Here is a 72,089-nt window from a genome sequence, read left to right on the forward strand (position 1 = left end):
CGCCAATCAGAACCCGCCACACCACTTCCCAATCCTATAAATCTGCATCCCCTTCCACAATAGACCAGACTTTTGCCATCAGCCTGTCTCCGCGACTTCTTCCTGGGTCGTGCGCCCTCCATGCCTTCGGAGCCCCCGAGGGAAGCCTCAGTGGCCGTACGATGCTTTCTTCCCCACACCAGGGACCCCTCTCATCCCACAATGGGACCCCACTCGTCCTGCAACAGGGACCCCGCTCATCCCATAACAAGGACCCCATTTTGTCCCTCAAATGAAATATCTTCTATGTATCCAGTACAGATCTCTGCACCTACTGAATTACCTTCTGTTACCAAGCCTAAGTTAGAAATGTTTTCAGATGTTGCTGATACTTTGCCTTATGTTAATAAGAGTGTTGTTCCTAATCCAACTCCACAAACACCTTTGATGCAATGCTTATTTCAGGTATCTAGAGAGGGGGACCCTGAAGCTATGCAGTTATTATCTGCTTTTCTGTTAACAATACATGTGATACCACCAGATATAAATAATCCACAGGGGAGTGTTCAGTTTCATCCTGAGCCAATACCTTTTAAACTATTGAAAGATTTAAAACAGGCAAAAATACTAAATAAAGTCCTTGTTAGTGAAATCAGGCTTGTAAGAAAACTCTCTGTTAAAGTGTTAACTAAGATAAGAAAACTACTCTGGCAGCAAACTGCAAACCCCTGCTGTCTACATGACAATGTAGCTGTGGGCTAGTGGGGATTAATAGAATTAAGCTGCTGGAAAAGGAGAAAAACATTGCAACATTGGTATTGTTTTGCTTCCATGCTAATTCTGACTGGGCCTATTTAACCAAAATAATAAAATTATTACAAAATTTTTGTCAAGGTGTTAAAAGGAATTTTCAGTTTTAAATCAATAGTTTACTCCTGAACTTCAAGTCTCAGTGTAGTCTTAAAGAGTGATAATTCAAAAAAAGTGTGTTAATGGTCTGTCTAAACTGCTAAAAAAGAGCTTAATTACATTTATGCTGCTCAAGTTATCTTAACTGATTGCTGATAACTAATAAAAATGTTTCCAAGAACAAGCTTGCATGTTACAGACAACATGGATTCCAGAAGAAATCTTAAAAACAGTAAAATCTAAGATGTGAAGTGATGGAGAACTTAAAAAAAGCTATACTGAAAAAGTAAGAAAGTAAGAATTATGAATCAATTGTAAACAATATACTTCTGTTGGTGTGTTATAATTGTTCTGTGTTTGTTTGTTCAATGTCAGTGTATTTTTTGATACTTCAGGATGGTGATATAAATTAATAAATAAAAATTTCTAAAAGAGCTCTATTCAAATGGCCAAAAATTAAATAAGTGCTTATATTAATACATAAGTTTAAATGTTAATAAGATCTCTACAATGATAAAAATTGTAAGTCTTGATTAACAAAATTACTATAAGTCTTTTCATAAAAAAATAGTTCTTGCCTAGATTGAAATGAATAGTTCATTTTTCCTCACAGGATAAAATGAAGGATGTAAAATGTAAATGAATATTAAAGAAGGTTAAAGGTTTGTGGGAACGCTGACTGAAATTTAATAGTTTTTTCAAAAAGGTGTGCTTTGTCCTAAAATAGGACGGCTAATTCTAAACTCATGAGACTTAAATGCATGTGGGAAGTTGTAGAAGATATTGTGGTAACTTTAAGTAAGGGAATGTGTTCTATGAGGGTAAAATTTGTCTTAAAATAATATAATTATAGTCTATATAGTTATAAATAATTACAAGAAGTTTAATTAATCATTATTTAAATTAAGGTATTTAAATGGTTAATTCCAAATAGTCATTATTAAACAAAACCTGAATTGATAATAATAATAATAAAGGTAATTTTATAACAGGAAAACTTGTCAGCAGCCAGCCTCCCCTGCCAACTTGCTTCTAAAAGACTGTTTCTGGTATTGCATGCTACTAAGTATTTAAAGTGAAGAAAAGTTCATTATTTTAACAAGATTGTTTAGTGTTGATGATAATTATATGTTGTAAGAAGTTTGCCTGGTAACTTATGTATGTGGGATGTATAAAATGTGTTTTTATTTTTAAGAAAACAGAAAATAATTTTGTCCTAAAATAAAATAATTGGTTACTAAGAAGTAAAATATGGGACTAAACCTGAATAAATACAGAAAGTGTAAATGGTTTGTAAAAAAGGAATTTTTATAGGTTAAAGTTAAATAAAATTTGATGGGTCTGTCTATAAAGTTTTAAAAGGTTTAGTATCAAGTAGTACTAATGCAAAGTTAAAATTTTGTTCTTTCTCAAATTCTCTCAAATTATTAGTCTGTTTTAGTAAAAGTTTATGAAAAGTTTTTATCCTGAATAATCAATATACAAAGTCTGTTTTATCAAAATAGCCTCTTGTGCATTAACCTCATCATTTCCTCAGTGTTTGAAGAGGAAGAGGTCTTATCTCTTTTAAAGGAACATGACATTCAAACCTGCTTTCTCAAAATCAAATTCTGAATAGTAGCCTTTTATTTTAAACTAATTACAAGAGATTTGTTCTTTGACCTTGAAAGAAAAATTAAAGTAAAAGTTGAGTTCATTTAATATGTTTTAAGTTGAATGGAAGATGTTTAAAAGTGTTATAAAATTAACAGGTTTTTTAAAACCCTCTGTTAATTAATGTTGTATGAGTAAAAGGTTCAAGTGAATCCTTAACAGTGTATAAATTGGGGATTGACCATGATGTGCAGCGATGCTCAGAGATGTATTCACCAAATGCAATGAATGTCTCATGATGATGGAGGAGATTGTTGCTATGGGGGGAGGAATGGAGTGAGGGGGGTGAGAGGTATATGGGGACCTCATATTTTTTTAATGTAATATTAAAAAAATAAATAAAGACAAAAATAAATTTTTAAAAAGTGTATAAATTTACCAGTATTTCAGCATAATATTAAACAGAAGTACAATGTGGTTAATTATGGTTTTAATTATTTTTAAAAGGTATGTGTCACAAAAACAACCTCTTATCATAAATCAAAGTAACAACACTGTAGTATGCAGCAGTCCCAAATATTGCTAATTGCAAGTTAATGTCCATCTGTTTAGCTATCACTTTGTTTTAAAACTTGCTAAGACTTTCTTTAGTGTCTTCTTAGACAGGTCAAGCCAGTCTGCATTCCTGTATCTGTGGAAAACCCAACAATAGACTTTTGCAGTGCTTCCCCAAGGTTGTGTGCAGAGCCCAACCATCTTACCTGCCCTGGTGGCAAATAATCTAGCTGTATAGAAGATATCTGTGACTCTGTGACTGAAACCCTATTGATGACATTACATTAACCAGTAATCCTTTTTTGGGAATTAGAAGAAACATCAGAGACAATAGTATATTATCTTAAGAGCCTGAACTAGGCAAACAATTGGGACAGGCTGCAAAGTCCCTGCTGCTCTATCAAATTCTTAAATGTTGTTTGGTTAGGTAAAGCAAAACTATACTTTCTGCTGTAATTGATAAGTACAACATTTTCTCATGTTAACAGAATTTGTAATATTGCTAAAATACTAAAAATCTTTCATCCTTCATTTAGCACAATATTAAAACCATTGTATGTATTAATTGGGAAAAGTCATTCATGGAAGTAGGAAAACCTCCAGCAGGCTGCTTTGAATAATAATAAAAGGGAGGTAAATTGTGGACATTAACTTAGACTATGAATTGGATGTGGCAAGCACCAATATTGGCTTTGGGTGGGGTTTGTGGCAAAGGCAAAATTCTAAAAAGTACCCCTTGGTTTTTAATCACATTTATGGAAAGAGGCAAAAAGTACAATATAAAAAAGCAATTGTGTGCAGGAAGGTTCTACTAAAAGTGAAAGATTTAACCCAATAGTTTCTGGTTACCCTGAAGACTGCCATTCCTATCCAGGGGTGGATTGCAAATACTAAAAAGCAAGACAGAAATGATGGACTGTTGTAAATCACCCTCAGATCTATGAAAAAACATCCAGAATACCTGCTAATAGTAACAGATGACTGTCTGTCATGTCCCTGCCCACGCCACTAACATCCCTTTTAGGACTGTTAATGCAGATGCCTTTGTGAAGATCCAGGGCCCTACCAATGAAACCTGAGAAAAGGCAGAGTGGCTCCACCAGAAAGGTTAACATCATGAGTACCAAACCTTGTGGTGCCTAGCCCAGCAGTGGCAGCTGCCTGTCACTTGCCAACAGCTCATGGACTTCACCCATGAGTGCCCATTGTGCTCACTTCAATGACTGTGACATTGGTCTCCTCCTGCTCTTGGGAGGGATGAGGTATGTTTTCACTGCTGCAGACACTGCATTGGGACTCTTATAATAAGACAGTTATTATTTTCTGACTAGAAAATGGATCCTCACACTATGGACTAAGTTTAAATTCAACACTGAGTTGTGGCCCCAGGTCCAATAAAGATGCTAACAGTGAGACCAACAATGGCATTGAAATTTATGAGTTAAAGTTCCAGGTATCCCACAACCCCAAATGGGGGAGTAACAATAATTTGTCACTGTTTATGCCTCAAACTATACAAAATGGGGAAAACTGAGGTCATTTTTTATTGAGTACTGGCCTATACAGGCTTGACTAGATGGAACACTGTCTGGTCAGCACGAAAATTGTTTGTATGTGGAGACATTTGAATTTTGTTATGGTCTGCTCCTTAGCATTGCCACTGCTACAGCTTTAATAACAAGTAGCCTTGAAAATTAACATAGATAATTACTGCTTTGTAATTTCTAATAAATACAATGTGGAAATATGGCTGGAGGTTAAAATACTTCACTGAGACCTGTGGCAATTGCTGTCACATATCACATTAACTTTACAAATCCTGGAACTGTGAACTTGCAGCTTGTGTCTGCCTATGAACTTTGGGCCTGTGTGCCCTCTCCTTATGCTATTGTGGCAGGAACTGTTAACATTACAAAGGAAAAGAGATACTGGTCCCTTGGATTGATGACACCCATACTCATAATTATACAAAAGAATCTGTGAAAGGTATTTCTTGGATTTGCTCCTACATATGAATGGCTGGGAAAAAAAAATAAGACAGGACAGCATTTGACCCTTGATCAAACATATCATCTTAAAGCCTGTGTTAAAGATCCATTTGTTCTCATAACTGGTAAGATAACTATTAAGAATGACTCACTGTTTTATGAAAATGGTGCCTTGTATACATGTTTATCAGAAAGTGTGTTGCAAGATGGAGAAACAATAGTGATGGCCAGAAGAAGAAAAGGCATCCGGATACCTGTGAGAATGATGCAGATTTGGCAGTCATCTCCTGAAAGTCAGTTATTGCTACACATGGCACAAGAATTCTTGAAACAGACTAGATGCTTTATTGGACTGCTTATTATAAGCATTTTGGAACTAACTGGAATCATTACAGCTGCTGCTACTGCTGTGGTAGCTTTACATGAAAGAGTATAAACATAGCAATATGTACATGATTGGCATAAGAATGCTAGTGATCTGTGGCATAGCCAAGAACACATTGATGAACAGTTGGATAATTGAGTTAATGATTTAGAATTGGCTGTTTTTCATATTGGAGATCAATTGTATAATTTGAACTTGTTAAGAGGATTGAAATACGATCGGAATGAAAGCAACTTTTATATTACTCCTCTTGCCTATAATTCATCAGATATAGTATGGGAAAAAAATTAAAATCATTTGTTAGGCCATAAAAGTAATATCTCTCTGGAAAAAATAGAATTACAAAGAAAAATATTAGAAATGTCTCATAATCAAATTCATGTAGCAAATGATAAGGATATTTTTTCAGACATGATTTAACATATTACAAAGTTTAATCCAGTTAATTGGTGGAAATCACAGCATTTCCTGTCAGCTTTAGGAATAGGGCTAATCATATTTGTCCTGTTACTCATGATTTTCACCTGTGCCAGACAGTGCTTTTGAAGAAAATTGCAAACCATAGCATCTATGGGACATGCAAATAATCTGGTTCTGACAAAAGCACTTCAGTAACTTCCCCTAGTTGAAGAGCTTGGCTGGTAGTCAATGATGGGTAAGACTCTTAAGAGAAGAGCAACCTAAGACAGGCACAGCCACCTAGACTAAAACAAAAAGGGGAAAATGTGGGAAACAAAGGCATGGTGGTCTTGCAGGAAGAGACATGCTGTTTCCATGGCTGCACTTTTAACATAGGAATGCAGCAATTAAGCCTTTTGGGTTAACAGAAGAAAACTGTCCAGGGCAGGGAGAAATATGAGCAAACACACTTTGCAATCTGAAAGGAATAGTAAATCTTTGTACTCTGAGTTAAGTTCTTTAATTTATGAGTATTGTTAATGTGTAGTTACATTGCTTGTTATCACAATAGCTTAAGTATATATAATGCCACTTGTAGATAATAAAGTTGTCTGAGGAGTCTCTACTTGCAGACACCCTGTTCCCAGCTCTCTCTCTTTCTCTTTGTTTCATTCTCTCACTCTTTGTTTCATTCCCAATACCCTTTGGGCCCAAATCTCCAACAAAACATGATGATGTTCATGAAATGGATGAATTCCTAGAAATCCATGAACAACCCACACTAACCACAGAAGAAATCAAGACCTCAACAAGCCAATCACAAGTAAAATAAATGTAACAGTCATCAGAAATGCCCCCAAAATGAAAGGCCCAAGATGAGTTGGCTTCATAGTGAATTCTGCTAATCATTCATAGTTGATCTAATACTGATATTTCTCAACCTCTTCCAAAAGTTGAGCAGGAAGGAACATTATCATACTCTGTCTCTGAAGCCATCCCCTCAATACTAAAGCCAGATAGAGATATTATGAAAAAAATTATAGACAAATATCTCTAATGAATATAGGTGCAAAAATCTTCAAAAAATACTTCCTGACCAAATTAAAAAACACATTAAAATTATGCATCATAATCTTTTTTTTTTTTTTGAGGTACTGGTGCCAGGGATTAAATGTAGGACCCTGTATGTGGGAAACCAGCACTTAACCCCTGAGTCATGTTGGCTCCCCTAAGTTAGTTTTTTTTAAATTTTTTTTTGCTTGTTTGTATTACTTTTAGGAGGTACTGGGAACTAAACATGTGGGAAGCAGAGGCTCAACCATTTGACCAACATCCACTCCCTGATCATATGGGTTTTATAGCAGGTATGCAAGGATGGTTCAATGTAAGAAAATCAGTGTATTACACCTCATTAATAAATTGAAGATAAAAAAATCACTTGATTATCTCAATTGAGCTGAAAAGACTTTTCACAAAACACATCACTTCTTGATAAAAACTCTCTGAAACATAGCAATAGAAGGAATCTTTATCAATAGGATAAAGGTTATATGTGAAAAAACCCAAGACAAACATGGTAGTGAATGGTGAAAGATCATTTTTTTCCCATTGAGACTGGGGAAAAAACAAGGATGTCCACTATTTCTGCTGTTAATCAGTATTGTGCTAGATGTTCTAACTAGAGCAATTATGCAAGAAAACAAACAAAAGTCACCCAAATAGGAAAGGAAGAAATAAAATGTTCACTATTCCCTGATGATATGGTTCTATCTTAGAATATCCTGAAAAATCCACCACAAAATTACTAGAACTAATAGACATTTTATCAAAGTGGCAGAATAAAACATTAATATGAAAACATATTATACACTACTAAAGAGCAAACTGAGGAGGAAGGTAGGGGAAAAATTCCATTTACAAGAGTGACTAAAAGAATCAAACACTTAGGAATAACCAATCAAAGATGTAAAGGGCCTGTATTCAAAGAACTACAAAACATTTTTAAAAGAAACCAAGGAAGTCTTCAATAAATTGAAGAACATTCCATGTTCATGTGTTGGAAGACTAAACATCACTAAGATGTCAATTTTACACAAACTGAACTATAGATTTAATGCAATGCTGATACAAGTTCAGAAGCCTTTTTTGTAAAATTGGAAAAGCCAATTATCAAATTTATCTGGAAGGACATGGGCCCCTGAATAACCAAACCTATCTTAAACTAGAAGAATGAAGTTGAAGGACTTTCACTTTCTGACTCTAAAGCATATTATTTACCTAAAGTGGTTAAAAAACAAAACAAAACAAAAAACATGTACTGGTATAAAGACAGATTGATGGGATCAAATCAAGAGCTCCAAAATAGACCGGCATATCTATGGTCAAGTGATTTGTGACAAGTCTGTGAAACAAACCCAGCTGAATCAGAACAGTCTATTCAACAAATGGTGCTGGGAAAACTGGATACTCATATCTCAAAGAAAGGAAAGGATTCGTATCTTACACCTTATACAAAAATTATTTCAAAATAGGTCAAGGACCTAAATGTAAAGACTAGAACCATAAATCACCTAGTAGAAAATGTAGGGAAACAACTTTTAGATCTTGTGTTAAGTGGTGGTTTCTTGGTCCTTACACCCAAAACACAAGCAATGAAATAAAAAAATACATTTAAAGGATTTAAGACTTCCTCAAAATTAAACATTTTTGCATTTCAAACATTTTTTCAAGAATGTTAAAAGGCAGCATATTCAATGGGAGAAAAACCAACAAAGACTTTATTTCCATGTTTTATAAATAGATCACATAAGTCAATGACCATAAAACAACCATATTTAAAAATGGGCAAAAGAATTGAATAGACATTTTTCCAAAGAGGAAATGCATATAGCCAAAAGAGCACATGAAAAAATGTTCAGCATCACTAGCTATTAGGGAAATGATCAAAACTGCAATGTGATAATGTTTCATGCCATACAGAATGGCCATTATTAAAAAGATAGAGAATTACAAGTGTTTGAGAGGATGTGGAGAAATATGAACACTCCTTCACTGTTGATGGGAATGTAAATGGTGTTGGCTCTGTGGGGGATGATTTGGTGGTCCCTCAGGAAGCAAAATATAGAATTATTCTATGATCCAGCAATCCTACAACTAGGAATATATACAGAAGAACTGAAAGAAAGAATGCTAACAGATATTTGCTCATCCATACTCATAGTGGCATTACTCACAATTGCTAAAAGATGGAAACAGCTTAAATGCCCATGAAACAATGAATGGATAAAAAAATGTGGCATAAACATGCAAGATAATACTCTTCACTTGTAAGAAGAAATGAAATCAGGATGCATGTGCCAACAAGGATTAACCTTGAGTGAAAGAAGGCAGAAACAAAAGGATGAATATTGTATGTTCTCACTGATATGGACTAAATACTATTAGTAAGCTTATGTAATTACAGTACAGAGTACAGGTGAGTAGGAGATAAAATGCTAGCTAAGAAGGAGGAGATGATATGGAACGTATGTAAAATGTTTTATATTCAGTAGTAAATATGTTGCAATGGAGAGAGCTGAAAGTAGCACATTATTATGACTATTACATACAGTGCTTATTTATAACTTGTGATTGTAGTTGAAAGATGTAGTTTAGGGAGGTTAATGTTAATTGAAAGACAGCTATAGGATAGTCTACATAGTGATTTTGGTGGTAGATGAGGATTCCGCTTAATAATATAAATGCAAGAATGTTCTTCAACTACAAGATGTTAAGAATTTGGTGACAAATAAGAAAAATACAACCACTATAGACTATAATTACCAATAATATTGCAATATTTTTGTAGGAAAGGCAAAGAAGGTACTATATCAATGCTAAAGGTAAAAAAATGAGTTTAGTTTTATTAGAGGTGAATATGATTAAACATTTTTTTCTTCATTTCCTTCATTAAGAAGGAGATGTAGGTAATGTCATTTAACCAGTCTCTGCGCATTTATGTGTCTTTCTGAACACTGGAGAAATAACTAAGTTTGCTTTTAGGATTAAATATGATAAATGTGACCGGGCAGAAATTTTTAGATTAATGCTTTCATAATTTGTTAAGCTGCCTTTGTATATTATTTTATTTTTGGAAGTTGAGATAAAGTTAGAAAAAATCAATGAGGGAGTAGATGTAGTTCAAGTGGTTGATTTCCTGTTTCCCATGTATGAGGCCCTGGATTCAATCCCTGGTCCTTCTAAAAACAAAATAAAAAAGTGAAATAAACCAACTCTCATTGGAGAGTGGATGTAGCTCAATGGGTGAGTTCTTTTTTTTTGTCTCTACTTTTGGTCCCCATATACCCTCCACCTCCTCACCCCACTCCGCCCATAACAACAACCTCCTCCATCATCATGGGACATTCTTGCTTCCCATGGTAATAGGTCCTGAGTTCAACCTCTGGTACCTCTTGGGAAAAAAAAAAAAAAAAGTGGCGGCGGGGTGACGTCATCAACCAGCGACGGAAGTCATTCCCCGAAAACACCTCCGCAGATACTCTGGTGGGTGGTAGAGCCGGCCGAGGGGCTGCACAAACGCCGAACTGAAGAAAAAGTATCAGGTAGGAAACTTCTATCTGGGACCAACCGGTCCTCTTCGCTTCCCTCCCAGTGGGGGCCCTGCAAAGCTTCTGGGTTCTGCAGCAAGCCGCCTGGACGCCTCTCACCGGGGAAAGAGGTTTTCGAGGAACTCACAGCAGTGAGTTGGGGCCCCGTGCGTATCCAGGCACAGAGACCCAGTGCTGAAAACAATTTGCTGCGGGGTGCTGGAAGCAAAAGGGCCCTCATTTGGGGGGGGGGGGGGTAGGGAATGAAATCTCAGATTGGCTGTGGTCGAGCGGTGCAGTCACTACATCCAGTTTGTGCGGGTTGAATTCCCTAAATGCAGAATGGACCCTTCCGAGGGTCCCACCTTTCTGCAATGACTCTCCGAGGCAGGATAACCTAGCAGGGAAGAAACTTTAGGCAGAAAAGCCTCACAGAGGAAAATGGAGAGGGAGGAGTAAACTGAACTCCTGCTGGACTGGAGAGTTCCAGAAATGAAAAGTGTAAGGAAAATGGGGCACTGAATGAGGAAGATTAAACAAATCTTAGGAGCAGGGGACAAAATTCTATACAGAAACAGAGAATAGATCAAGATTCCTGAAGAAGGAAGAGAGGAAAAACTGGCAAATTATGGCAGGCTGTTATGTTTCTTGTACTGGGGAAAGGAGGGCTTGTAAGAGATAGGAATTAAGTTAAGTTTTAGTTTGCTGATGTAGGGCTTAGCTTAAAGGTCTACTTAATTTATTTACCTCACCTCAGTTTGATCTGGCTGTCAGCCATTGGGAGTTGTGATAAAAATTTAAGGTGTTGAACCCGTTTTCATTTACTGCCTAAGGACTTGGGGTAATATTTGCTAGTTGTTTTCATGTTGGGCTCATACATGATCATGTCAGTTTTAGCATGATCATAATTTTTAGGTCATCCCAGACATAAAGAAATCATTTGCTGGGTCACATGTGGTTGGTGACACACATTCAAATCTTTGGGAAAAACAGTCCACCAGCGAGATTATAATGAATATTATGAGTGATAAAAGGTCCAAATGTCCACCTCATAGTAAGTATATGCCTAAGCCCAGTTCCCATGTTTTGACCCAAATGAAATCAAAGTGATCAAAAGAAAGGCCTTACTTTTTTAAGTCATGTAGTGCATTTAATTATTTCATTTAATTTTACCTTAACTTCCACAGAAGTGTGTATCCAAATACAACAGGTGGTATTGGCAATAACGAAAATGCCTACTTGTTCAGCTAATAAGTAACAAGTTAAGCTAATAAATCTAATGAGTTGTTGTGCAGCTATAGCTTTAGCAGTAGATTCAGTAATTTCTCCTATTGTGATTTTAATCCTGTTTTCATTTGTGTTAGCCCCAAGCCAAGGTAGCAGCAATCTGCCCAAAGACCCAAACCCAGAATGGTTACCTCCCTGGGTAAATTCTCTTTCCCCTGAGACTGTAGCTTGAGGGGGTAGTCCAGTGAGAAGTTTCAGATTTATTATAAATTCCTAAAGGACTGTGAGGTGACCAAATGCATATTACCCAGGCATTTTGTCAACTGTAAAGGTAATTTACAACCTAGTCAAGTATCTGATAACATTTCCAAAACAAAAATATTGCCTGGGGAAGTGATTGTGCTCCCACCTACCATATAGGAGGTCCAGGGTTTGATTCCCAGGGCTGCCTGTTGAAAGGCAAGCTGGCCATAATGGTGAGCTGGCCTGACTGGAGTGCTGAGAACTGGCCCATGCAGAGAGCTGGCACAGCAAGGTGATGCAACAGAAAGAGGCACAGAGGAGAGACAGTAAGAGATGCTGCAGACCAGGGAGCTGAGGTTGCACAAGATTTGAGCACATCTCTCCTACTCTGGAAGGTCCCAGGATCAATTCCCAGTGCCACCTAAAGAGAAGACAAGCAAACATGGAAGAACACACAGAGAGCAGACAGTAAGTGCAAGGCAATGGGGTGGGGGAGAAGTAAATAGATAAAATAAATCTTAGAAAATTTTAAAAAAATTATTGCCTGGCAGAACAATGTAAATACAGTCAATGTGATGTTGTTTTTAGATTTATTAGTAGGAATACTATCATTTGTCCTTAGTATCCAAGGGTCTGTCTTATTGAGACTATAAATGAAAAGCTTACCGAAAATTATTTATATTGTGAATATTTTGCAGATCCAGTAACTTAAACCTGAAAGTAGACATGCATTGTTAATGTAACTTGTAGTTTGTGGAGGTATGTAGACTATTATGGCAAGTTTTCCAAACTCTTCTATGGTATCTTTATAATTCTCTCAATCAGTTGTGTCTATTGTGTGGTTTACACTGAGCAAAAACAGGTTCTTTCCTTCCAATACACTTTAAAGACCAATTCCTGAGACATTGGGTTTCCAAGTGAGAAAGTTTATTTGCTAGGCAAGCAAAGAGATCATTGGTCTAGAAGGACCCAAAAATCTGCCTCCTTGATTTTGAGGAGTTTGGGGTTTTTATGGTTTCAAACAGGGGAGGGTGGAGTGGTTATAATCACAATAGTAAATATACACAAACCTAGTTTTCAAATAACCATAAACAAAAGTAAGATCAGACTGGAATAACCATCACAATAGTATGTATACACAAGGGTGTGCCTAATTTGAAATAACCATAAAGAAAGGTGAGGTTGACCTAGCCTTTCTAGGTTGAAACTAGACTAGCCAGTTTCAGTAATTTCAGGTATTAGCTTTAGACTATTCTATAATATAGTGAAAAAATAAGGGGAAAAAACATGTGTATAATGATTCAGTAATCATAAACTTAAGCTAATTCTTAATTCTTGGATACAAGGTTCCATGTCCAAGAAATTTTAAAGCAGAATAAAGAAGACTTGGGTTTAGTATTCATATCTGATGTGAAACAAATGGTGCAGTTTGATCTGAAGAGTGAACCATTGGGATAAAAAAGAAATTTGTTATGGGTAGAACTGTGGGGTCCCTTGCAATGTGCATATATCAGAGCTCATGGTGACAATTCAAACAGTCTATAAGGTTACATTCCTTTGAAAAGTCCTTGTAGAAAAAGATAATGACATTGTCTTTCTAAGCCAGTACAAGAGCAAAGCATAATGAAATATAAAGATTTTATGCATTATAAATATTAGTAAGGTAGCATGTATGCTAGGATTTGATCTGTCACCTTGGGAACAGTAGTCTACTTTGTAACATTGCCTACTTCCCTTCCTGGCTAGTTGGATTTTTACCTCTGCATAATTAGTCCAGGAGTCTGATAGAACATTTTTTATTGAGTAATGTGTACCCATGGCTCAATACCCTGTAATTAATTTGCATTACCAGAAGTTAGGAGTACTTGGCAGGCTTCCTTTTAGTCAGAATCTGTATTTGTATGTGTGATTTCCAGTAGATCCACTATCCTGGTGCCAGAATTTTTTTTTAAGATTTATTTATTTATTTATTTATTTATTTATTTATTTATTTCTCTCCCCTTCCCCCCAACCCTGGTTGTCTGTTCTCTGTGTTTATTTGCTGTGTCTTCTTTGTCCACGTCTGTTTTTGTCAGTGGCACGGGAATCTGTGTTTCTTTTTGCTGCATCATCTTGTTGTGTCATTTGTCCATGTGGGTGGCGCCATTCTTAGGCAGGCTGCACTTGCTTTGGCGCTGGGTGGCTCTCCTTATGGGGCGCACTCCTTGCGCGTGGGGCTCCCCTATGCGGGGACACCCCTGCGTGGCAGGGCACTCCTTGCACGCATCAGCACTGTGCATGGGCCAGCTCCACACGGGTCAAGGAGGCCCAGGGTTTGAACCGCGGACCTCCTGTGTGGTAGACAGATGCCCTAACCACTGGGCCAAGTCTGCTCCCTGGTGTCAGATTATGATTAATGGAGTGTCTGTCATGTGAGACAGGAAAAGTGTCCTTTACTTGTTGAAGGTAATCTTTGGCATAATGCATTAAGGGTTTGCAAATTGGGTCATGTCATTGTGTGACAATGTTCTCAGTTTATTCCCAGAGATAGGTCTGCCAGGAAAAATTTCATATGGGGAGAATTTGAATTTCCTAAAATAAGTGCTATGAATAAACAGAGGGCCTAAGGTAAAATTTTGGGCCTATAATGGCTAGGTTCTTCATTTAATTTAGACAGCATTAATTTAAGTTTATAATTATACCTGTTTTACTTGTGACTGTTTTTGCATGAAAATATGCAAGTGCATTTTTAAAATATTCACGCTCAGTCCTTTTTGTGTAAGCCTTTATATTAATGATAGCAACAGTAGATGGGAATAAAATGGCAGAAAGGAGATAATTCACTTGTCAACAATTTTCAACTAGCATGCCAGATATGAGGAACCCTCTTTGCTTCCAGACATGCTGAAAATCACTATAGATCAGGGGCTCTAAACCAGGGTCTGTGGAGATTTCAGGGTCAGGTTTTCAGGGGGTCTTTTGAGTTTGAATTGAAAATTTTAATTTAAAGACATGGCGATGTTGAGTGTCATAAAATTATCTGCTGCTACATTCTGAGTAGGGGTCCATGGTGTTCACATGACTGGCAAAGGAGTCCTTGGAACAAAAATGGTTAAGAACCCCAGTTATAACTGTTCACTGAATTTCCTTCTGATGGAAGACAGGGTTGGGTAAGAGTACAGAGTTCATCCTTTTTGGTGGAAGAAAATTGTGGATGGCTGTCTTATTCAGTCAGTATGTGGTTGATAGTAACGTATACACACTCTAGAACAATAAAAATTTTCCTTGTTTCTTCAGCACAAATATTTCTACTTATATAGTCACATGGGTGACTCAAAATATTCGTAGATTTCCATTCCTCTTACATATACAGATTAGTAAGAAACTTTTTGCTATAGGTGCTTTTGAGTAGTTGCCTAGGACAACCAAAATCCATAAAAGTGTGACATATCTTTGAAAAAGCAGAAAGGTTGTTTTTGAGAGTTTTAGAAGGAAGTGAATGACACAAGGTGTGTCGAGTAGATTTATCTTAACTAACATCTGTGTTAATCTAATTGTGTCTTTTGAATTATAGGGCTGATGCTGTTACAACTACATTGAAAGAGAGTTTGCCATCAAAATGGTGTTTTTCTAGAGACAAAGAAGCTCTAAACGCTACTTGGAATGAAAGCAGCCTCATTAAGACTTGGGCTCCCTGCATTCTCAGTCCTTTTGGATTCTCATGAATAAGGGAGAGAATTTTAACCAGGTGGGAGAGTCCTCATTTATTTTGTAAATGATTTACTTTTTAATCAGAATGTGTTATTTAATTTGACTGCAGGCAGTTGGATAAAGGCTATCTGAGGTCAGGTAAAATTATTGTGGATATATAATATTTCTGGATTTATAATTATTTGCTCATTGCCAAAGGGAAACTCGTTTAATATATTATCACTCAAGGAAGGGTTTTATGCATTTAGAACAGGGAAGAGGTCAAAATAGGAACAAACAAATGAATAATTATACAATGAAAAATGATATGAGTGACCTGAAGGAACAGTAGAATTTTAATATAGGCTATAGGAAAGGCAAAGGATACTTTTGGTTGGGGTTCAGTGAAGAGATCTCTGAGGAAATGACAAAACAAAGACTAAAAGAATATGAGGATGATGTGGGAAATTTTTTGAGGGGATTTCCACAGAAATGAAGGGTGGTTATAGTGTTCAGTGCTGAAATAATAGCTAATATGAATGTGTTTGAGTGTTTCTGAGAAATGAATTCTTATTCAATCCTTGGATGCCTGGAGGAGTCCTAACTCAAAATTACTTAATTTGAAGGAAATACTTTGTTAAAGTGGCATATCTTGATTATATTCATCTTGATTGATATTTAGGTTAATCAGAGTGTTAACTCTAGAAAGAAAGAATTTATTTAAATTTCTGGGCTCATGGTGGTAGTATTGTCTTGAGTTATGTTGGATTTTTTGCCTTTACGTATGTAAATAGAGATGTACACTCTCAGTTTTGAGCCAATGTGGAGTAAATTGAAGTAATTATTGTGATCCTAGCAGTGGAAGAAGTTATATCATTGATGTGGAGACAGTGGCCACTGGAGGTTCTGAGGGATGGGAGAGGGAAAACAAGTGTAATATAGGGACATTTTTGGGAATTGGAAATTGTCCTGAATGACACTGTAATGACAGAACAAGCTATTACTTATCTTGCCATAACCTACAGAATTGTGTGGGAGAGAGTGTAAATAAACTACAATGTAAACTTTAATCCATGCTTATTGGCAATGCTACAAAATGGGTTCCTCAATTGCAATGAATGTACCACATTAATGAAGGATTTTGTTAATGTGGAAAAATGTGGGATGTGGGGATTAGGGCATGTGGGACTCACCTATATTTTTTATGTAACATTTATGTAATCTAAATATCTTTAAAAAAATAAGTGCAATATGGTGGTATTTTTGGGACATTGGAATTGTGCTAAATGATGTTGCAGTGATGGATACAGGCCATTACATATCTTGTGATAACTTACAAAAATGTGTGGGAAAGAGTTTAAACTATAATGTAAACTATAATCCACACTTAGTGGCAATGCTTCAATATGTGTTCATCAATTGCAAAAAATGTACCATACTAATGAAGGATGCAGTTAATGTGGGAAAGTATGGGAGGGGAGGGAGTGGAGCATATGGGAATCTTCTGCATTTTTTAAAAAGATTTATTTTTTATTCTTTTTCTCTCCCATTCCCTCACGCCCAGTTGTCTGCTCTCTGTGTCCATTCACTGTGTGTTTTTCTGTGTGTGCTTGTATTCTTGTCAGCAGCACTGGGAATCTGTGTCTCTTTTTGTTGCATCACCTTGCTGCGTCAGCTCTCTGTGTGTGCAGCGCCACTCCTGGGCAGGCTGCACTTTTTTTCATGTGGCATGGCTCTCCTTAGAGGGCACACTCCTTGTGCATGGGGCTCTTCTTCACAGGGGACAACCCTGCATGGCACAGCACTCCTTGTGCATAGCAGCACTGCACATGGGCCAGCTCACCACATGGGTCAGGAGACCCTTGGTTTGAACCCTGGACCTCCCATGTGGTAGGTGGACGCTCTATCAGTTGAGCCAAATCTGCTTCCCTCTCCTACATTTTTTATGTAACATTTATATGATCTAAGTTTCTTTTTAAAAATTAAAAATTTAAAAAATTTAAAAAAATATCCTCATGAAACATATGCTGAAATATGCATGCTTGGAATACATCTGGCAGTAAATACTACATAAGTTGGGAGGTAATGTTTGGGAAGTAGATTTGAAGCAGGCAAGTTAGGGAATCAATAGATGGATCTGGAACCTGGCAGAAAAACCACCACCCTTGCACATGTGGAAATTGGTACTCCCAAGATGGCTGCTGGAGAAACTTGGAAGAATCCCATTCTGAATGAGATTTCCTCTGGAAGCTAGGAGAACTGGATGTTCTCCAGGGGCCTTATCATAGGTCCCTCCTGGGGGATCGATTGGTGGGGGAGTCAATTAAAACATCAAACAGCTGGGACTACCTCCTGTCATTAGCAAAGTGTGTTATAATTAATGGTTCTAAAAGCAAATGCAAAGGCCAACTGCCCCTCTCTTGCCTTTTGACCCCTGTTCTTGCCTTCTGCCCCCTGTTCTGGCCTTTTTCACCCCTCAGCTGGATCAATACACAAGTAAACCTGGGGATTTATGATCTGTAATGGGGAATTGTAGTCTGTCAACCCTCTTTATCACTCTTCAGCCCCTTCCTCTTTACTTGGGCCCCATGATCTGTTATTTTCTCCCATTTCTCTTCTGATCATTCCCTAATAAGTTACTGGCCTAACTAACCCAGCTTGTTCTTGAAATTAATTTCTTACAGCTTAGCCAAGAACATAGAGAAAATCTGACAACAGGTTCAATGAAAAGGAGATTTCCTTGAACAGATTTGCTGTTCGTGGGTGTAAGTAACAAACTCTATGAAGAGGAAGTTTTGACAACAGGGTGAGGATCTGAATATTGAAATAAGAAGTGACATTCCATGTAATAACTAGGTGTGATATGTAACCCTTAAGATATTTGAAATTGGGATACAGGAAGAAAAAATTCAGACTCAATCTGTGTTTTTCAGTGGCGATATAAATTTGTCATTTTACTTCACCTCTCTGAGCCTTAATGTAGGACATTTGTTAAATGAGTAAATTAGACTTTATCAGTTGGGTTACTGAGAAGATTAAATTAAAAAATATATATATAATTCTCTAAACATGTTAAATATAATAATTTTCTTCCTGGAATTGAGGTACAAATGATTAAGGTAATCTTGGGTCTGATCAACCTCATAATAATATATATATTCTTTTTTTCTTTTTTCTTTTATTTTAATAATATATTTCTTAAGCTTCTTAGTTGATTTCCAAATATATTTGGGTGGGATGTAGAACTCAGTGTTGAGTGGGCTGCATTGTACATATGGAAGAATAAAGGTGTTTTAGAACAAATGTATCCAGAAGGTCAGGTTCATGGTAGAGCAGGAAGGGGGAATACAGAAATCAGAAATGCATGTGAGAGAGCTGTTGGAAACTGAGGCACAGTGGCCTCACAAGGAGAGATGTGCTGTCTCCATGGCTACACTTGCAACCTAAGGAATGTGGTAATTAAGAGTTCCTGGCAAATGGGATGAAGTTGTTAAAGGCTGAAAGAAAAGATGAGCACATACTTTTTGTAGTGAATAGAACACTTAGACTTTGTACCTTGAGATAAGAATTTTTTTTCAATTCCTTAGACTATGGGTAATGCTGATAGTTAATGCATGTTGCTGCTTGTTGTCACCTAGGCTACATGTTGCTGCTTGTTGTCATGCAGGCTACGTGTTCCTGCTTGTCACATAGACTGGGGTATATAGAGAGCCCCTTGTAAGCAATAAAGTTGTCTGATGAGTCTCTACTCGCAGACCCCCTGATCCCATCTCTCTTGTTTTTCCTTTCTTTTTCTTTCTTTCTCTTTCTTTTACTCTCTTTTTCTCTTTCTTTCTTTCCTTATAATCTTCAGGTCCAAATCTCCAACAGAGAGCCAGTGCTATTGCAAAAAAACAGTAATATTTATAACAGAGATTACAGTATGCTTCCTCTTATGGTGAGGACCCAATTACAGGTGTGATTTTGGTTAAGGATATCTATGTTTTGGAATCAGCAATGAATTAAAAGTCTCCAGTGAACCAGGGAGCATGTGTTGCAATTTTGTTGAGGCTCAGGGCCCAGCTGGCACACAGACAGTCCAGAGATTCAAGTCTCCTGAGCATACACCAACCCCAGCACCAACCACAGGTTCATTAATGACAGAAGAGGCATGTGTAGAGAGGTCACATCTGAGCCCAACTCCATCACATTCAGGAGCACAAATTCCAAAGCAGGGCCCACTGACAAGGCAGTGAATGCCATCTGTCATGACCATAGGACCTAGGTGTCTCTGTAGCTTTCAGGAGCACCACTATTTGGGGTTGTATCTACTTTGGCTTTCTCTGAGATCCTGCTGAGATGTGCATAAATGTGATCCCTCTGATGACCTTTTGACTCATTCCAAAGTCCCTTAACCATATAAACTCATTTGTCTTTACCATTTCCCTGTTTTAATCCAGGTCTTTTTCTAGTTGCATCACCAGCTGGTGTTTGGTAGTAATCCCTTGGCACCAGGGACGCCCATCCCTGGGAATCATGTCCCATGCTGGGGGGAAGGAAATTCATTTACATGCTGAGTTTGACTTCAACAGAGTTGTAACACCTGCTATCAGGTTCATTGGACTTACCCAGGTCAGCTAACAGGGAGGTGAGAATTGTCAACCAGCACACCAGGTAACTGAGAGTGTCTACACTGCAAGTAGGAATCCCATACAACAGTCATGTAGGAACTAAGCACCCTCTTGATTTAGAGATGGAGTGGACATCTCCATCCCAGGGTCCTCAGAATGAATGAATAAAATGTGGATTAAAGTGCACTTATTGGTATTCTGCTATAGAATTGTAACTCTAGCAATGGAAGAAACTGTATCATTGATGTGGAGACAGTGACTGTGGGAGTTGGCAGGGGCAGGGAGAGGGAAGAAGAGGTGTGATAAGGGGGTATTTTCAGGACTTGGAGTTGTCTTGAATGATATTGCAAGGCCAGATGCAGGACATTATATATCCTGCCATAACTCACTGAATGGACTGGGAGAGAGTGTAAACTACAATTAAACTATAACCCATGCGGTGTAGCAGTGTTCCAAAATACATTCATCAAATGCAATGGATGTGTCACACTGATGAAAGAGTTTGTTGATTTTGGAGGAATGGGGGTGGTGGGGAGTGGGAGTATTTGGGAACCTCTTATATTTTTTACTGTAACATCTTATGTGATCTAAGTATCTTTAAAAAAAGCTGTTACAAACAAAAAAGGAGTAAAACTGGCATTATATTTTTTAAAAAGTCTCTGAACATCATGGGCTAATTAATAAATGCAATTCATGAATTTTCATCTTCTTATCTATAATATGAAGATAATCATATCTTTATTAGCCAGAGAAGACAAGATCTCCAACATCTTGACCCTGGGAAGGGAGAGTCCTTTCTTATTTCTCTTGAGCATACCTTATGTTCTGTTTTGTTTGGGCAGGAGATACTCCTAGGTGAAAGTTTTGACATCAGGATAGGGGGGCCTAGAAAATTGTGGTCAAGATTTGAATCTTAAGATTTCTTTCTCCATTCTCAGCTTTGCTGTCCTTCTGCTTATCTGGTTGTGAGTGAAAATCCAGTGGAAGATAGATGCCAGCTAAGGTTTTGGCAATGCAATCACATGTGAGTAGGTAATTCTTCTTTGCACCTCTGTTGCCAGCAGATGGGAAGATTTCTCCTATTGGTGTGAATATTCCAAGTGTATTCAGGAGTTAATCAAGGATCTTAGCTTAAGTTTACATAGGAGTCTTTATTAATTATGGTAAGTTAGATACAGATCAATGAGTAATCTTCCAAGGTAATTACAAGAGTTGGTTAAAGCTACCATTAAAGCTGTGTATTCTCTGAGAAGATTTTAGAAGTTTTCTTTTTCTCACCCATCCCATGGCCTCATTGAATAATGAAATCACGGATCATGTTAGTGCCTGAGATTGGCGTGGCCATATGATGAATAGTGGTGATAGAGGTGAGTAAGAAGAGATGTTTACAGTCAGAAGGGATGCTGAGTTTTCAGCTGTGCATGCAGTCAGCCCAACATTACAGGTACTGGGGTATAGGGGTAGATATATTTGTCAGAAGTGCATGAAAAGTTTTGTAAATTAAATTAAATTAGGAATAATGTATTTGTTTCCTCCACTTTTAATTTTCTTAAAGTTTTGATGGAATATATTTTACATTTTGAAATACTTTTTAAAAAGATTTTAGAAATAAATTCATTAACTCCTCCTCATTGTTTGCATTCACTGTCTACTCTCTGTGTCTTTTCATTGTGTGCTCATCTTCTATTTAAAAGAAACCAGGAACTGAACCCAGGACCTCCCATATTGGAGGGAGATAACCAATGACTTGAGCCACCCCTTCTCCTGCTGGTTGTATCTCACTGTGTTTCCTATTTGTGTCTCTTCATTGCATCATCTTGTTGCATCAGGTTGCCATGCCAGGCCATCACATCATTGTCTCTTCATTGCATCATCTTGTTGTGTCAGCACACTATGCCAGCCCATGACAGCTTGCTGTCCTGCTCATTTTCTTTAGGGGTACACCAGGAACCAAACACAGGGCCTCCCATGTGGTAGGCAGGAACCCAACTATTTGAGCCACATACACTTTCCTTGAAATAATTTTTTAAAAACTACAATTTTCCTTACCATCTTGCTCAAATTTCCCCACTTCAATTTTCTAAATCAAATTTATTCAAATTTTATTAGTGGATGCTATGTATAGGAATTATTTTTTCCTTCATTTTGTCTGTGGTTTCAGAAGCTGTATAATAGGTAGAATAAAATTTATGTCTCAGTGAAAATTTTTAAAGATTAGTAAAGGCCAGAGGCAACGAACAGGATTGTTTTAATGTTTCACAGGCAAATGAGATGAAGATACAAGTGAGACAATGAAACTGGTCTTTGTACACTCCAGAAAAAGTTGAGATTGGGTCGTCTCCTACCGTAGGAATGGTCAGTCTAAGGCCATGTATCAGTACAACTCTCTCAGGAGTCCCTGACTTGTGACACTGGACCATCTGTATTTATTCATTACAATGAATACCTGAGCTATGTAGCACTGAGGAAAGCAGGACTTAGTGATTTGAATCCTATTCAGTTTTGCAGAATTCTGGTTATGTTTTCAAGGGTCCCTGCCATTTTAATTAATAATAGACCTGTGGATTGAATTTAGATAGAAAGCAATTGATACATGAACTTACATTTGCCAAAATGCACAACATATTCTTAAATGATTTTATAAATGAGAGGAAAGTGAGCTCATCTATATAGGGGAGTAACCTAACCATACCCATTTTTCAAAATGATATGTATATAATGGATATTGCTTGCCTTAGAATATCTGTAAATTTACTTAAAATTTACTAAAACAAATATTGATTTATTATTAATGCTCAAAGGAAAGCAATAATTAGCAGAAAGAGGCATAATTACAAATTTAGTGGGATATTTCCAGGTGTATGTCACACCCTATGTCATTTGATTTTCTTTTACAATGGGGTATTTTGGGTTCAGAGTTTGTATGTGCCTGTGAGTACATCTGAAAGGCAGATGGAAGTTCAGTATTGATAATGATGTTACTAGAACCCCAACACCTTTCGAATTTTATATACACAGTTTCTGCTTCTTTGGTGCTGTTATTTTGTACATCTCACTCAAGACATTGGTAAGGATAGCCTTGTGTGAACACAAATTTCTGTGATTTTTTAGGCATTAGTGACCTTCAAGGATGTGGCTGTAGACTTCACCCAGGAAGAGTGGAACCTGTTAGACACAACCCAAAGAAAGCTGTTCAGAGAAGTGATGCTGGAGAATATCAGTAACCTGGTCTCAGTAGGTGAGACTCTCAAACTTTCCCACCTATATCTATTTTCTATCTAACATCTATCTAATCTACCTATATATTTATCATAAATCATCTTCCATTTTTAAATTCAGATATGTAAATCAGCTTCTCCAAACTGTATAATCTTTTACGTTATATTTTTGTATTTTATAATTTTAATACATTTATATTGTGCTAACAATCCCTAAATGAATTTGTTTCTTCATTTTTTATTTACATCGAGTTCATCCCAATAGAATTTAATCTTCTTGACCACAATTTAATGTCTTTCTTGAATTTCAATTTTCAACCCTCAGGGCTGTGCTGAAATAAGTATTCTCCTCCAAGTGCTATGCTGAGGCTTCAGAACACAGTAGTAGAAACATTGCTTATATCCTTTTCCATATAGAATTTAGATCATTTTTTGGGAATTTATGTTAATTGGATTATTTTTGAACATAATATTCAATTACTTTGAAAACAGATTTCTCACCATTTAAAATATAGACAATTCTGCAATCTCTCTTTTTACTAGTTCATGGGTAACAACAAACAGTGGTCCTCATTGAAATGGGCAAAAGGTCAAGAGTTACAGATTCTGTTGAAACATTGTCAGTGATCTAAGTTCAAGTTATTGTTGCATTGCTGACCTTCAATGCTTACCCTATTCTTTGGTGACTTGTGATGTACATCATGATCATGACCTGTTACTATCATAACTCAAAATCCAGGTAACTTTTTTTTCATACAAACAGGATATCAGGTCTGCAAAAGAGATGTGCTTTCCCAGTTGGAACAGGAAGAAGTGTTGAGAGAAGAAATAGGTTTTCCTCAATACCAGAATCCAGGTGAACCGTAAAGACCTCTGCATTAGAAGAGGGGTCTCATGATAAAGTATGTGCTTGAATATTTTAGCTTCAGGATTCCTTAAGTGTGTAATGATTTCTTTTTTTTTTTTAATTAGACATTTTTTATAAAGATTTATTTATTTCTCTCCCCTCCCCCTACCCCAGTTGTCTGTTCTCTGTGTCTATTTGCTGCTTCATCTTTGTCCGCTTCTGTTGTTGTCAGTGGCACGGGTATATGTGTTTCTTTTTGTTGTGTCATCTTGTGTCAGCTCTCCATGTGTGTGGCGCCATTCCTGGGCAGGCTGCACTTTCTTTTGTGCTGGGCGGCTCTCCTTATGGGACACACTCCTTGTGCATGGGGCTCCCCTACGTGGGGGACACCCCTGCATGGCATGGCGCTCCTTGCACACATCAGCACTGTGCATGGGCCAGCTGCACACTGGTCAAGGAAGCCTGGGGTTTGACCCGCAGACCTCTCATATGGTAGACGAATGCCCTAACCACTGAACCACATCCGCCACCTGTAATGATTTCTTCAGTTTTCTTTATATGAGTTATGATTTCTAAAATGTACCTGAAGATATTGGGGAAATTTTAGTCACGTGTTTGTTCCATACATTTCTTAAGCTTTATTGAGTGTCATTGGCATTGGGAAAGGAATATTCATTTGTTATTGTAATTAAACTGTCACATAATAATCCTTGTCCTGTTTCTATTCTTGGAAATTTTCTTTCCTCTTTTTTACCTCATTGACATCCCAACTTTTTTCTCACATTCCATGTCTCAAAATCCTTTCCGACTGCTATGTCCTAGAATTATCTTATTTATGACTTTGATTTTCTTTCCCAGCTAATTGTGAATGTGGGAAACATACTGAAAGGGATATTTGGAACTTTCTAAATTTTCCTTCCCCTAAAACTATTCTAATAAGTTATTTTGCCTTTTTTCAATTACTACAGGGAGGCACTGTACCTTTAAAACATGGGAAATGATAGAAATGATATTCAGTCAACCTACCTGTAAGAAAGACACTTCTAAAACCATGTCATTGGTAAGTTCAATTTTGTATACCCTAGTGTTCCAAATAGATAACCAAAGGATGGAATAAATTAGTAATTCAATACATCATGAAATTAAAATTAATGTTAGAATTAAGTGCTAATCCAGCAAAAATTTGTGATAGTTTGAATTTTCAGTAAAATCCTAAACACAAACTCTAACTTGAGTTCACATAAAATTAAATTGTATAAGCAGGTTTTATGAATGTAATCTTTGAAACATTATGAAGCTCAAAATTGATCAGATAACTCTGCACTTAGAGTGTTATAATAGAGAAAATCTATGTGTATGGATTAGAATTCTTTTATATGAAACCAACATGGCAGATATTTTAATTGGAGGCTATCACTAGTGGATTAGTCTAGGTGTCATATATAGGGAAATGCAGGAATTCATTTAAATGGACAAAAGTTTTACAGTCTCTCATCTGATTCCCCACAGCACAGCTCTCACACCCAAAAGAATTCCTTTAAATGTAATTATTTGCAAGAAGATTCCTCTCACACATCCATAGTGAACCAATATGCATTGATTCACTAAACAAAGAAATCCTATTTCAGGAAACTACCTCCAGCAGTTCTCAGTGACTATTCATATGTTAAACAACATAAGCATCTTCACCATACAAGTAAATCATATGAATGCTACCAAAGTGATAAAAATTGTATCCAATGCTCTGACCTCAGGCAATACAATGTAACTCCTGTTGGAGAGAAAACCCATGAATGTCATCTAGGTGGGAAAGCCTTCACTACAGTATCTTCCCTTAAACAGCATGAGAGATGTCACACTGGAGGAAAACCACATGAATGTCATCTATGTGGGAAAACGTATAGTCATTATACTTCCCTTAAATATCATGAGAGAACTCACACTGGAGAGAAACCCCATGAATGTCATCTATGCAAGAAAGCTTTCAGTCAACATGCCCATCTTCGACAACATGAAAGAACTCACACTGGAGGGAAAACCCATGAATGCCATCTCTGTGGGAAAGCCTTCACTACAGTGTCTTCCCTTAAACAGCATGAGAGATGTCACACTGGAGGAAAACCACATGAATGTCATCTGTGTGGGAAAACCTATAGTCATTATACTTCCCTTAAATATCATGCGAGAACTCACACTGGAGAGAAACCCCATGAATGTCATCTTTGTGGGAAAGCCTTCATTCAACTATGTAACCTAAAACAACATGAAAGAACTCACACTGGAGAGAAACCCCATGAATGTCATCTATGTGGGAAAGCTTTCAGTCAACTTCTCTCTCTTAAAGAACATGAGAGAATTCACACTGGAGAGAAACCCCATGAATGTCATCTTTGTGGGAAAGCTTTCCATCAATATGCTAATCTTCAACAACATGTGAGAACTCACACTGGAGAGAAACCCCATGAATGTCATCTATGTAGGAAAACCTTCGTTCACCTAAGTAGCCTAAAACGACATGTGAGAACTCACACTGGAGAGAAACCCCATGAGTGTCATCTTTGTGGGAAAGCCTTCCATCAATATGCTAGTCTTCAAGAACATATGAGAATTCACACTCGAGAGAAACCCTATGAATGTTATCTATGTGGGAAAGCTTTTGCTTTTCGTTTTTCCTGTAGGAGACATGAGAGAATTCATACTGGACAGAAATCATAATATATGTATGAGGAAACATTAATTATTCTAACCTTGGACAACAGAAGATTAGTCAAACTGGAGAGAATCCCTATGCATGCCAAACATTTGAGAAAGCAGTCAGTCAGTATTCTTACTTTAAATGTAAGAACTCACAGTATAATAGATTTGGGTATGAAAGAGACTTCAGCCATAGATTTAACCTTTAAACATACCAAAGAACTCACATAGTGAATAAACAGTGTTTTTAATCTCTTCAGTAGTTCCTATAGTCATCCATACTACTTCAATAGCTTGCATGTATACTATAAGCCTCTGAACCCCCACCATTTTTTACTTGTTATCACTTATATATTTGTGCATTGAATGTACCAAAGGCTTTATTTATCACTACCTTTTTTACATTTGCATTTAGAAACTTGTAGGAAGCAAGATGTGGAGTTACATACCAAACAGTACAATACAATAGTGCTGGCATTTACAGTTATCCAAATGGTTACCTGTACTGCAGATCATTGTTTCTTTAGGGTGTTTTGAAGTACTACCTAGTGTCTTTTCACTCTGAAAAACTCCCATTACCATTGCTTGTGAGGCAGATCTAGCAGTGATGAATTCCCTCAGCTTTTGTTTAACAGAGAATGTCTTAATTTCTCCCTCATATTTTTCTCCCCCATCTCCCCTCCACCCTGCTCTTTTTGCTGCCTGTGTCCATTTGCTGTGTAATCTTCTGTGTCTGTTTTTTTTTTGTTTGTTTGTTTTTGCTTCTCATTTTCTCCTCTAGGATGCACTGGGATTTGATCCTGGAGACTGATTAGGAGAAAGTTTCCCTGTCACTTGGTGCCACCTCAGTTCCTTGTTTCAGTTGTCTTGCCTTAACTCCCCTTCATCTCTCTTTTTGTTGCATCATTATCTTGCTGCATGGCTCACTGTGTGGGCACTTGCTGACCACATGGGCACTGGCTCACCATGCAGGCACTGGTTTACTGTGCACTGGCTCAATGCATAGGTTGCCACACAGGCACTGACACACCATTTGGGTCACTGCATGGTCACTGGCTTGCCACATGGGCCTGGCTCACTGCATGGGCCTGGCTCACCATGTGGGCATGCCTATACCAGGAGGCCCCAAGGATCAAACCTGGGTCATTTTTGAAAGAGCAGCTAACTATATAAATTCTTGTCTGGCATTTGTTTTCCTTTCGAATTTTTAGTATTTCAACCTTCTGCCCTCTTGCCTCCATTGAGTTCTGGTGAGAAATCAATCACTTCTCAATCTAATTGTATATAAAATGTTCCTTTTCTCTTGCAGCTTTCAGAACTCTCATTGTCCTTTGTACTTGGTAGTGTAATCAATATATGGTGGAGTATATTTTTTCATAGTTATCCCATTTGGTGATCACCAAGCCTCTTGGATTTGCATAATCACACCTTAAAAGTTTGTGAATGTCTTTTTTTTTTTTTTTTAATATCCTTCTGGCCTTTTTTATCTTCTCCATTTGGCAGAGCCAGATATATTGGTATGGAGTAGGTGTTTTAGGCTATTTTCACTTTCAATATTTCTTTTCTCTTTGTCCTCCTCAGCCTAACTCACTTCAGATGTTTTTATTCAAGATCACTGCCAGCTCCAATCTACTCTTGAAACCCTCCTGAAAATTTCTCATACCAGGTATTGTGGGCTTCAACTCCAGTACTATTATTTTGTTACTTTTACTTAAATTGTTTACATTTTTCTCTTAACTTAAACTTTTATATTGCTCATTTATTGTTTTTCTGATATACTTTAGTTCTTTACCTGGACTTTCATTCACCCTCTTTAGAGTTTTTAAGACCGCTCTTTAAAATACTTTGTTCGTTATGCCCACATTCTCATCTTCATTTGGATTTTCTGTATTTTTATCTGCTTCCTTTGGATGGATGATCATTTCCTGTTTCTCATCTTGTATTTTATTTTTTTCCACATTCTTTGTGTTAATATTTTAAATATCATTTCTTGTATTTATGCCTGGGATGGATTGTTTTCATTTTGTAAACAGCTGGTGAGAGGACAAACATTTTCTTGGGCTTTAGCCCTCTTATCAGGAAGGTTTGTCAAGGCAAATATACTGTGCAGGGTTTTTCTTGTCTTTCTGGGCCTCCATCTTGTCCTGTGTCTTTGTTTGTTAGTTGTTTTGGAGTTTCACTATTTACAGGAGTTTGGTTTTCTGCTCTTTTCCTAGTATATAGACAGTTCTCTCCTGAGTATTTGAAGCTGCAGGCCTTTGTCTCAGACTGTTCCACTTCTATAGTTTTTTACACTCATTTCATTGTCTCATGCTGCTTTTGTGTAGAGTGTAAATTCTGGAAGGAAGGTGACTCCAGAGATGAATTTCCCAAGTTGTTCTTTCCTAGGCATAACAGAGCCATGGACTAATGAAGGGTTGCAGGCTTGCTCTAATATGTCCTGCAGAGATGGAGAGTAAGGACAGCAAAACTTGAATGCCTTCCTAATGTTGAGCTTTTCTAGCCGGGCAACAAATGCAGTACTTCAGTTTACTCTCTCCCACAACCCTGGGGAACTACTGCTTCTTTAAATCACCACTGCCTCTGCCTCTGTCCAGGAAAGGTTGGTAGATGCCACCATGTTTTTGCAGAGCAGTTTGAAACAATAACTTCCTCCATTACATTACTCAGTGATCTTAACTCAATAATAAAAAGCTGTGATCAATGATCAGGTGTGCCTGTCCTGTTCTTGGGGAATAGGATTTTTAAATACCTTTCTGCCAGTGGCAGCTAACCAGGGTCTGTACCCCATGGGGGTGGCCTTTTGTGAGGTTGTGTGATGGGAACCAGTAGCTGCCACTTAGAGACTATAATTACAGTTTTTTTTTTATGATAGTTTATTGGCCTTTTCCTCCTGCTCTTCCATGGATGTTGTACAGTGTTATACTGGACTTGGACATTTGAAATAGGTGTTTCAAATGTTCTCTGCCTGTCTTATAGTTGTTGTGGAAGGATTGAGTACTGGAAACTCTACTCTGTTATCTTTCTAATGTCTCATAATTTTTATTTCACCTGCAGATCTCCATCTTCAATTTTCATAATCTCCTAAACAATGAATGGCCTCACACTCACAACAATATTATTCTTGGAGGCCTGATTGTAATCCTGGTTCCAGAATGAAAAGAGATAAGAAACCATGAGCCAGGCACTGGTAGCCCCAACCTCATTGATCTCAGGATTAAACCAGTTTGACAGCTCCCTGGTATTCATGGGAGATTCTTAAAGTCCCATTCATTGATACCTTTCCTCAAGAGGATGTAGACATCATGCCATAGGTACCTGAAATGTGGGCATTACCTTTATGCAGGATTGTAGACAAGGTTGAAACATTGGCTGCCACCAACTTTATGCAGAACAGGCTGAAATAATAACCCCCCAGAGCCATTACTCAGTGATCTGAATTCAGTAATCAAAAACTGTGATCGGTGGTCAGCTGTAGACAGTTTACTACACAAATGCTTCGGTCCTGTATTGCTCAAGACACCACCATACAAAAGATATGAAAGAAAGTTTAAAATAATGGCCAAAAAGTCAACCAATTCCATTCCATAATTTGCAAGGAACTCTGCTTGCAGCCCCCTAAATCAGTGGAACAAGTTGCTTTGTAGTGCATCTTGGGAACATAGGCTCAGGCACAAAAAATCTTGTAGTAAATGAACAGTTTATTAGCACAAATGGCCAAAAGATACAATCATGGCCAGTCTCCCAGGCAGGCCTACTACTCAGGGAAGAGTTGGTAGGTGAATACTCTACATGCTTCACTAGGGGAGAGTGACTCTGTACTGTTTCAGGGTTGAGTATTTATACACTCAGAGGAAAGATGACAATAAATCTTAACACATTTGATCTTACTCATTTCAACAATTTGGAATGTTGTGCACTTGAATACACTGAAAAACTGGCATTATAGTAAATCACTGTCACCTCAATGGTGCTTTATTCACAGCAGGCCTAATTAAATGCCAGAAAAGATAACCATTGTTTCATGCAATGATTTGAAGGAATTAAAAAGAGAATTATCGTCTGTAGACTTTCATTAATAGCAATGCTTCAGTATTGGTTGATCAGTTTTAACAAATGGGCCACACTAATCTGCAGTGTTGGTAGTAGTAGTAACCATGTGTGGGTGCCAGGATGTTGTATGGGAATTCCCTAAATTGTTATTGTAATTTTTCTGTAAATATGAATCTACACATCTCTAAATATAAAGTTAAAACATAATCACACTAAAGAAAAAAAGACTACTATGATCACTAATAAAGTATAGGTTACAGAGATATCCTTTCATGTGAGGAGATGAAGTGAGCTTCATGCTTAGTTATGAAGAATTTGAAGGAGGCAGCCATTCAAAGTGCTAAGGCAAGAGCTTTCATGGCAGCAGTCACAGGAAGGGCAAATGCTTTAAATGGGGAAAGAAGTTCCCCAGTTCAAGGAACAGAAGAGAGAGTGGGGAAAATTGGTTGGGAATGCAATTGGAGAGCTGAGAAGAAAGCAGATCACATGGGACTTTGGAATCTGTATGGAGAGTGGTGGGAGCAGGGTAGAAGCAACAGGAGGAACATGGCATGTTTCTGGGCAAGTTAACCCTTATTTGTTCTAACCTCCTAAGGTAAGGAATAGTCAAATGGGTAAGAAGATGTTTCTGCCTAACTTAGTGAATCTATCCAAAATTATATATTTTTCTGTACTCCCACCTTGACTTACCCATATCATCCATTTCAACTTCCTTCCTACCCTTTGGTTTCTTCCTTCTCAGTGTAGTCTTCCACCATTTATCCCTTTCCTGTTGATGGCCAAAATTTCAAACTCCTGCCCATATACCCCTCACTCTAATACAATTTGGAGTGACCACTTCCAAATTATGGATTCAACTGAATCAAAATACAAATGAACCCAGCTCTTCACATCTAGTGAGAACTGTCTCCTCAGCCCCACTTCTTAATTTCCAGTTGAACTCTCATAGACATCTCAAACTAAAGCTGTTCATACAATGTTCTTTCCCCTCTTCCCTGTCAGGGTGCAGTTACTTACCACCAATGCTCTAAGCCAGAAGATAGAAGATTTCCTTGACATGTCCTGCTCTCTCATTCATTAATGCACTTATTGATGATGTGTCAACGCTACTCCCTAAATACATTTTCTTAATTTCCTTCCTCTTCCCTGTTTTTCCTGCTATAGACTTATCCCAAGTGTTCATTACTTGTATCCTGGCTCTCTATCACAAGATTTCTGCTAGTTCCTCTGCCTCTTGATGGAATGTTCTCCAAATCATTTTCTATATTGATGCTATTAAAAATATAGCAACCCTATTAAAAATCTTTCACTTGTTTATGTAGGCTTCACAGTAAAGTCCAAATTCCTCAACATTTCATACCAAAAATCTCATGGTCTGGCCACAGTTCATCTCTCCAGGCTCACCCCTATCATCTCATCAGAGTTATGCTACACTAGAGGTCAGGATATTCTAAAAAGGTTCTGAGGAGAAATTCACAAGTTACTAATAAAATTCTGAACAAATAATTTTAATTTGTCAAAGTGGGGAAAGTAGTTTAAACACAGTAATAGGCATTAAGAATAGCCATGAAAAGAACAGAATGTAACTTTTGAGTATTGAACTCCTGTTTTTCATTGAAAACCCATTAACATCCTTAGGAGTTCAGTTTAGAAAATGCTACTGAAGGCATTTGGAACAACTTATAACAGGTCCTAGAATATGCTGTGCTCCCTTGCTTCTCCATCTCTGTGTGGGATACCATCCATTCATTCATTTACTTTTTTAGTGGAAAAATATTCATTGTACATTAACTGTATATACTAAAACTAGTATAGGTTGGACATTCAGAGGGAGAAAATGATCTAAATGAGCCAAATTAAAAAACGTTCTTAAAAAAAAATCAGGCTGAATATTATGAACTTGCAGTATAAAGTATAAGGAACTGAATTGGGGAAGATCATGAGACAGTAGGCTTGCCCCATCCTTCTACTATCTCTGAGGTAGGTGTCAGGGTTTTATTTTAGGTATTTTGAGGAATAGATATTAATATGCATATATTTAAAGTTATATTTTCTTCATGTATTCATTCTTTTGTTATGAAATATCCATCATTGTCTCTAGTAATGTTTCTTATAAAGTCTATTTTGTCTGATACTAATATAATTACTCCAGTTCACTACTGGTTTCTGTTTGAATGATATGTCTTTTCCCATCATTTTATTTTCACTCTATTTGTATCTTTAATCTAAGATGGGTCTTTTGTAGACAGTACATAGTTAGATCTTGTAAATTCATCCAGTTTGATGATCTCTAACATTAGGCTGTTTAGGCAATTCACATTCAATGGGTTGTTGGCATTTCTGGAATTATAAATCTATATTAGTAGTTTATATATAAATCTAAATATAAATATATTTAAATATAAATCTAAATTAGTAGTATTTTCTATGTCTTCTCTCTTGTTCTGTTTTGTATAAGTTATTATTTAGTGTACCCTTTAAATTGATTTGTTTACTTTTAACATTTCCTTTAGTTATTCCTTTCAGATTCTAATTGAAAGATTGGAATACAGCTTATTTTATACATTCTACTTCAGATCAATCCAGAAATACAGACACTTTTCTCCAATGTACCTCTATTTCTTTTCCCTTTTCTTTAGGTTGTTATGATATATATTTTTTATATGTTACAAATGCTACATGTAATAATTACTGATTTATACAATTTTCCTTCTCATAAAACAAAAAATAAGAAAATGTATACCTATAGAAGCTTTTATATTTACACACATATTTATCATTTCTTGTGCTCTTCATTGCTTCCCAATGGAGTAAGTTCTTTTCAGTCTGGAGTACTTCCTTTCAGTTTTCTTGTAAGGCATGTATGGTAGTTAAAATGATTTGTCCCCAGAAATGCCTTATTATTAATCTTATTATTAATCTCAATTAATTTGGGTATGAACCTATTGGTAAATAAAATCTTATTACTGGATCCTTTATACGCAGAGTTAATTTGGCAAACACCAGCAGGGGAAAGTCAGAGGCGTAGATATAAGACATAATCATGTGATAAAGCTCTGCTATTCACTAGAATGACTGACTTGAGAAAGCACAGCCTTGCTGACATCTTCATTTTTGATGGCTAGTTTCGGAAATTGTGAGTCAATAATTCTTGTTATTTAGGCCAACAGCTTAAATATTTGGTATTTGTCTATCTTGGATTATCTTTATTTGACTTTCATTTTGCTAGATATAGAATTCATGCTTGACAGTTTTTTTCTTGCAGTGCTTTGACAATGTCATTCCAGTGCTTTGTGGCCACTGTCCATTAATTTTATTGATACTCCACTTTATGTAATGCATCATTTTTCTCTTGTTGCTTTCATGATTTTCTCATTATACTTGATTTTAATTTTCTTTTTCTTCTGAATTAAACTATGATTAAATGTGTCACATAATAAAGGAAGGGAGAGGACACAATTCTATCCAAGTAAGCAATATTTAAGTGATCTACCTACTAAAATAATTAACATTTTGCAGGAATGATTTGGTATACAGTATAATTAAAAATATATATTTTGTGTGGAGACAGTAGCAGGGGAGGCTTTTGATGTGGCAGAATCTGTTTTGAGATTAATTTTCTTGTGGGTCCTCACATGGCAGTGATATGTAGAAGACTGGCAGTAGCTTCTCTGATACTCATGAGCTCACAAGTTTGTTGGCTGAAGGGCTTTTCACATGTGCACACTTGAAGGGCTTCTCCACTTTGTGAATCTTCTGGTGCACATTGAGGTCTGATGTCTGGAAGAAACCTTTCTGACACATAGCACAAACAAATGGTCTCACATTCCTGTGTCTTCTCTGGTAGGTATCTAGCTGAACTGGTACCTAAAGATCCTGGGACAGTTCTCACACTTGTATGATTTGGGGGAACTATGGACACTGTCTTGGTTTATTCCATGTCTGGATGTTCTATAATTGCTTTGGTTGGTAGGGACAGGCTTAGAGCTGGCTAGATCTATCCTGGGAAGAAACTGTGGTTCTACCTCCATTGGGACATTTTGAGAAGTCCTCCTAGGGATCCTTTCTGGGATACAGAGGAGCCAAGCTCTGCTCTTCTGGAGTTATGCAGGTTCTCCCAAGTTCCACACCCCTCTTCAGGCTTAGGGCTATTATCTTCCTGAATAATAACCAGGGTAGGTAATTGATTGACTCAATTAGTAATATTGTCATTTACTTGATTGGAGTATCACAGAACTGTTGATATTCCTCTGCTTGTTCTGTTTGAAGGGGACTATTTTGGGGGCCATGGAAGGGTGTTCTCATACTCCTCTTGGGATTCTTGCTGACATTTTTTTCCCATGAGATGAGTACTTAAGGTCATATTCTCTGAGAAGTGGGCTTCCTGTCCCTGCATGTGGACATGAACAAAATCAGGTGACCTCATGTGATCATTGGTCAGATCTTCCATGAGTTTCTCCAGGATTCTTCTGCTTGAATTGCAGTTTCCTCTCAAACTGGACCAGTTTTTGCAGTATCCCTTCATTATAAACTGTTCCAGGAGCAATTGAAAAATGATTTCTTCCTTGCTGTGATTATCTGGCTACAGCCACAAGTGAAATGCCTTACAGAATATTTTTAATTCCTGCTTTTCAAATGAGCCATTGTTGGTTTGATATAGGCTGAGCTGAGGACACTGAAACTTAGAGTTCACATCTCTCTTCTAGACATTGGTTCCTTGTATGGGTCCTTGTATTTGTTTTTCATTGTTTCTCTGTGATGTGTGGATCTCTGTATACATACTAGCAGGGTTTGTTTTTAACTTCCTAGATATGAATATCATTTATCATTAAATCTAGGTCATTGTTGGTCTTTATTTCTTCAAATATTTTTCTTCACCTTCTCTCCTTCTAGGAGTCCAATTAAATGGAAGTTGGTATATTTGATATTTCTCACAGATGACTGACATTCTCTTAATTTTCCCTCAGTAATTTTTAGTTGGGTTCTGAAGAATGGATTTTATTACTTCAAGATTCATTCTTTTGCCATCTTGAATTATCTGTTGCATTACTCTACAGAATTTTTCATGAGTCACTGTTTCAGCAACACTAAAATTTCTTTTTAAAATAATTTTTATCTCCTCTTAGAAATTCCTTTTCTTACTTCTTCATTGTAGCCATACTGTCTTTTCATTCATAAAATATGATCTTTTTTAGTTCTTGGAACACATATAATAGCTGTTTGATATCTTAATTTAAAAGACTTCTGGAGATAGTTATGGACCAGTCCTCTTCACTGCATTTCCCCCTATGTATGAAACACTTTCATTTTCTGAAAACTGATCATTCTGGATGACTTAAAATATTTTACCATGTTTGGATTCTTATTTTTAATTGTTATGGTGCTTACTGCTGGTGTTGCTAATTTTTTTATTCATATTTTTATTTTGGTCTTGCTTGGACTAAATCTATGGTTTCTCTCTCCCCTGTACTATACAGCAATATATGTCTGTTCTTGATATATGTGTGCATATGTATGCATAAACACGAATAGGTAATATATTTTATATAGCATATATTGCATAATTCTTGCTGTCTTCCTATGGGTTGCACCTCTTTCTATGTGAATTAACTGCCAGCTAATAAATATGCAGAGGTTGTTTTTGACCACTGTGAACCACTAAGTGTTCAATCCTTTGCTCATCAGTCTATGTGGGAAGATTATTGAAAGTTCCCTGAGATTACTACCAATCTCTAACTGGTGATACAACTAGAAAGAGACCTTGAATAAAAGGGTCAACTCAGACCAGCAGACTATCTCAGCCTACATCTTGAATCAAGTATTAAAAACTGCTCCTTGACTTTGAATAAAAGGGGAAAATGGCAAAGACAAATTAGTTTATATGGCTAAGAGTCTTCCAAAAAGAGGAAGTCATCAGAGGGGTCACACTTATGCACACCTCAGCAGGATCCCAGAGAGAGCCAAAGTAAATACAACCCTAGGTGCTGGTTCTCCTGAAGGCTATGGAGATCCACAGGGTATGTGGTCATGGCAGATGGATTTGGAGTTTTGAGGCATGTCAGAGGGCCCTACTTTGGAATTTGTGCTCCTGAGTGTGATGGAACTGGACTCAGATGTGACCTTCCTACACATGCCTCTTCTGTCACTTCTACTGAATCTGTTGTTGGTGCTAGGGTGGTGCATACTCAGGGAACTTGAATCTCTGGACTGCCCATGTGTCAGCTGGAGCCCTGAACCTCAGCAGAGTTGTGACTTCTACTCTCTGGTTCATTGGATTTACCCAGGTCTGCTAATAGGGAGGTGAAGATGATCAACCACCACACCAGGGAATCAAGAGTGCCAAGTACTGCAAGCAGAGGAATTGCATCCATCATCCATGTGGAATCTAAACCCCCTCTTGATATAGAGGTGGAGTGGACATCACCATCCCAGGATCCACAGACTGGAGGAATAAAATATGGATTAGAGTGGACACACTGATATTCTACTATAAAACTATTGTGACTAGTAATAGAAGAAATTGTAGCATTGAGGTGGAGAAAGTGGCCACAGTAGTTGCTGAGGGCAGAAAGAGGGAAGAAAAGATGTGATGTGGGGGCATTTTGGGGACCCTGAGTTATCCTAAGTGATATTGCAGGGTGAGATGCTGGACTTTATATATCCTGCCATAACCCACTGAATGTACTGGGAGAGAGTGTGAACTACAGGGTAAACTATTCATGCTGTGCAGCAGTGCTCAAAAATGTGTTCACTGAGTGCAGAGTATGCCACAATGATGGAGGAGTTTGTTGGTGTGGTTGGAATGGGGTGGGGGTTGGGTGGCATACAGGAACCTCATTTTTTAATGTAACTTTTTTTGTTATATGTATATCTTCAAAAATTACAGTTTACAAAAATGATGGGGTAAGGGGTGGGGAGTGGGGTATATGGGAAGCTCTTATGTTTTTTTAATGTTGTTTAATGTAACATTCTTTGTGATCTATTAACTTTAATTAAAAAGTGTAAAAAATAAATAAAAAAAGAAATCTGAGATACCCAAGAATGAAAAGGTTATACAAGAAAGAGTTTTTTTGTTATTAGAGTTAATTATAACAGATACTGAAAGTGATCATCTTTATCTTCTTGATCTTAATACTACCACACAGTAGTATTAGAAAGAATAGGAGAGGGAAGCAGACTTGGCCCAGTGGTTAGGGCATCCATCTACCACATGGGAGGTCCACGGTTCAAACCCCGGGCCTCCTTGACCCTTGTGGAGCTGGCCCATGTGCAGTGCTGATGCACGCAAGGAGTGCTGTGCCACACGGGTGTCCCCGTGTAGGGGAGCCCCACACGCAAGGAGTGCGCCCTGTAAGGTGAGCTGTCCAGTGCAAAAGAAAGTGCAGCCTGCCTAAGAATGGCTCTGCACACACGGAGAGCTGACACAACAAGATGATGCAACAGAAAGAAACACAGGTTCCTGTGCCACTGACAACAGCAGAAGCAGACAAAGAAGAAAATGTAGCAAATAGACACAGAACAGACAACTGGGAGGGGGGAAGGGGAGAGAAATAAATAAAATCTTTAAAAAAAAAAGAATAGGAGGAGACATAAGTAAGCAGATCACCATGTAATTGAGGCAAAGATTTATGGCCAACAAGCCACCACCAGAACACTGCAGACTTTGGAAGAAAGATGGCCTGGTTTAGTACTCTAGCCTCCAAAACTAAAATAGCAAATTCCTGTTGCTAAAGCAGCCAGGATATGGTAGTCTTAAAGCATCCCTGGAAAACTAATATAGTATTGATGAGTCTAGAATGATATCTGTCACTGTACATTCCCCATTGATTCAGGCAAGTACAAGGACGTGAAATTTTATGAAACAGAATAAAAAGTTTAGAATAGTTCCAGAAACTTTATCTTGGAGACAATTGGAGGCAATTATCCTTCATAAGCTATATAAATGGTTTCAAAAAATTTGCTTCTGTACTTACAAAAGACATTTTAAGAGTTATATAACCCTGGCACATTTTTAACTTGACTTCTTCACATTTTTCTCATAAATTTACATAGCTCCAAAGGATATATCTAATACACTGCATTTACTGCAGTTTTTAAAATAAGACTTCTATATCATTTAAGTGAATGCACTATCATCTAAATATATACTGAGTTCATGTCACTCTTTGTTTAAAAATACACAAATTGACTTTTCATAATCAAACAGAAATGTGTGTTCCCATTTATTCTTGAACTTCTATTTCCATTTTATGTCCTGACAAATGCTATCTCAAATTAAAATGTAATATTAAAGCAATATATTTACATTTGAAAATATTTTGTTCACCCATCAGTGCTACTTTGCAAGAAATGTTTGAGTGTGGATTAAATCTTATTTTAAGATGTCCTAGTTAAAAAATAAAAGGAATTTTCCCTGGCATTTTAGTATCTGCTGTGATGTTTCCTTTGCTGCACACTTTCAGTTCTCCTGAGTGCATGTGTATAGCCTCAGGATCAGCTAGGATTATATGGGTGATAGGGCCTGTATTAGTCATTAAAAGGGGTGCTGATGCAAAATATCAGAAGTCTGTTGGCTTTTTAAAAGGGTATTTATTTGGAATAGGAGTTTACAGGCACCAGGCCATAGAGCATAATTTACTTCCCTTACCAAAGTCTGTTTTCATGTGTTGGAGCAAAATGGCTGCTGACATCTGCAGGGTTCAGGGTTCCTGGGTTCCTCTCTTCCCAGGTCTTGCTTCTGTCCAGGATCAGGGTTCTTCTCTTCCCAGGGCTTACTTCTTTCTGGACTCAGGGTTCTTCTCTTCCTGGGGAAAGCTTCTCTTTCCACTGTGTGCTTACTTCCAGGGGCTCCAGCTTAAGACTTCACCATCAAACTCCAACATCAAAACCCCTAACTCTTTTAAATTTTTAAATTTTGTCTTCAAAATGTTTTAGATCACAGTAACGTCACATATGCACTATAGGGGACTCCCATATATCCAACATCAAACCCTTTTCCTACTTCCATAGCAATGATCTTTTTACATGGTCATGTTATATTTGCTACAGCTGATGTACCAATATTGAAAATAGCTACCAAAAAATAAAATAAAATGAAAAAATTATATATATATAAAAGAAAATAGCTACCAAACATGGTTCCATTTGGGTTTACATTATGGTTTATATTTTAGACTGTACACCTTTCTAGATTTTTAGTCACATTATGGTTTACATTATGGCTTACATTTTAGACTATATACTTCTCTAAATTTTTGGTGAAATTTAACATGTCCTATATCATCATTTCATGATCTTGTGGAACACTATGCTTATGAGCCCATGTGCCTAAAATTTCAACTAGGCCTAGAGCTACAGGGTACCTAAGAGTTACTTCCTGAGAGCCTCCATGTTGCTTAAATGTGGCCACTCTCTAAGCTAAACTCAGCATGCAAATGCAGTACCCTCCCTCCAGCATGGGACATTACTCCTGGGAATGAGCCTCCCTGGCACTGAGGGATTACTGCCAATCACCAGCTGGTGATGCAACTAGAAAAAGACCTTGAATAAAAGGGAAAAATGGTGAAGACAAATGAATCTATATGTCTAAGAAACTTCAAAATGAGTTGGGAGGTCATCAGAGGGGTCATGCTTACACACATCTCAGCAGGATCCCAGATACAGCCAAAGTAGATACAACCCCAGGTACTGGTACTTCTAAGGGCTACAGAGACACATGAGCTCTATGGTCATGGCAGATGGCTCTGGAGATCAGTGTCTTGCCAGTGGGCCTACTTTGGAATTTGTGCTCCTTTGTGTGATGGTATTGGACTCAGATATGAACTTTCTACACATGCCTCTTCTGTGTTAGGCCCTGGGATTGGTGTATACTCAGAAGACTTGAATCTCTGTACTGGCCATGTCCCAGCTGGGCCCTGAGCCTCAGCAGAGTTGCAACACCTACTCTTAGGTTCATTGGGCTTACCCAGATCAGCTAACAGGGAGGTGAAGATGGTCAACCACCACACCAGGGAACCCAGAGTGCCTACAGTTGCAAGCAGAAGAATCACATCAATCAGCCATGTGGGATCTAAGTCCCATCTCGATTTAGAAGTAGAGTGGACATCACCATCACAGGATCCACAGGATGAATAAAATATGGATTAGAATGGACTTATTGGTATTCTGCTATAGATCTATTGTGCCTCTAGCAATGGAAGAAATTGTATCATTGATGCAGAGACAGTGGCCACAGTAGTTGCTGAGGGCATGGAGAAGGAAGAAGAGATGTGATGTGGGGTTTTTTTTGGGACGGCCTACATGATACTGCAGGGGCAGATGCCAGATATTATATATCCTGCCATAATCCACTGAATATACTAAGGGAGAGTGTAAGCTACAATGTAAAGTATAATCCATACAGTGGAACAGTGCTCCAATGTATTCACCAAATGCAATGATTGTGCCACAATTATGAAAGAGGTCGATGATGTGGTAGTAGGGAGTGGTGTGTGGGGTATATAGGAACCTCATATTTTTTAATGTAACATTTTTTGTGAGCTATGTATCTTAAAAAAAAGAAAATAAGAACTTTTTTCAGTGTTTGATTTTGCCCTCTTTAGTTTTTAAAAAATGTTACATTAAAAAAAATGAGGTCCCCATACACCCCCCACCCCCTCACCCCACTCCTCCCACATCAACAACCTCTATTATCATCGTGGGACATTCATTGCATTTGTTGAATATATTTTAGAGCACCATGTCTTTTACCTGTGAGTCCCCACCGACCAAGAGGTGGGGACCCAACACCCTACGTATGTAGCCCAATCAAAGCCCTAATCATAATTTAGTCAAGTACAGACCAGTTTACAAATATAGCCCAATATCTATTTTTGGAATTAATAACTAGGTCAAACTGCTACAGGGTCCTGTCTGCCCTCTACTTCTGCATGAAGCCCTATCTGAACCTGTGCTTCCCTACAACACATCCCTAGGCCCTCCCCAATTTCCTCTTTCTGAGATTGTCATGTCAACTGATTATGCTGCTAGGAATGGGTGTGCTTACTACATATTTAATGAGACTCCCCCCTTTCTTAGGAGTTACCAGGGGTTAAAACTGGGACCTCAAACATGGGAGGGAGTTACTCAGCCACTGAGCTTCATCTGCACCCAATGAGCCCTTTTTGACTGTGTGAGAGGTGCTCCTGGTCTGATTGCCTATCCTGTCTTCATAGCACTTCTACAGTGACCAAGCTGGAGTGGGAGAGTGATTGGGAGCAAACTCAGATCATATGCCACAGACTTCCAGACTTCTTAGAAGCAAAAATGGTACTAAGATTATTGTATGCCTTTGATGTCTTCTTAGAGAGCTCAAATGATTGGTTAATTTTTACAGCTCAAGGTCATGCTTTGGAGAGAGAAGTCCTGGAGGTAAGCTTTTTAGTTAAAAATGAGTAGGTCCCTTGGGGAAGATTAGTTGAGTTGGCACAAGAAATAAGGGGTGAAAGACTAAATAGTAGCACAAGGTCAGAAGTTGAGTGATAGGAGAAATGTTACAGCCCGTCCTGGTTTATCAACCACTTTTGGTTAATTGTGCCATGGGTTTAAAGTAGATTCCCAAATCATTAGTAGGCATGGTTTGGACAAAATTGAATATCATTGAAGCCCTTACTGAATTCAGAAGAACCAGAAATGATAAGGAGGAAAAGCTGAGGACTTTCTAGGACTTTTCACTTAAATGGCTGGGATTCATAAAGAAGAGCAAAGAATGGCTTTATCATAAGGATAAGTTGCAACCAAATAGATGAGATTGAGTGTAGGAAAATTAATTTTCTATTTCAAAATCTATGTCTCAGGGCAATATTGATATCCTTTTTGAGGGCACAGTTTGTATAATTTGTGGTATGTAACCTTATGTGAGAGTCACGTGTGCCCTTGTGCATAAGCCTTGTACTTAAACCATTATCCCCACATAATCTTGCCAAAAGTGGAGATTACTGTACTTACTGATAGTTTGTGGGATGGGTAGGCTGTTTTTGAATTATTCTCATATTTGTAACACAGTTGGTGGGAAGAAACAAACCTTAGTTCTTCACCTCTATTTGATAGATACCTACTCTTTGAAAATGCAAGATTATTGCTCTGACAGATAACAAATATCTTTTGGGTTGTAGAACTAGCAACCCATACTATTTACCTAGTTACCAGTGTACACACAAGATGGAATAAACTCCTGTGTCTTATTCTGACATTTCTCTTTGTATGATAAGTATACTAAGGATTTAAGGTACTTAGAGTTAGTGAATAAGTAAATGTTTGGAAAAACTGGAAAACTATTACAAACAATACAAATATGTTAAAAAGGAGTAATAAGATGTTAAAATACAATGATAGCTTTAGAAACCTATCACAAAAACTGAAGGAATGATGTAAAAAAATTACAAATTCTAGGTTAGATAAAGGAGAAAGCAGAGGGAAATTATGTAACTCAAGCAGTTGAGTTCCCGCCTACCACATAGGAGGTTGCTGGTTTGGCTCCTGGTGCCTCCTAAAGAAGACAGTGATCTGGCATGACAGGTAGGTGTGACAAGCTGACACAAGAAGATGATGCAACAAGAGACACAAGAAGGAAAACAATGAGAGACACAGCAAAGCAGGGAATGCAGGTTGCTCAAGTGATTAGGCACTCCCTCCCACATCAGAGTTCCAGGGTTTGTTTCCCAGTCCTTCCTAAAGAAACAGTGAAGAGAAAGAGACACAGCCAGTGCAAACAATGAGGGGATGCAGGGAAATAAATAAATAAAATATATCTGTAAAAAAAGAAGAAAGCTGAGACACCTTGACCTACCAAATTGGGAAAAATGATCATTTCTGCTTAACCATATTCATCCTATTTTAAATCCACAGTTATGTGCTTCACAGGCATCTTGAGCCTCCATGCATCCTATAAGCACTCTTTCCTGGACTCTGACTTTCACTCACATCTCTTGTACATTTGCTATCTGTGGCTTGGCTTTCAAAATGCTTTGCAGAAGCCTAGAGAGCTGACCTTGTGGAGAAAACAGAGGAGCTGAGCCCAGAGGAACCCAGGAAGCTTGAACCCTCACAGACATTGGCAGCTGTCTTGCTCTAACACATGAAAAGACTTTGGTGAGTGAAGTAACTTATGCTCTATGGCCTGGTATATGTAACCTCCTACCCCAAATAAATACCCTTTATAAAAACCAAAAACCAGAAACAAACAAACAATGCTTTGCAACTCAGATATATTGCCCTGGGGTTTGCAGTAGGGTTTGGACTGATGCTGCCCCAACACCCCACACCCAGCAAGCTCATGCCAATCCCATCACTACCCCTACCCAGCACCATTCCAGATAGGACTTAGTGCAACAGTGGATTCTGATTAAGGTGGGGACAGAGATCCTGAAGTTCTGCCCAAGGGAGAAGAGGAAATGTGTCTTATTTCCAAGACTTTGGGAAAGCTTAGATTGAGGTGCTTCCAGTTATTTAGGTGATCTTTCTTTCAGTGGGCTGTTACTTGGGCATAGAACCACTTCTTCATTCTCCCCTGCAAAAGAGCTCGATTTCTGTAAACATACCCTATCCTAGAGTGACTCCCTGCTCTGTCTCCCATTGGTCTTCACCCACTCAACTCTAAGTTCCGTGAAAGTAAGCCACTCAGCCAGCTCTCCTCTCATTAATGGATCTCAGCACAGGGCAGATCTGCAGCCAGCCTGGGCCCTCTGATCTGGAGGAAATGAAGCTCAGATCTGCAGCTCTGATCCAGTGGGTGACTGGTGGACAATGAGGAGAACTCAGGATGGGGAGGGACTGTTGAGCAAGCAGCTCATGCTTGGGCTGGACCAATAGAGGAAGGCACTGGCCTGGAGCTGGGAATCAGTGAGGTTGATTCCTCAGGATGTGCCACTGCTGCCACCAGTAGTCTCTCATGGCATCTTCCCTTATGAATCCTGCCAGTCTGTGCAAGAGAACCAATGGGCCTCTGGTCTATCTGTGTGCTTGTATTTCTGTTTCCCAGAGCGTTGTTTCTCCATCAACACAGAGGTCCTCTGGAGTTGCTGAATGCCATGCATGTTTGCTAGAGATCAGTGGCCATGAACATGTCTAAGGTGGCCTGAGGCATGAGTGATCGGTCTTGTACTCTGGAGACTGAAGAACATTGGGAGTGTGTAGAATGGGGCCCAGTTGCAAGGGAAGGAATAGTTCCCTCATCTCATCACTGTTGTACCAGTGAAGGCAACAAAGGACAAGGGTGGCTCCTTTTGGGCACTATTTACATGTAGGTGCCAAGGGGATTTAGGTCTCCAGTGGCCAAGAAGAGGTCTAGCATGTGGGGATTCTTTGCTTCCACAATTGGGATTTCTGCTGCCCCTACCACGCCTGGGCTTGTGCTGATTGGGGAGATCCAATGAGTGGTTGAGACAGTTAGCTACCTGTGCTCCAATCGACATGGAGAGTGGTAGAGATGATGGTACTAGTGCAGGTCTATTGCAGAGGGACAGGAAGCATTGGCTTAAGGGAGCTATGCTCTGGGCAGGTGCCACCAAAATAAGAGGGGGGAGAGAAAGAGAAAGAACATGCATGCGTGGGAAAAATGCTGCTGTCAAAAGCCTACAACACCTAGTATTCCCAAGCAGTCTCCAAGTACTAACCAGACCCCACCCAGATTAGCTTTAGAAATCAAACATCAGTCTATATCAGACATGTTCAGGGTGGTATAGCCATAGACGCTGGTTGTCACAGACTGGAGCCTCAAGAAACTGTGCTGTGCAGTCCTGCTGAAACTTGTCCAGCTATAGGGTCTTTGGACCCCTGAAGCCCAGATCTGGGCCACTGCATCTGCTAACTGCCACTAGGCAACTGGGTGCCCTGGCCACCTGGTACATCTCACTCTTGGGTTTTACTCCACCCTGAGGACCAGGGTGGCAGCCAGAAGGCAGGCCAGGCATTGAGATGGCTCTGACAATGCCCAGCTACCCATATAGCAAACCAGAAGGCAAGGGCTCCCTGGGATACCAGGTCCTTTGCTAGGCAGTTTCCAAAGAGGCTTGTCTGCACTTGGATTCTGACATCTCACCAAGTCAGAGATCCTCAGGGTGTGTGACCTTGGGCCCTCTTCTGCCCCCGTGTGCCCAACCTGCCTTAGTTCCTGGAAAGCCCCCATACCCACCCAACAGCCACACACCTCCATTCCCAGCTCTCAAGTGCCCCACACATATCCCTGCTGGGTCCAACTAGAACCACTAATATACCCTGACAACCTGACCAGTGGGCAGCTGCCCAGCACTGCAGACCCTTCCTAGAATGTCTTTGGGCAGCCCACCTGGTCAAGGCTCCACCAACCCGGCAGACTTGACTGAATGCACCAGGCTAGTGTCAGAAGGATTCCCAAGGTCTCATTTTCCACCCAGCACTCAGGGACATCACTTCTCTAGAGAGGCCAGGCCAAGCTGTCCCCATGCCTATCTTCCCATAGGGTGCACCCATCCAATGTGTCCTCCCACCCTTGTAGCCACAGCACTCTTGCTAGTGGTCTCCATAAAATGACTACACCTGTTATGGTCCAGGCTCTGTCCTCAGCCGTCAGAACCCAGTTGGAATTGCTCAAGATGGAAAGCTGACATCTATTCAGAGGGCTGGGGCTGGGGGAGCCACTGGCACCAAGATCCCACCTGGTTCTCCCATGCAAATTCAAGTAACACACAGACTCACTACGCAGTGGGGCATCTGTTCAACTCAGCAGCTGGAGCCAAACTGTGGCTCTGTTCCAGTCCACTATAGTGGGAAGCCCCAACCACGACTGTGGTAGAGACTGGTGGACTTGGGCTTGGAGGCATTGTCACCTGAAGTTATGAGTGACTGAGAGGAGATGCCCCTGGAGCTGGGAACTGGATGGCCTTGGATAGGCATGTCTCAAGGGGTCTGCAAGGAGAGGTGGGGCTCTGGAGTCTCCAAAGGCATGGTTGGAAAGACCCTTGAGGCTTATGGCTATGATCCTGGTGGTGCAGTTGAGTTAGGCATGGTGCTGCCCTAACATTCCACCCCACCCAAAAGCCTTCACCCACAACATCCACACCCCCATGGGCACCACCCCACTATGCTTCCTTGCCACAGTGGATTCTGCCCTGGGTGGTCACAGAGCTCTTTTTTTTTTTTTAATTCATTTTTTAAAAAAATATTACATTAAAAAAATATGAGGTCCTATTCAACCCCACCGCCTCCACCCCCCACTCCCCCCACAGCAACACTCTCTCCCATCATCATGATACATCCATTGCACCTGGTAAGTACATCTCTGGGCTTGACCATCCTTCTGAGGGTGACTGGAATACATTTGATGTTTTCCAAGACCTCGGGATTGCATCAGGTACTTCCTGCCTCTTTGGAGTTCCTTTTCCTAATGGACTTTCTCTTGGAGGACACTTTAGAATTCTCCCCAGCAAGGGAGCCCTCCCTCTGCAAACCTTCCAGATGGCCAGAATGACTCCATGCTCTGTTTCTCAGTGGTCTCCACCCATTGACTCTAAGCTCCATTAGCTCAGGCCACTCAGCCCTCTCTAACCTCATCCTGGAGAACAAATCACAGCACAAGGTCAACCTTCAGCCAGCTTGAGCCCTCTGACCTGAGGGAAGGAGGCCCAGGGTTGTGGTCTCTGGGCCAGGAATTAGCAGAGGTTGGGGGATTTGCCTTTGCTGCTGGCACTTTCTTGGCATCTTCACGTGGGAGTCCTGCTGTCTTGTGTAGGTTGGGGCCCTTGGATATGTCTGTCTCCCTCTCTGCTTGCCAGTCTGCCTACCCACCTGACTGACTGTTTTCTGGGCAATTTGTTCTTTGTCCAAATGGAATGGATTTTGCTGGTGTCACCATGCTAAGAAAAATCTGTCAGCTCTGTCAGCATTTAACCATCATTCCACATCATTCCAGTGGAAGTTTCAATATTGTGGACCACACTGGCCTACTGGATATTTTGCCTAGTGTCTCAAGGAAACCACACTGTAGATAAGAGGGATAGAGTCCACTGGCCATGGGAGACATCTTTTGAAGCCCAAGGACTTCCCATACAGAGTGCTTCAACCTTGGGGAAGAAATGCTTCCTTTGTATTGAAAACCTAAATGTCACCAGGCCATCCCCAGAAGAAGTTCCACATGACTACTGTTACAAAATGGTGGGATTTGATTCTAAGGATTGTTTCCTTTGAGCTCACCTGAACTTAATGTTACAATGGGCAACAACATTATTTCAGGACATGACAGAATAGCCTAATATATAATAACTGGTACTTACAGAGGGCACACTGGAGAATCTAATATGCTGGGGAAGCCACAGGCACACCTAGAGAACATCTCCCAGTCTTGTCTACTCCCAATTCTATTGTGTATGCATGCCTCAGTATGTTTCCATTCCACAGCCTGGTGCATGTATTAGGTCTAATGGAAATGTCTGATCATCCTTAAATGCAGAAACTGGAAATACTTAGCCCCAGATGCTTACCAGGGAGAGAACTTTCATTGCCAGATCCTCATGTGCTGTGGTGTATAAATACTGAACATTCAAACAGCACAAGTCTCTCGTCCCCAAGGAGAAGCATGCAGAATTGCCAACTTCTAATACTGGCATAAGAAGTTGGCCTTCCTGGAAGACTGGTCATGATGGAATCTTTTGCCCTATTGTTTTGGACAATTTGGACACTTGGTTCTGTGAAAGGAATAAAGTGTTCATTTACTAAAAGTTGTGCCTGAGCCTGTTTCCCATTATGGACCATAGAGCAAATTACTCCACAGGTTTTAGTCTTGCAAGCAGAGTGCATGGGGATGTACAGAATGGAGTGGGTGTTTTTTGTTTTTTTAATTTTTGGCCATTCTTTTCATTGCTCTTGCATTCCTTTTGTACGAGAGCATTTTGGACAGAACAGAACTGATGTCCTTGTGGGCTAAACTGAAGTTTCACACCTGCCCTACCAGAGTGGGTAGAGGTAATGGCCCACAGGTGGAGGACCTAGACATGTTTCCATCCAATGGAGGAAGGGTGGCAATAAATGGGACTTTGAGAAACCTACCCAGGAATTCTAGGGAGTTAGCTGGATAGTAATGCACCGAGGTCAATGAGATTGGGATTTCAACTACCTGGAACACATAGATGAGAACTCCAGTGGAGAACTTTGGGAAAAATATAAGCTAGAATAAGATCCACAGGCTCAATAGGGACAATCTTCCTCTTCCAGTTCCCCTCCCCTCAACTGCCAAATATGGGGAGTAGTGGGGGAAGAACAAGTTGGAAAGCTCTTGCCTCCACCTTCAAATGTGAGAGAAGAGTCTGGCCCCTGGAAGGTTTCTCTTAACCAAGACATGACTGAATTTAAAATAGCTGAGGATTATGACCAAGAAATCCAATAATCCTCCAGGACCATAGGTCATATGCCTCAGTGCATATACAATTTGGGGGCAGTGAACAAAGCTTTATAGCATTGTTGAATACACACATCCAAGTCACTATCATTCCAGTAGATGAAGTGGGGAGACCTTGGGCATTCCACAAATATATGTGGATGGGAGGTTAGTGCCACCCTGTTCATTGGTCCGTTTGGTTTCTGGCCACCTCTGTGGTCATGCTTCCTGCCACAGAATACATTGTAGCTATTGATATCCTGCTCCACTGCACACCCCAGGCGTGACAACAAGTATAAGCTTCCCAATCCCAGCAAATTCTGGTTATCATGGTTGGGGGAGAGCTGGACTCAACATCTCTCATTTTTCCCACATCTTTGCATTGTCCAACAGTGGCAATACTCCTTCCTGGTGGAGAAAAAGAACTCACAAAAGACCTTGCTTCTGCAGCTGTCCTCTGTTCCACTATCTCCACCTATAGTAGCCTGTTGTGGCCATTGGAAAAAGCAAGTGGAGCATGGTAACTAATTGAAGACTGTTGGCAATTGAGTGCAGAAAGATTGCCTTTGGCACCTGCAGTACCAGACATTGTGACACTCTTGGAAACCATCATGGCTTCCCCTGATGATTAATATGCAATTTTGAACTGGTGAATACCCATTTTGCCTTCCCACTCTGAGAGGAAGACCAGATGAATTCTCTTTCCAATGGCAAGGCCTACAGTGGATCTTCATTGAACAGCCACATGGGTATTTAAACTCAACCACTATCTGCCATCAATGGGTGGGACAGGATTTGAGTAAGCTACACTTGCCCAAAGAATGCCAAATGCTCCATTATATTGATGATCTCATGTTGGTGGGCCAGTGTGAGGAACAAACTACCCAGGGACAGTATGTATTGCTAAGTGGGAACTGACAATTTAGTTTGGCCATAAATTCTAACAAGATGCAAGTTCCAGCTCAATTGGTGAATTTCTTTGGTGGTATATCAGCCCAAGGCAGCACTGGATCCCTGAGGCAGTTCAAGAGAAATTAGTGTTCCTAAAGTCACCCCTTTCCAGAAAGGAAGCACAGTGTTTTATTAGGCTATTTGTGTATAGGTGCTGGTATATTCCATATCTTCACATCCTCCTGGCACCTCTATATTGGGTCATATGGAAAGCAGAGCTACAGTGCTTTTATGCCGTCAAGTTCCCAGACAAAACCCAGAATATGTCCTTCAAAAGGAAACTTCTGTTATGCTATTGGGCCTTGATGGAAATGGAAAAGGTAAGGATTACAGAGAGCTCTCAGATCCTCCTAAGTCTAGAAATCCTCATCAGATACTGGGTCCTGGGCAATCAGTACACTATCCAGGATGTGCCCAATGAGAGAGAATCATCAAGTGGAAGTAGCAAATTAAAAACTGTTCTTGCCTGGGCCTCCAAAGAATGACATGCTTTCATGAAGTAGTGGTAGAAGCATCCCTCAACAATGATCCTGTTGTAATATGAGATGAAGGCCCTCCACTGCCTGCACTGGAATAGAGAGGGCCCCAGTTCAAGAAGCCCATCAGGTGCTGTTTCACTGATGAATAAGCCAAGCTGAAGCCCTTGGCATCCTGTTGGCAGCAGCTGCTGTGTACATAGCCTCAGAAAGACAATAAACCACTTATGGCACTGGAGAAAGTACCCCATGTGCTGAACTATGAGTGATGCATAATCCTAGAACACTTGGACCCAAGAACCCAAGCCTATGATGTAACTGTTTACTGCCACATGGTTGTAATCAAACAATATCATGTCAGGAACATGGACAGAACATAACTGGAGAATCAAAAGTTCTCATGTGTGGCAAAGGGGCTTATGGAAACAACTGGCATTGTGGAAAGGCATAATCTATGTTACTCATGTTGATGTCAAGACATGGAATATATAATGATAGACATCTATGGAATGTCATAACCAATGCAGGATCATCAAGATGCATTGCACATCCAATGAGGCTGGAGCTCCTGGTGGGAGAGAGTCTGAGGATAATTCCTCCCTATAGGATGAAAATAATGAAATTTCCCTCAGTGACATCCATGAAATAACTGAATTTCCCATGACTGTTTCTGTTGCTGGGTGGATCCACCACTGAACTAGACATGAAAATGCAGACAACATGATATTACAGCCCCAGGAACATGGAGTACCTCTCTCATTAAATTTCTAGTATATAGAAATTGAAATTTATTTTAACTCTGGACACTGTGACCTTAGTGAAGTTACTAATTACCTCTAAATGTTTTTGCTAATTTAATAGTGGTTTCTGTATACCCAATCATGTCATCTGCAATAAAAAACAGTTTTCTTTTCCAAGTTTTCTGATTTTTCTTTCCACTCTTTGATCTATTACACTAAGTCCACCATTATATTGATATATACCTGAAGTGATGAGAGAAGACATCCTTTTCTTGGTCTCTATTTAGGGTAAAGTATTCTTGTCTTTCAATATTTAATAAAATATGAGGTGTAGGGGTGAAAACAGAAATACCTCTAGTAGTCCCAATTTCAGTAGGAAAACATTCAGCAGTCTTTTAAAACTATGTATGAAATTAGCTGTGAAGTATCTAGAGAGATACTCCAGATTATACTTATTCAAAATTAAGATCAGGGAGTGGATTTCCACATCTGGACCATCATAATGTCATTGCCTATGGGCCTTGTAGTTGTGGGAATCTATTCCTTATTTTATTATGAACAAGATGAGCTTCTGCAGTGGGTTCAGACTGATACTCCCTTTTGTGCCATTAGCAAGGGGCAAGGGGAATATTCTGGATTTCTGCTTGGCTCAGTGAATTACTATCTGCAGGGCCCTCTTACACACTGATATGGAATCTAGTCACTGAAATGAAGTACTTGTTCCTCTAAGATCAGAAACAAAGCAACCATGTCTGTTCTTATTTTTCAGATATTTAATCACTGACTCAAATATCCATCACTGACCCATTCAAGGTAGCCACAGCACCTTATCCATTTACATTAGAAGACCCCCAAATCAAAAATTTCACATATTCTTCTATTTCCAAACTTATAGCATTTCCACCACTGACCTTCATAACTCAGTCCTGAGATACTTGATCACTTGTCCAAATTCCTCAAACAATAACCCTCATAGAAACATAACATAAGCTCCCCAATCACTGAATAAATGATTTTCCTTTGAAAACATTCTCCATTATGAATTTTCTAGATCACCCACAAGGAGTTCCATCCTTCTAGTAAAGATTTTTTTCTCTTATTTCATGTTTTCTAGTTGGTTGCCTCAGGTGAAAAAATCTAATGAAAACTTTCCCACATAGAAGGCAGCCATATGGTTTCTCTCCAAAGTGAATTTCATTGTATAGTTTGTGAATAGAAATTTCAATAAAGGCTACAGCACTTAAATGGCATTGACACGATTTACTTCTAATATGATTCTGCTTATGTCACTGAGTGTTTTCCAAGTGGTTTGCTGAAATATGGCTTCTTTCTCATGTCAATTAATGCATGTTGAGTTACTGTGGATCTGTAAGTGGAATCATCATGCAAATAATGACATTTAAAGGAATTATTTTGGGTGCAAGATCTCTACTTTGGGGAATTAAATGAAGACTATAAAATATTCACCCACATACACGAAAGTCTTCTTGTCCCTACGTATGAATCCTAGACTATTCTCTAGTGATAGTATCCAACAAAAATCTTGCCCATGTTAGTTTCATATACACTATTATCCTGCATACATGGAGATTTGCTTTATTATAGCATCTCAATTGCAGAGCCATCTAATCAAGTTTGAGATTCAAGGTGTTTTAAAGTTTATGTATGTGAATGATGTTTATGCAATTGTCTTTTTAAAAGAAATCATTAGAGTTTTGCATTTGATTTAATTTTTCTCTAATTTCAAACTATTAGAGATTTTTGATGGATTAGCATTAATCCCTATTTTATTTTTTATTAAATTGTCTTTCTTAAAAGATACATAGATCACAAAAAAATGTTACATTAAAAAATATGAGGTTTCCACATACCCCATCCCCCACACCCCCACTCCTCCCACATTAACAACCTCTTTCATCATTGTGGCACAGTCATTGCATTTAGTGAATATATTTTGAAGCACTGCTGCACAACATAGATTATAGTTACATTGTAGATTACACTCTCCCCCAGTGGGTTGTGGCAGGATATATAATGTCCAGCATCTGTCCCTGCACTATCATTTAGGACAACTCCAAGTCCCAAAAATGCCCCACATCTCTTCTCCTCTTCCTGCTCCCTCCCCTCAGCAATACCATGGCCACTTTCTCCAGATCAATGCTACAATTTCTTCCATTACTAGTCACAATAGTTCTATAGTAGAATACCGGTAAATTCACTCTAATCCCTAAATAAATTACAGTTAGTTGATGGTAATGAATTCCTAATTCATTCCATCCCTAGGTAACTGCTTGGAAAACTAGAGTTCTCTCCATTGATGCTTACTGATGACATGATGTTAGAAGTGTCTTTCCTGCCGAAAGGTTGCATTAATATCATTTCTTGTTTCTTAGAGCCATTTTACCTTTTGGTAAAAATTGTAGGGGCCTTGACAATGCCTTTGCCTGGGCTCTTTTTTTTTTTTTTTTTTTTTTGCCTGGGCTCTTAATAGCTGGTGAATGTCTGGGTAATGTGCAATTGCTCTCCTCACTGCACCTTTAGGAGTTTATAATGATTTTGAAATTTCTCACTGGACAAGTTGCCACAATCTATATTAAGAGGCAAAAAAGGTTTTACCCAGGGAATTCATGACCTGGGTTTGCCTCTTTTGGCAGATTGTTGCTACCTTGGCTTGAGTTAAGTTGGGGAAACATAATTAGAAATCTATCAGTCATATTAGGAGAACTTACTGAATCTACTGCCAGGGCCAGAACTATATCACAACAGTCTTTAGATTCATTGTCTAAACTTCTTTTAGAAAATAGCATTGCCAAACTTGATTATATATTAGCTGAACAAGGACTTATTTTTGACATTGATAGCTGGAAAATGTGCTTACTAAAAATTTCTTCCCTTAAGCAGCTCAGAAAATTCTAATACATTAATTCATCTGGTTTTCTATTAATCTAATTTTAGAATGTTACTCTTTGCACTTAGTTCCCCAAAGGATATTAACTGGAAATTCTCAATTTTGTTTATAGGAATAAGATAATGTCTCAAAGCAAAACCAGAGAGAATGGTGTCAGAAGAACCCAATAAATCTGTAACTATCCTCAGAGACCAAAAATGCTTGATATTCTTGAACGGTTGGCTGAGAAAGGAATCATAAAAACCTTGGACTAGTCATCTGCACATCAACATCTAAACTGTAGTTTTTAGCTGGTGAAGGGCATATTTAATATGCTTGAGGTAATGCAGTAGTGAGAGTCTATACACATACTCATAAAGCCCCTGGAAGCATCACTTTATTTTTTTAATTTTTTAACTTGTGTTTTTCTCACCTACCCCATTTTCTTTTTATTTTGCCTATTAAAACTCTAGCTCCCATTCTCACTGAACTGGTTTGGAGAAGAGTCCCACAGGTCCTTGCTTGTGCACTTGCAATAAATCACCTTCTCTCTTAGAGATGTCTTTCTCCTCTGTCCACCATATCTGGCATCAGAAATATCTTATTCTATTGGAAATAGCTGTGCTTGTGGTAACAACATTGCCAAAACTACCTATTGTATTTGTGTAAATACCTCTGGGGATGTTGAGACAGAATTGTAAGAAAAATGGAAAAAGCACAGGCCTGCAGGACTCTTACAAAAGGAAGCCAGAAGAGAACCCTGTCAGGGGGTGGTGTGGTGGGTCAGCATCTGCCCCTAAGCCCACTGCCAACCCTGGTACCTTAGCTCAGTGCTGCAAGGGCCTTTTGGAGGAAGTCTGCCCATGTACAACAAAGACCTGGAAGGTGTGAGTGGAGGTGCTGCCTATTGTACCAAGTGCCTCTGCCTGAGCACCAGCTTATGGAATCCCACCTCTCTACCCACACCCAGTTCAATTTGCTTGTCCAAAAAGCTGATCCCAGTTCCCAGGTCCAAGGGCATTCCTTCACAAGTGATGCATCCAGTCTGCCTCCAAGCCCAGGACCTGTCAGTCTCCATCTGGACCCCTGGCTGTGGTTTCCAATTATAGTGGAACTGATTGGATACCTGATTTGTCTCCAACTGCTAGGTTGAGAGACTGTCCCAATGTACAATAGCTTGTTTCCTGAAGTTGCATGGGTGGGTCAAGCAGGACCTTGGTGCTTGTAACTTTCACATCCCCAATATGCTGAGGGAACACTGACTTCCTATGTTAGGCAGTTTCCAGTTTAGATCCAAGGGCCAAAGCCTGAGCCAGGTATGGGGCAAGTGCTGTGCTCATCCAAAGCCAGCCAATAGCAGGAATGTTGTAGACCTACCTACAGTATCCCAGGTGGGAAGGATGCACCCAGTGAGAGGTTAGGCAAGGGGACAGCCCAGACTGGCCTGGCTAGAGAAGAAATGTTCCTGAGAGCTGGGCTGAAAACAAGACATTTGGCTTCCAGTTCACCCTGGCCTGGTATGCCCAGTCAAGTCCCTTGGCTAGACCTGGCAGGAAAGGCCACCAATGCTGGGTGGCTGCCAGCTGTGGGAGTCAGCAGGAGTGCTGGCAGTTCTGGTCAAATGGTTGAGGAATACAGTGTGGGCATGGGTCATGCATGGCCTGGGAAAGAGTGTGTGTATGGATGTTGGGTCGGGGGGGTCCTTCCAGGGACTGAGCCAAGATGTGTCAGGGCAGGGCAAGGGCACACCCCCTGAGGATGTATGACTTGGTGGGATTTCAGAAGCAAAGCAGAGGACCTCCTCTTTGTAACCTGCCTGGTGAAGTGCCCATCACCCTGGGTTGTCCTTGGACTCTAGATGGGTAGCCAGACACTGCCAGTATGGTCTCACCCCCTGGCTTGCCCCTTTTCTGACCATGTCACCTGAGGGTGTGGGTGCAAGCTGAGTAGGAGATATAATGCTGCTCCAGGATGCCCCTGTGGCTGTTGGCAACAAGCAGGGGATAGGCACTGGGTGATCACAGTCCCTGATGCTGGGTGAGTCTTCACAGCACTGTCTAGTGCAGACTCTTGAAGGTCCAGGCCATGGCAACCTCAGTTTTTTGCACTACTTCCCTGAACATGACTGATGTCTCTAATCTCTGATGCAAAGCTGGGTTGGGCCTGGTTAGTACTCAGATGGGAGGCCATCTGGGAATGTCAGGTGTTTTTGTTAGCTGCATATCACTCTATCCCTCTTTTTTAGGTCACCACTACCCAGAGAACTGACTCCTCTAGCCAGCACTTCATGTTCCTTCCCCCACCTGCATGGTCATCTCCACTTTAATCCTGCAGCACACACAGGTGGTTGCATCCTAGCCCTTCCATAGATCTCCCAGTCCTGCACAAGCCCAGGCCTGGCAAGGAGAGTGGAGACCCAGACTTCTGAGCCCAAGACCCCTCACCTGCTAAATTCCTTTTCAGCCAACAGGCCCCTTACCTCTTGGCACCTGCAAGTAAATGTTGCACACCAGCTGCTCTTCTTGGCCTTCACTGCCTTCCCTGGAAAAATAGGAATAAGCCAAGAGCACACAACTTCCCTTTGCCCCTGAACCCCATCCCACACACTCCCCATGTTTGTAGAATGCTCTGACACTGGGTGTCTAGGTTCTTGGCTATGTTACCTAAAAGAACTTAAGGACATGACATAGGGTAGGCAAGAGAGTAAAGAGTTTATTGAGAAGGGAAGCAGACTTGACCCAAGGGATAGTGTGTCTACCTACCACATGGGAGGTCTGTAGTTCAAACCCTGGACCTCCTTGACCCATGTGGAGCTGGCCCATGAGCCATGCTGATGTGCGCAAGGAGTGCTGTGGTGCGTGGGGGTGTCCCCCGTGTAGGGGAGCTCCGTGCACAAGAAGTGAGCCCTGTAAGGAGAGCCGCCCAGTGTGAAAGAAAGTGCAGCCTGCCCAGGAATGGCACACACACACAGAGCTGACACAGCAAGATGATGCGACAAAAAGAAACACAGATTCCCAGTGCTGCTGGTAAGGAGAGAAGCAGTCACAGAAGAACACACAGCAAATGGACACAGAGAGCAGACAACTACGGGGGGGGGGGGGAAGGAAGAGAAATAAATTAAAAAATAAATCTTAAAAAAAGAAGAGTTTATTGGGAAATAAAACTAGAAATGAGATAAGTACACAACCCGAGACATGGGTGTGGGCATGCTACATGGTGAGATGTGAAGTTGGGCCTTTTTAAAGACTTTCCTCCTTCCTTTTCCTAATGTTGGGGAGTTGCCCCAGCTGTTTGCTGTTCTGATTGGATGCCACACCCATTAGCTCTCAGGGGACCAATGGGGAAGCCTGTTATTTGGAGTTACCTGGGGATTCCCTTTGACCATAAACCTTGTGGCAAGGGTCTAGGTGGGATCCTTCCAGCTTTTTTTCAGTAGAAGAGGGTTTCTTGGCAGGGTCTATGGACATGTTCTCTGCCAGGTCCCAGCTGCCTTCCCTCTTCCTCTATGCTAACATGCCTCAAGCTCCCCTTCAGAGAACTTACACCCTTGTTCTTAAGGAGGAGCAGAAGGGCAATGGTCATTCTTCTGTAGCTGTGTCCTGCTTGTTAGGGGGAGTAGTCCTTGCCTGACTGGGTATAAAATCCTCTGGCTATTCTATTAAGGTTGAGGGAAGACAGATCTGGCACCAAGGTGGGAACTGGATAAAATCCCCACATAACTAATATTTTTTTCCTGGAGGGTGTTGATCCTGAAAGAAATAAACTTAGTTAGATTTTAAGTTACACTGTCCTACTAAAAGGATGAAGAAGATGGTGGAAGTGGGTCCAAAAAGGGACCAGCCATCACATACTAGACCAGAAGTGTGAGAAATGCCAGGTGCCTTCAGAGGCTGCATCCTCCAGAGGTGGATGGGAAACAGCATTTGCCCTTGAGTTCTTTTATGCAGTTTTTTTTTTTTAACTCTAGAGAGAGACTGTGGTAGATCTGCTGGGTTTGGTATAAATTCCCAACCCCAGTTCCTATGGTGGTAGTTATGCCCTGGATAACCACCTATGCAAGGAGAAGTGTGAAGAGAGGCACTGCCTTAGACATAAGCTCATAAAGAAAATAGAGGCACCTGCTGGGGTTGGTGTATATCCAGGGGACTTGAATCTCTGAGCTGTCCATGTGCCAGCTGGACCCTGAGCCTCAGAAGAGTTGCAACTGCTACTCTCCAGTTCGTTGGACTTACCCATGTCAGCTAATAGGGAGGTGAAGATCGTCAACCACCACACTAGGGAACCAGGAGTGCCTAGAGCTGCAAGCAGGAGAATTGCATCCATCAACCATATGGATCTAAGTCCCCTCTTGATATAGAGGTGGAGTGGACATCACCTACCCAGGGTCCACATGATAGAGGAATAAAATATTGATTAGGATGAACTCTGCTGAGGCTTGGGACCCAGCTGGCACCTGGCCAGTCCAGAGATTGAAGTCTCCTGGGTATACACCAACCCCAGCACCAACCACGGGTTCAGTAAAAGTGACAGAAGAGGCATGTGTAGAAAGGTCATATCTGAGTCCAACACCATCACACTCAGGAATACAAATTCCAAAGTAGGGCCCTCTGGCAAGGCATTAAACTCCAGAGCCAATGGTCATGACTGTTAGAACCTGTGTGTCTCTGTAGTCCTCAGGAGCACCAGTACCTGGGGTTGTATCTACTTTGGCTGTCTCTGGGATCCTGCTGAGGCATGCATAAGCACGACTTCTTTGATGACCTCCTGACTCTTTTTTGAAGACACTTCGCCATATAAACTACTAGTTCACTTTCCTATTAATTGAACTTGGCAATATATTAGGCTTCATTTTTAAAGAAGTGTTGGACCACAAAGGGGTTCAACTATGGCAGGGGAGGAACACCGGTGTGGGGTGTTATTGATGGGTTGGGAGGGAGTTCTCCAGGGCGTGTATATTGAGTACCTAAAAATGTTCAGATATATGTTGGGTATTTTCATAGTGGTTACAGTTACAAATGCCAACTGAGGGAGTGCTGAGTTCCTAGTCAGAGGAGCTCTGTCACATTCCCCAATGGAACAGCAACAATCCATAAGTGCAAGGGCAAAGATCAGTGAAGAAGGATGCTCCAATGATGAATCATTTTTTATTAGTATCCTATAAACTTATGAAGATTACATGTAAGCTAAAAAAACTTGAAGCCATTATAGTTTTTGCAAGAAATGTTCTTTTTCTTTCCTTCACAGGAACAATGGACCAAGAACGCCTCTATTACACATGGTATACCTGTGTTACCATTCCCTGACATCCATGGGATCCAGACAGAGAGGGCAATTTGAGTCTACACATGGTACATAGAGAAACATAATGATTATAAGCTAAGTTATCCTTCTGTTCAGCAAAGCACCCCCTTCCTCCTTCTTGGCACATACACTTTTAGGAAGCTAGATATGGAGTACCAGGATGGAATTAAAAATATTCACACTCTTTGGAACTTTGGGACATAGTGTGCTAATACTCATTCCTGTCCTCTATAAGACACTGCCCACCTGCCTTGCCAGCCTGGTTAGTCCAGACCACCAGGAGAGGTGCTTCATGAGCTTACTTCCCCTGCAAGGAGCCCCCAACACACACTTTGGAACTTGTGGTACATACATCTACTGACATCATTGTTTTCTCACTTTCTCTGCTGCCTCACTCTTACACTTTTTGACATGGATTGTCCCTAGTGAGACCCCATGGTAAAGGGGAACTGCTAATCTGCCAGAGCCCAGGCTAAATTTCCAGATGCTGTTTCTGTTTCTGTCACTTGAGAAATGGACATGATCTCTGCAAGAACTGCCTGGACATTAGTCCTCTTTGAATTAAAGTTTATCAGGAGAGAGAGCCAATTTGGAAGGCCAAGGCCTCTGGAGGTGAACAGGCTCAGTGATCCACCCAGAAAAGCAAAGATGGTACATCCTAGACAATTAACTACATTTAAGGGGTATCTGTCTGCAAAGGCTGTACAGGAGTTTTCCTATAAACACAGCTCATTTTCAAAAGAAGAATCTGCCTGATCTGGTGCTACAAGGGAGAAACATGCCTTGCAATGAGAAGTTGATTTATTGCAAGTACACAAGAAAGTATTGGGGGAATCTTCCCAAAAGCAGTTAAAATAAAAATGGTAGCTAGCATTTTTATAGGCAAAAAAAGAGAAAAGGTGTAGGTGAGAAGAAAAACAAGGAAAAAAAGTGATGCTGTGATGCCAGTGGTGTTGTGAGGAGGGTACATGCAACTTGTCAGTACTGTATTGTCTAATGCATGTTCAATTATCCTTGATTTCAGTGGCCAATAAACACAATTTAGATATTGTTATACCAATTGCTGAAGGAAATCAAGTCTTTTGTTCCTGAGAAAAGTTAAAGATTTCCTGGGTGCTCCTGACACTATTCTGTCTGGTTTGACTTTGAGACATCATCTTATTTCTGTAAACAAAAATGAGATATCCCTCAGAAACTAAGTACAAAGGTTAAACTTCAAAATTAGATTAATAGAAAACCTGCTTAATTAATTTATTAGAATTTTGAGAGTTTCATAAGTGAAGACATTTTTAGTGAGCACATTTTCCCTGGTATCAAATCCCCCTTTGTTTACACTCTTCTTATTCTTAAGATGTATTTTGTAAATATTCCTCATATAAGGAAAATGGGTGATGGTCTTATCTTCTGTTGTTATTTTCTGCTGTTTAGGGCTGAAGAAAATTTCATATCATTTTGGGTGATGCTCTGCACATAAACTCACAAAGAGAATATAGGCAACAAAAAGAAATGATATGACAAGCAAAATAAAGCCACCATTTAAGAAAGCCATTCTTTTATCTCATAAACAAGGTCATTACTACTTAAAAAACGCATCAAATTTGCCAAAACTTTTAACATGTTCAATACTATGATCCAGGATAGAAGAGATACTATATTCATCAGGTACAGTACTTAACACTAAGCAACACAAGTTTCTCTTTGAGGCAGTTAATCTATCTATGCTCCAGGTTTACAATCCCATACATGATGTCTGTCCATGGAAGCAGGCTATCAAGCAAATTGTGCCTGTTTAGGTTTTACTCACATTACTATGGTAACTATTCCTCCACTTAGTATGTTCTTCACACAGCCAGCATACTGCACCACTATTGGTCCTACAGAGCAAGCCATCTCTGGCTGACAGAGCTGAAGCAACAATGTAGTTCCAGCTACTTCAGGAGTAGGAGTAGGTGATGTAGCAGATACTTTTATTGTTTTCAGAGTCATAGTGACCAATATAGACAATTTCTCAAATAGAGACTCACCATGCACAGCACTGGGGGGCTTGTTTAAATGCACAAGAGAGTTTGGCAACACTGAAATCCATCTCTTTTAATGTATAACACATCAAATGAACTTAACAATTTTAGTACAATCATTTTTCAATAATGTGAAATTAAAAGATATTTTCAGGGTTTTCATTTGAGAAAGGAAAAATTTAAAAGTTATGTTTGACCATTATGTTATTTTGAAAGTTAGAAGACTTGTTTCTCTAAAACAACAAATGACATAAGGTTAGAGTACAAGAAGCTATTTTGATAAAATGGATTTTCTGCTTTGTATATGGATTATTGAGGAGAAAAACTCCTTATAACCTTTTACTAAACAGACTATTTAAGAAATTTTGCCACTTTAACAGAGAAAGAACCAAATTTTAGTTTTGCATCAGTACACTATTTGATACTCAGTCTTTCCTGTCTTTATTTATTTTTTAATGTTACATTAAAAAAAAAAATGAGGTCCACATATACTGCACACCCCCTCACTCCACTCCTCCCGCCATAACAACAACCTCCTCCATCATCATGAGACATTCATTGCTCTTGGTGAATACATTTCTGAACACCGCTGCACCTCATGGTCAATGGTCCACACCATAGCCCACACTCTCCCACAGTCCACCCAGTGGGCCATGGGAGGACATAAGATGTCTGGTAACTGTCCCTACAGCACCACCCAGGACAACTCCAACCCCTGAAAATGCCCCCACATCACATCTCTTCCTCCCACTCCCTACCCCCACTCCCTACCTACTCCACATTTTCTTCGATTACTAATCACAATAGTTCATGAATAGAATATCAGTAAGTCCACTCTAATCCATATTCTATTTCTCCATCCTGTGGACCTTAGAATGGTTGTGTCCACTCCACATCTATATCAAGAGGGGGCTTAGATTCCACATGGATGCTGGATGCAATCCTCCTGCTTTCAGTTTTGGGTACTCTTGGCTCCCTGGTGTGGTGGTTGACCTTCTTCACCTCCATGTTAGCTGAGTGGGGTAAGTCCAATAAACCAGAGTGTAGGAGTTGCAAGTCTGTTGAGGCTCAGGGCCTGGCTATGACATGGTCAGTCCAGAGATTCAGGTCCCCTGGGTATACACTAACCTGCACTGCCAACTACAGATCGAGTAAAAGTAACAGGAGAGGTGTGTGGACAAAGATCACATCTGAGTCCAGCTCCATCACACAGAAACACAAACTCTAAAGTAGGGCCAACTGACGTGGCAATGAACTCCATCTGACATGACTGGCCATATTTGATCAACACAGAGGCTCTCAGGAGGTAACTCTTAGGCACTCTGCAGCTCTCGGCCTTGTTCTTATTTCAGGGGCATAGGCTTACAAGTATAGTCATTAGTATCAAGGGTTCATTGTTTGACCTTCCTTCTTTTATGGTCTTTGCCGTTTCACTTGGGGGATTGTTGCTGTTCCTTTAGGGACTGTGATAGGGCTCCCCTGGCTAGGAAGTCAGTACTCCCTCAGTTGCTGTTTTTAATTGTAACCACTATGAAAATATCCAAGCATTTTTATGTACCCTGGATATATGCCCTGGAGAATTCCCTACCAACCATGTGTCCCCTGTCAATAACATCCCACACCAGTATTCCTCCCCTGCCATTGTTGAACCTCTTTTCTTCTCCAAAAATGAAGCCCAATATATTGCCAGGTTCCATTAATAGTAAAATGGGATATAGTGATGAGTTTAAAGGTTAGATATAGAATAAATATTAATTTAGAAAAACTAAGGTAAAAATAAATTGGGGTATCAAAAATTTTAAAAAAAGCAAAAGCTTTGTTTTTGATGTTTTGCCTTCCATCACTGCAATAAGTGTTGCCCTGTATGCAAATTGGCAAGGCAACGACATCCATCTTTTCCTCAGTGTCTACGTCCTTTCTTTTTCTTTTTCTTTCCCTAATTATTAAGCTTATCTTCACAAAAGTTTTAGATCACAGTAATTCAAAAATACAATATACAGTACTCCCTCATATCCAACATCAAACACTTTTCCCTTCCACAGCAATAATCTTTTTACATATTCATACTATATTTACTGAAGCTGATGCACAGATATTGACACAATAGCTTTCAAACAAGGTAACATTTGGATTTACATTGTGGTTTATACTTTAGATTATACAATTTTCTAAATTTTTAGTAATCTTATGTTTTACATTAAGATTTACATTTTAGCCTATCGGCCCCTATATATTTTTCGTGTAATTTAATATGTCTTATATACATCCTTGCATAATCTTGTGGAACACTTCTATTGCCCACACAGTTACAATGATTCCATCTATTCAATACCTCTCTCCCCCTTCCCTTAGGGCCCACAGTGATAGTCAATCTTCATTGCTTGAAGGGCCATGTTCAGAGATACTTGCAATGGTGTTGAGGGCTTGACATGCTCAACTGCCTTAATGCACTGGGAGCTACCATTTCTCTCAAGAGATACAATTCCCTCTATTTGAGAACATCAGTTCTCCCCAGGATGTGGGTATACCTTCACTATCATTGTATGGGTCTCTATCCAATGATATAACTATTATGACAAAATGAACTCTCACACATTCCCTAGGAGCCTGTCCTGCATCAGATTATCCTCTTTAAGCAACTTAAACAGGTAACTTTCCTTATTATATTTCTGAAAAAGTTTTCTCAGCATTATACTCTCAACCAAATACCTGGCAATCTCCTTTGTTCGTATGTTCCCCCACCCTCACCCCAATTTCTTGGGCAATATTATTCATCGTCCCATCCTGAGTCCCCCGCATGCCTGTAATGCCCCACCCAAAGGTAACTCCATGGCCCTATTTTATTCCTTCCTTGTACAAATACTTACCTCCAGGTTATCATAGATTTCACCCATGTAGGTGTCAGCTTATATCCTTCCTCTACCCCCCCCGAATTTCCTTTAAGCCTATCATCCAGTCTCTAGCTCTCTGAGGCAGCTTGATTTACTTATTTCATATCATTGAGACCATGTAGTATTTGTTCTTCAATGCCTGGGTTGCTTCACTCAACATAAGGTTCTCAAGATTCATCCATGTTATCACATGTGTTTGTAGTGTATTTGTTCTTAAAGCTGAGTAGTATTCCATTGTATGTACATTTTATTTATTATTTGTCTGTTGATGGGCATTTGGGTTGATTCCAACTTTTGGCAATAGTGAACAATGCTGCTATGAACATTGGTGTGCATATATAGGTTTGTGTCCTTGTTTTCAGTTCTACTGTGTATATACCCAGCAGTGGAATTCTTGGGTCATATGGCAAACCTATAGCTAGTTTTTTGAGAAATTGCTGAACTGTCCTCCAGAATGGGTGGATCCTTCTGCATTCACACCAGCAGTGGAAGAGTGTTCCCATTCCTCCACATCCTCTCCAGCACTTGTAGTCTTCTTTATTTTTAATAACCACCAGTATTATGGGAGTAAGATGGTATCTCATTGTAGTTTTGATTTGCATTTCCCTAATAGCTAGAGATTTGGAGCATTTTTTTTCATGTGCTTTTTAGCCATTTGTATTTCTTCTTTGGAGAAGTGTCTTTAAATCTTTTTCCCATTTTTTAAAATGGGTTGTTTGAATTTTTATTTTTGAGGTATAAGTGTTCTTTATATATTCAGGTTATAAGTCTCCTATCAGATATATGGTTACCAAATATATTCTCCCATTGTGTAGACTCTCTTTCCACTTTCTTGACAAACTCCTTTGAGGTGCAGAAGGCTTTAATTTTGAGGAAGTCCCATTTATCTATTTATTCTTTTGCTGCTTGTGCTTTTGGTGTAAAGTTCATGAAGCCATTTCCTATTACAAGTTCCTGTAGATGCTTCCCTACACTGCTTTCCAAAGTCTTTATGGTCTTGGCTCTTATATTTAGGTTTTTGATCCATCTGGAGTTGATTTTTGTATAAGGTGTGAGTTGGTAATCCTCTTTCATTCTTTTACATATGGATATCCAGTTCTCCAGGCATCTTTTGTTGAATAGGTCATTCTCTCCCAGTTGAGAGGGTTTGGTGGCTTTATCAAATATTATATGACTATATACATGAGGATCTATATCAGAACTCTCAGTTCACTTCCATTGGTCTGTGTGTCTCTCCTTGTGCCAATACCATGCTGTTTTCACTACTGTAGCTTTGTAGTATGTTTGAAGTCAGGTAATGTGATTCCTCCAATTTCATTTTTCTTTTTCAATATGTCTTTGGCTATTCAAGGCCTCTTTCCTTTCCAAATAAATTTCATAGCTTGTTTTCCTAATTCATTAAAGAATGCTGTGTTGATTTTTATTGGGATTTCATTGAATGTGTAGATCAGTTTTGGTAGGATAGATGTTTTGATAATATTTAGTCTTCCTATCCATGAACAGGGAATATTCTTCCATTTATTTAGGTCTTTGATTTCCTTGAACAGTGTTGTATAGTTTTCTGTGTAAAAGTCTTTTACATCTTTAGTTAAATTTATTCCTAGGAATTTGATTTTTTTTATTGACTATTGTAAATGGTATTTGTTTCTTGATCTCCTCCTGAGCTTGCTCATTAATGGTGTACAGAAATGCTACTGATGTTTGCACATTGATTTTTTTAAAAGATTTATTTATTTATTTCTCTCCCTGTCCCTCTCCCCCACCCCAGTTGTCTGTTTTCTTTGTCTATTTGCTGTATATTCTTCTTTGTCTGCTTCTGTTGTTGTCAGTGGCATGGGAATCTGTTTCTTTTTGTTGCATCATCTTGTGTCAGCTCTCCGTGTGTGTGGCACCATTCCTGGGCAGGCTGAAATTTCTTTTGCACTGGGTGGCTCTCCTTATGGGGTGCATTCCTTGCACATGGGGCTCCCCTATGCGGGGATACCTCTGTGTGGCACAGCACTCCCTGCATGCATCAACACTGCACATGGGCCAGCTCCACAGAGGTCAAGGAGGCCCAGGATTTGAACCATGTACCTCCCATGTGGTAGACAGATGTCTTAACCACTGGGCCAAGTCTGCTTCCCCGCATTAATCTTATAACCTGTGACTTTACTAAACTCATTTATGAGTTCTAGAAGCTTTGTTGTAGACCTCTCAGGGTTTCCTATGTACAGGATCATGTCATCTGCAAATAATGAAATTTTGACTTCTTCCTTTTCAATGTGAATGCATTTTATATCTGGTTCTTGCCTCAGTGCTCAAACAAGTACTTCTAAGACTATGTTAAATAGAAGAGGTGATAGCGGTCATCTTTGTCTTGTTCCTGATCTTAGAGGGAAAGATATTAGGATTTCAGCATTGTAAACGATGTTGGCTGTGGGTTGTTCATATATACTCTTTATCATGTTCAGAAAATTTCCTTGTATTCCAATCTTTTGCAGTGTTTTTATCAAGAAAGTGTGCTGTATTTTGTCAAATGCTTTTTCTGCATCTATAGATATAATCATATGATTTTTTCCCTTCAATCTGTTTATATGGTGTATTACATTGATTGATTTTCTTATGTTGAACCATCCTTGCATACCTGGAATGAATCCCACTTGGTCATGGTTTAGAATTCATTTAATGTGTTGTTGAATACAGTTAGCAAGTATTTTGTTGAGGATTTTTGTGTCTAGGTTCATTAGAGAAATTGGTCTGTAATTTTCCTTTCTTGTGGTGTCTTTGTTTAGCTTTGGTACTAAGGTAATGTTGGCATCATAGAATGAGTTAGGTAATGTTTCTTCTATTTTGATTTTTTGGAAGAGTTTCAGCAAGACTGGTGTTAGTTCTTTCTGGAATGTTTTGTAGAATTCACCTGTGAAGCCATCTGGACTGGGGATCTTCTTAGTTGGGACGTTTTTAACGTCTAATTCTATCTCTTTACTTGTGATTGGTTTGTTGAGATCATCAATTTCTTCTTTCATCAATATAGGCTGCTTATGTGTTTCTAGGAATTTGTCTATTTCCTCTGAATTGTCATTTTTGTTGGAATATAATTTTTCAAAGTATCCTTTTATGATAGTCTTTATTTCTGTGTGGTCAGTGGTGATATCTCCTTTCTCCTTTCTTATTTTGTGTATTTGCTTCTTCTCTCTTTTTTTGTTTGTTAGTCTAGCTAAGGGGTTGTCAATTTTATTCATCTTCTTAAAGAACCAGCTTGGTTTTGTTTATCTTTTCAAGTGCTTTCTTATTTTTTATTTCATTTAGTTCTGCTCTTATCTTTGTTGTTTCTTTCTTTCTTCTTCCTGTGGGTTTACTTTGTTGTTGTTTTTTACTAATTCATCCAAATGTGCAGTTAGTTCTTCAATTTTTCCTCTTTCTTTGTTTTCGATGTATGAATTTATGGCTATAAATTTCCCTCTCAGTACTGCTTTTGCTGTGTCCCATAAGTTTTCTTATTTTGTGTTATCATTTTCATTAGTTTCAAGGCAGTTATTAATTTCTTTTGAGATTTCTTCTTTGACCCACTGTTTTTCTAAGAGTGTGCTGTTTAATTTCCATATCTTGGTGTGAAATTTGGGCCTCTGGCCCCTATAGATTTCTAGCTTCACTCCATTGTGGTCAGAGATAAAATTTTGTATGATTTCGATCTTTCTGAATTCATTGAGCCTTTCTTTGTGGCCTAGCATATGGTCTGTCTTGGAGAATGATCCATGTGCACTTGAGAAAAATATATATCCTGCTGTATTCAGTTGTCATGATCTACATATGTGTATTATGTCCAACTCCTCTAATATACTGTTCAAAGTTTTGTGTCTTTATTGATTCTCTTTTGCGATGTTCTGTCCAAAGTTGATAGTGGTGTATTAAATTCTCCCACTATAATTGCAATGAATGTCTTATGATGATGGAGGAGATTGTTGTTATTGTTGGAGGAGTTATGTGGGGGTGGGTGGGCAGTATATGGGGACCTCATATTTTTTAATGTAATATTAAAAAAAATAAAGACAAAAAAAGAGAGAAATAATTACTGAGAACTTCCCAACCCTTATGAAAGACATAAACATTAATATCCAAGCAGGACAATGCACAACAAACAGAATAAATCTGAATAGACCTACTCTGAGACAGCCACTATTCAGAAAGACAAATATCAGTGATAAAGAGATGATTCTGAAAGCAACAAGAAGAAAATAAAACATTACATACAAGGGAAACTCAATAAGATTAAATGCTGACCTCTCATCAGAAACCATGGAAGCAGGAAGAAAATGGCATGATGTATTTAAAATACTGAAAGAGAAAAACTGAAGTCATGAATTTTATATCTGGCAAAACTGTCCTTCAAATATGGGGGTGAGTTTAGTCTTCACGGACAAAAATACTGATATAATACACTACCAAAAGACAAGAATTTAAAGAGGTAGTAAAGGGATTGCTGTAGACAGGAAGGAAAAAAAAAGGGTGAGAGATTTGGAGAAGAGTATAGAAGTGAATATTATTAGGAAGGGTACATTAAAGGGTAAAAAACAGACAATAGAACAGTATTACAACAGAGGGCTAAAGGACAAAATGGATGAACAAGTACTTTTACTGTAATAACATTGAATACTAATGGATTGAACTCCCTCATCAAATGACATAGACTGATATAATGGATAAAAAATTATGAGCCATCTATATGTTGTCTACAAGAGACCCATCTTATAAGGTCACAAACAGGTTAAAAGTGAAAGGTTTGGGGAGATTATGTGGTCAGTGGTTGAGCACTGGCTTTCCACATTCCCACATAAGAGGTCTTGGGTTCAATCATTGGCCCTGGTACCTAAAAAAAAAGTTAAAGGTTGGAAAAAGATATCCCATGCAAATAGCAACCAAAAAGGGCTACAGTAGTTACACTACTAATGGACAAAATAGATTTCAAATGTAAAACTGTTATAAGGGATGAAGGTTAATATATATTATAAAAGGGACAATTCACCAAGAAGAAATAACTATACTAAATATTTATGCACCTAACTTGAATTCCCCAAGAGACATGATGCAAACACTGAGAAAACTGAAGGAAGAAATATATATCTTTATGATAATATTTGGAGAGTTCAATATACCACAATCAGTATTGGATAGAATATCTGGACAGAGGATAAATAAAGAAATAGAGAAAATGAATAATATGATAAATGAACTAGACCTAACAGATATCTATAAAGCACCGTATCCCGAAAAAACAAGATAAACATTCTTTTCAAGTGCTCATGGATCCTTCTCCAATATATACTATATTTGGGTCAAAACACAGGACCAAATAAATTTTAAAAGGTTGAAATTATACAAAGTACTTTCTCTGATCATAACAAAATGAAGCTGGAACACAAGCATGGATGGAAAAGGGGAAAGTCATAGATACATGGTGATTAAACAACACACACTTAAATAATCAGTGGGCCAAAGAAAAATTGCATGAGAATCCAGAAAATATCTTGAGACAAATGAAAATGAGAACACAACATATCAAAACCTATGGGACTCCACAAAGGCAGTACTGAGATGGAAATTTATAGCCCTCAAGGCTTACCTTAAAAAAGGAAGAGATAAACTTGAAGATCTAACTGCATACCTGGAGGACCTAGAAAAAGAACAGTAAACTAATCCCAAAGCAAGCTGAAGTAAAGAAGTAGTAAAGATTAGAGACAGAAAACCGTAGATACTCACAAAACCAAAAGTTGTTTTCTTTGAGAAGATAAATAAAATTGACAAACTCTTAGCTAGACTGACAAAGAAAGAAAAAGCACAAATAAATAAAATAAGAAATGAAAGAGGGGATGTTTCAACTGAACACAGACATAAGAGAGATCATAAAAGAATACAATGAACAACTGTATGTCAAAAAAACAGACATTGTAGATGAGATGGGCAAACTCTTATAAATATATGAGCCGCCTACATTGACCCTAGAAGAAACAGAAGACCTCAACAAACTAATCATAGATGAAGAAATTGAAACTGTTATCAAAAACCTCCCAAAGATTAAAAGCCCAAGACTAGATGGTTTCGCAGGTGAATTCAATCAATATTTTAAAATGATCCAATGCCAATCTTGCTCAAGCTCTTCCAAATATTGAACAGGAAAGAATGCTACCAAACTCATTCTAGGATGCCAACATCACCATAATGCCAAAGCCAGGTAAAGATAGTACCAAAAAACTCACAAAATTACAGACCAATATCAATGAATATAGGCAAAAATCCTCAACAAAATACTTGCAAACAGAATATAAAAGCACATTACAAGAATTATACAAATGATCAAATGTTTTTTATTCCAGGCATGCAAGGGTGGCTCAACACAAGAAAATTGAATAGTGTAATTGTTAGAGTTTCCCCTTCCCCCTAAAAAGGTTTGCAATGATTAACAGGTCATAAGGCTGTGACTCCATCATGATTGATTGAGCAAGAAGCCAATGTGCAGAGTACAGCATATTTCCCCCCAAGGATGAACCATATCACAGTGGGAATGGAGCAGATATATAAGGACCCTCATCACTTCCAGGCCACCAGACCCTCACATTCCAAGAATACCCTACCTCCTGGCCCACTACCCCCAAGTCATGCATGAGAAGAATTCACTTTTACAACCCCTACTAACCCCCTCCTCATGGACTAGTGTTTCCCTGGCTATTGCTGTACTGTATAAAGTCATATCCATCACTTCATGAGCTGTCTTAAGTCTGATCTTCAGATTCCCTCTACTAGAATAGTTTCCCAATAAACTTACTGCCTGCCTGCAATCCTCAGTCTCTGTCTCCCAGTGAACACTGTTTTTCTCTAACATTTGTTGCTGAAAACCCAAGTCTGGATTTCCACCCTGCCACTGTTGAATGCCCATCCAACACCAGACATCGAATCTCAGCTGAGTGAGTTAAGGATTTCTTCCCTGGAGGATCCTGCTGTCTCTCTCTCTCCTTTATCCATTGTCCAGAAAAACCCACTGAGAAAAAACCTAGTGCTAGGTCAGGATCCAGAGTGTTCCGTGAGGGCCACAGCAAATGAAAGGCCTGTGTCCTCATGGGAAGAGACCTGTGGCTCTGGAGACATCCAGTCCCAAGTGCAGTCTTCTATTTCCTTGGAGATATCTGACTGATTCGAGGATGCTCACAGTCTCCTCTGCCCTAGAGATCTTTAGTCTCACACTGGCCACCTAAAATGGGGAAATCAATTTTGCTCCCTCCCCCCCAAAGCCATGCTTCTGGGTTTTCTCCTTCAAAACCCTAAAATGTTGTACCCAAAAGGAGACATCCAACCCAAAAATCTCATTTTCTGTTTGACCTTTGTGTGGCTGTAATACCAATTGGACAATGTAAGTCAATGATGAGAAAATACACTTTAGTTCTCAAGTTCTCTGACACTTAAAGAACTTTATCCAGCATAGTGGCAGGCCTGTGAGATTCCTTACACTCA

At 39.2% G+C, this 72,089-nt stretch overlaps 1 protein-coding gene across 3 annotated transcripts; it reads left to right on the forward strand.

Annotated features, from left to right (window-relative positions):
• Window positions 1–10,311: 10,311 nt before the first annotated feature.
• LOC101413072 (zinc finger protein 705F-like) lies at window positions 10,312–39,374 on the forward strand. Of its 3 annotated transcripts, none has more exons than XR_011647848.1 (8): window positions 10,312–10,409; window positions 15,418–15,591; window positions 21,082–21,167; window positions 23,255–23,381; window positions 24,125–24,217; window positions 25,177–25,268; window positions 25,718–28,568; window positions 37,240–39,374. XR_011647848.1 is itself a non-coding variant. In XM_071212894.1 (8 exons), the coding sequence occupies exons 3-7, from the start codon at window positions 21,135–21,137 to the stop codon at window positions 28,550–28,552; spliced, it is 414 nt and encodes a 137-aa protein (XP_071068995.1). In that variant the 5' UTR covers window positions 10,312–10,409; window positions 15,418–15,591; window positions 21,082–21,134; the 3' UTR covers window positions 28,553–28,568; window positions 37,240–39,374. The 3 variants fall into 3 exon arrangements, 2 of the variants coding, with proteins under 2 accessions (XP_071068995.1, XP_023439987.1); XM_071212894.1 differs by having other exon boundaries at window positions 28,484–28,568; XM_023584219.3 differs by lacking the exon at window positions 25,718–28,568.
• The last annotated feature ends 32,715 nt before the right edge of the window (window positions 39,375–72,089 follow it).

This window comes from Dasypus novemcinctus, chromosome 31 (genome assembly GCF_030445035.2).
Source record: "Dasypus novemcinctus isolate mDasNov1 chromosome 31, mDasNov1.1.hap2, whole genome shotgun sequence".
Taxonomy (NCBI): Eukaryota; Metazoa; Chordata; class Mammalia; order Cingulata; family Dasypodidae; genus Dasypus; species Dasypus novemcinctus.

Excerpts from the sequence above, each read along its gene's own strand:
- LOC101413072 (XM_071212894.1), top strand. The coding sequence starts at position 21,135 with ATGCCAGCTAAGGTTTTGGCAATGCAATCACAT. Across the intron at positions 24,218-25,176 it reads TCCTCAATACCAGAATCCAG|GGAGGCACTGTACCTTTAAA; the intron begins GTGAACCGTAAA and ends CAATTACTACAG. Across the intron at positions 25,269-28,483 it reads CTTCTAAAACCATGTCATTG|CCTAACTCACTTCAGATGTT; the intron begins GTAAGTTCAATT and ends TGTCCTCCTCAG.